The sequence below is a fragment of the Papio anubis genome, chromosome 1 (assembly GCF_008728515.1).
Source record: "Papio anubis isolate 15944 chromosome 1, Panubis1.0, whole genome shotgun sequence".
NCBI classification, from domain to species: domain Eukaryota; kingdom Metazoa; phylum Chordata; class Mammalia; order Primates; family Cercopithecidae; genus Papio; species Papio anubis.
The window spans coordinates 155,984,065-156,051,848 of record NC_044976.1 but is presented as its reverse complement, the minus strand read 5'-3'; the positions used below and the strand labels follow the sequence as shown (position 1 = coordinate 156,051,848).

At 49.5% G+C, this 67,784-nt stretch overlaps 1 protein-coding gene and 1 long non-coding RNA gene across 7 annotated transcripts; one reads left to right on the top strand and one right to left on the bottom strand.

The window, feature by feature from the left end:
* Positions 1–15,558: 15,558 nt before the first annotated feature.
* On the bottom strand, positions 15,559–39,749 carry SLC45A3 (solute carrier family 45 member 3). Of its 6 annotated transcripts, XM_017950131.2 has the most exons (7): positions 39,530–39,749; positions 24,673–24,793; positions 23,150–23,357; positions 22,162–22,563; positions 20,517–21,302; positions 19,554–19,819; positions 15,561–17,368 (listed from the first exon to the last, which is right to left on the bottom strand). In XM_017950131.2, exons 4-7 carry the CDS (start codon positions 22,331–22,333, stop codon positions 16,931–16,933), a joined length of 1,662 nt encoding a protein of 553 aa, XP_017805620.1. In that variant the 5' UTR covers positions 22,334–22,563; positions 23,150–23,357; positions 24,673–24,793; positions 39,530–39,749; the 3' UTR covers positions 15,561–16,930. The 6 variants fall into 6 exon arrangements, with proteins under 6 accessions (XP_003893266.1, XP_017805620.1, XP_017805604.1 ...); XM_017950115.2 differs by lacking the exon at positions 23,150–23,357; XM_017950124.3 differs by lacking the exons at positions 23,150–23,357; positions 39,530–39,749 and adding an exon at positions 28,600–29,717.
* On the top strand, positions 39,711–47,094 carry LOC103878367. The gene is made up of 3 exons (XR_638538.4): positions 39,711–40,088; positions 42,243–42,406; positions 45,251–47,094. It is a non-coding gene; the product is annotated as an uncharacterized LOC103878367 (long non-coding RNA).
* The last annotated feature ends 20,690 nt before the right edge of the window (positions 47,095–67,784 follow it).

Genomic DNA, 67,784 nt, shown 5'->3' with positions numbered 1-67,784 from the left:
AAAAAGGTTTTACATCAGGTTTGAAAATAGGCTACCGGCTGCCTCACTGCTCCAAACACCCTGCTGCCCACTTTGCCACCAGCTAGCAGGTGAGATTAGTGGGTTGTGCAGTGGGAAGAGCCTTCCTCGTTGGGCCTCAGTTTCCTCATCTGTAAACTGAGGGAGTGGTTTGATCCCCACTTCCATAACACAACCAGGAAAGGGGTGGCATGCCTAAAAATGCCATTGTAAAGAAGACGCAATGCAGTGCTACTGCTAGACTGTTTGCAGAAATCTTCTACCAGCTCACTGAAATTAAGCATTGGGCCAGCTCCAGCCATTCATCCCTCTGGATATGTACTGTTGATTTAGTTTCCCAGCGTAACATAGACTACAGTGGTCTGGGACAGCTCTCAACAGAGTAACAAGGAGGCAAGGTCTTTGGGCCTGGCCTGCGCTTCCTGTACCCCGTCTCTCATTGTCTTGAATGCTCACTTCCAAGAACCAAACTGTGCTCACTGTGGATAGTTTGCTTCTGTGCATCTTTGAAACTCATTGATCAGGGATCTCTGAGAGGATAGGGACTGTGTCTTTTCACCCTGTGCCCCTGCCTTCCCCCATTGCACCTTGCTCTTCCGAAAACAAAATTCATCCAATTGTTTATATTTTCATATGAATTTATTTCATATGAAAATTTTCCCATTTTAAGTCTTATTTCTAATTATGGTCTCCAATTAAGGGGATTCCATCCTCAGCTAACAGGTAAGATTAGTGGATTGTGCAGTGGGAAGAACCTTCCTCATTGGGCCTCAATTTCCTCATCTGTAAACTCAGAGAGTGCTTTGATCCCCAGCTCTGCTATCTATGGATTGATGATTTATTTGATATTAGTAAATAAGCCTAGGGGCCCTCTGTGCATTCCCAAACCCCTGTGCCCCCATCACAACACTGTCACCTTGTATTAGGCGGAGTCTCCAGGTAAATAGAACCGTGTGTGTGTGTGTGTGTGTGTGTGTGTGTGTGTGTGTGTGTGTGTGTAAAGAGATTTATTAAAGTGAATTGGCTATGCTTATTGGAGGCTGACAAGTCCCAAGCCCCAAGATCTGCAGGGTAAATCAGCAAGCTAGAGACCCAGGAAAGCCCATAGTGTAGTTCCAGTCCAAAGGCCAGCAGTTACAGACCCAGGAAGAGTCAACACTTTAAGTCCATAGACAGGAAAAAGTCAATGTCCCAGTTTAAATGCAGTCAGGCAAGAGGAATTCTCTCTTACTCAGCACAAGGATCTGTTTTGTTCTGTTCAGGACTTTACTGATTAGATGAGACCCACCCACATTATGGAAGGCAAACTGCTTTACTCAGTCAGCCGATTAAATGTTCATCCCATCCAAAAACATCCGGAATAACATTTGACCAAATATCTAAACATCCTGTGGCCCAGTCAAGTTGACACATAAAATTCATCATCATACCCTTAGAGGTAGGTAACAGCCACTCAAAAGGCCTGGCCCTGTCATGAACAAGAGACATCAGACAGGCAAATTCTTTGAACTCCTGGATATAAAGAAAGGTAAGGCCCATCCTTGATCTCCGACTCCATCTCTTCCCCCAACACCCCTGCCCACCATTCCTACAATTTCTTTCCACTGCCATTCACACCCTTTTTTTTTTTTGAGACGGAGTTTCACTCTTGTCGCCCAGGCTGGAGTACAATGGTGTGATCTCGGCTCACTGCAACCTCCACCTCCCAGGTTCAAGCGATTCTCTTGCCTCAGTCTCCTGAGTAGCTGGGATAACAGGCACCTGCCACCACACCCAGCTAATTTTTGTATTTTTAGTAGAGACGGGGTTTCACCATTGTTGGCCAGGCTGGTCTCGAACTCCTGGCCTCAGGTGATCCACCTGCCTTGGCCTCCCAAAGTACTGGGATTACAGGCATGAGCCACTGCGCCCAGCTTTTTTTTTTTTTTTTTCTACATTAAGAAAATTTTAAGCCAGGCGCGGTGGCTCATGCCTGTAATCCCAGCACTTTGGGAGGCCGAGGCAGGCAGATCACTTCAGGTCAGGAGTTTGAGACAATCCTGAACAACTTGGTGAAACCCCGTCTCTACTAAAAATACAAAAATTACCTGGGCGTGGTGGTGCATGCCTGTAATCCCAGCTATTCGGGAGGCTGAGGCCAGAGAATGGCTTGAACCCAGGAGGCAGAGATTGCAGTGAGCCCAGATCACACCACTGCATTCCAGCCTGGGTGACAGAGTGAAAACTCTGTCTCAAAAAAAAGAAAAAAAGAAAATTTTAAAGGATGTTTAGGAAAATATCACTTATAAAATTTCTAGATATTCATAAATTAAATAAAATTATGCTTTTTATAGCACACGGAAACAAAAGCCACAAACTCATCTGAAAAACTGTGAAACCACTCATCATTCATAGAGTATTACTAAACTGAATCTAAAGGTCAAAAAAAAGTACTGCAGTAAACCACATGATATGCAAAAGTAAAACACAACTTTTCTTAGGCACAGCCACCTGATATTAGAAACCAGAGCGTTAAGCTGAGGTTGTCCACTTGCTCAAAAGTAATACAGTTTTCATTTGCCCATTCATTTTGTTTGCCCAATAATTCATTTAACTAAACAAGCAAATGTAATGAGCACCTACTATGTGTAAATACAGAGCTAGACTGGGGGCAACACAACAATGAATAAGATACAGCTTTTCCCCGGAAGATCTTGGTGGAGGACCAGATTGCAAATTCTTGCCTGGGCTTCAGAAATCAATTTAGTGTCATGGCTGGGCGTAGTGGCTCACACCTGTAATGCTAGCACTTCGGGAGGCTGAGGTGGGCAGATTACCTGAGGTCAGAAGTTTGAGATCAGTCTGGCCAACATGGTGAAACCCCATCTCTACTAAAAAAATACAAAAATCAGCTGGGCGTGGTGGCACGTGCCTATAATCCCAGGTATTGGTAAGGCTGAGGCAGGAGAACTGCTTGAACCCAGGGTGGGGAGCTGAGGTTGCAGTGAGCTGACATCGAGTCACTTCACCCCAGCCTGGGCAAAAAAGCAAGACTCTGCCTTAAAAAAAAAAAAAAAAAAAAAAAAAAAAAAAAAGCATCGTTTCTCCTGGGAAGCCCTCTTTGATCCCCCAGGACCCCTCTGAGACTGGGCCCCTGCAGCCACTTCCCCAGGTCTGCACCCCCATCACAACACTGTCACACATTCTATAATTGCCTCTGCATATCTCCAACCCCCTCACTGCTTGGGGACATCCAAGAGGACAGGGACTGCATCTGTCTCTTTACCCTGTCACAGCCCTAGCATGTGGTAGTTGCTTAATAAATGTTTGTAAAAAGACTTAGCAGATGATGAAGTCAAATAAATTTCTGCCCAGTGAACGTGAGGACCACAGTAGCAGTATGCTACGGGGAGACTGAGGCGGGAGCGATTAACTTCAGAGGCCATAGAAGGAAATGTTTAAGCTGAGGGTTGGAGAATAAATACAAATTCAGTAGGCAGAGACCTCTCCATGAAAAGAATGCAGCCAACAGCGAAGACACTGAGGCTCAAAAGAGCAAAGTTTGCTTGAATGGAGGGAAGCAGGTCCTCATGGCTGAAGCAGAATTTGAGGGGCTGGGAGAGCTGGAGTGGTGGGCAAAGGAGATAAAGAGGTGTACAAAGCCACACGTGAAGGGCTTGTTTGCCACATGCAGAAATGTGAGTTTCCTGAGGGTCCTCTGCCAGCCCAAGCATGCTGTAGTCAGCTCAGTGCTCCGGCCAGATAACCCAGGCTGTAGTACAGGCGTGGACCCAGCGGAGGGACAGGTGTTACTGGAGAAAGGAAGAGGGATGGGTTCATATGTGAGTCCAGAAAGAGATGCTAAGGGCCCAACCATGACAGTAGCAGTGAGGATGGCAATGAGACAATCAATGTGAGGGATATGTAGGAGATAAAATCAATAAGACTTAGTGAGGTTTTTTTTTAAATGACTAATGCATGAAGACTAGGAAAATATATGTACAATCAATTGAAGTGCTCATGTCTTTCAAAGAGTTCATTATGTCAAAAACATTCTGCAGCTGTTTCATACAAGGAAATCTTTTTTTTTTTTTTTGAGATGGAGTCTTGCTCTGTTACCCAGGTTGAAGTGCAGTGGTGCCATCATAGCTCACTGCAACCTCCGCCTTCTGGGTTCAAGCCATTCTCCTGCGTCAGCCTCCTGAGTAGCTGGGATTACAGGTGCCCGCCACCACACCCAGCCTTTTTTTTTTTTTTTTTGTATTTTTAATAGAGACAGGGTTTCACCATGTTGGCCAGGCTGGTCTTGAACTCCTGACCCCAGGTGATCCACCTGGCTCAGCCTCCCAAAGTGCTGGGATTACAGGCATGAGCCACCGCACCCGGCCAGGAAATCATTTTTATCCCTATTTTAAAAACCTTCTAGTGGTAATTTCTCTCCACTTCCCCCAACTTTGTACCTCAGTGTACTATTGGCACTTATCAAACAGTCTTGTGCTGTTAGAAATAACTTTTCTGGCCAGGCTCGGTGGCTCATGCCTGTAATCCTAAAACCCTGGCAGGCCGAGGCCGGAGGATGACTTGAGGCCAGGAGTTTGAGACCAGCCTGGGCAACATAGTGAGACCCCATCTCTAATAAATAAAAGAAGAATAATCATAAAATAAAAATTATAAAAAAAAAGGACTTTTCACTTGAACATGTGTTATTTTCCCACAGGGAAAACTGAGAACTCAAAGAGAGCAAGGCCAGCGTTTTAGACATCTTCATACCCACCCCATAGTTGTATGTACCGTGGTGCTTTATACCTACAAGGTATAAAGGGAGGTTCCCAGGGAGAAAGGATCAACCAGTAAACAGCAATGGCTGGTTGAGTGGTTGGTTGGTGTGTATCAGAAGGTGATGAGATGGGTCAGAAGTCCTCCACTTTAAAAAAAATAACTGGGCCAGGTGCGGTGGCTCACACCTGTAATCCCAGCACTTTGGGAGGCTGAGGCAGGCTGAGGCCATCTTCTCACTGTGTCTTCACATGGCAGAAGGGGTAAGGGAACTCTTTTAAAAGGGCACCAATCCTATTGATGAGGCTTCCACCCTCATGACCTAATCGCCTCCCAAAGGCTCCACCTCCAATGCCATCACAGTGCGGGTTAGGTTTCAGCATAATCTGGGGAGGAGTACACTCTGTAGCAGCCGCCTGCACACTATTCACCCATCACTGCAATAAAATCACTGAGAAGAGGCCAGCCAGTGCCGTGTTCTCTGGGTCTAGAGCCTCTCCAGGATCAGGTCCCTTGGCAGGCAGGCAGCTGCTCCCTGTCTGCCTCCTCAGAGCCGAATCTGGGCTGCCAGTGTGTCTTTCATTGCCACAGCCCCAGAACTAACATGAGGCTCAGCATACAGGAAGGTAGACAGATATTACTGGATGGAAAGAAGGACAATGCATTAACGAGGGATTGTAAAATGCTAAACGGTCAATTGGGGGAGGGGAGTATAGAGTGAGGTCCTGGAATTCTAGAGTTGGGTCTGTAATCCCAGCACTTTGGGAGGCCGAGGCGGGCGGATCACGAGGTCAGGAGATGGAGACCATCCTGGCTAACACAGTGAAACCCCGTCTCAATGAAAAATACAAAAAATTAACTGGGCGTGGTGGCGGGCGCCTGTAGTCCCAGCTACTCGGGAGGCAGAAGAATGGCGTGAACCCAGGAGGTGGAGCTTGCAGTGAGCCAAGATTGCGCCACTGCACTCCAGCCTGGGTGACAGAACGAGACTCTGTCTCAAAAAATAAATTAATTAAATAAATAAAATAAAATAAAATAAAATGATCTGCTAACACCCTCACTTGTTCACACAGTAGTAGAGTAACTGTCCAAGGTCATATGCTAGTCAGGGGCAGAATGGGGCCAAGTGCTTCTGTCACAGGGCGAGCTGCCCCTAATGTGCATGGAGATCTAGTGACAGTGTTGGGTGCCAGAAAGTCCCAGCTCTAAACAGCCCTTCTGCCAAGGGTGATAAAACCGTCAGGCTGCTGTAATCAAATCTGACCCTGGAAACCAAGGGCTTTTTCCCCAGCAGCACCAGGAGTAACCTTAGATCCAAGCTCCCCTGAGAGAGATTCCCCACCCCTACGCTGGCTGCCCACTGCCCCATCTCTCTGTAACTGGTTCTGCAGGGAGGGATACCCCAGGCCAGAAGGGAAGACCCATGAAATGTGCAAAGGATGGGGCATTGCCCATCCAGTACCCCTCCAGCCCCGCTCTCTCCAATTCCCAGCCTCAAATGCAGGCCAGAACCCAGGGCTTCACCCCGCTGTGGGAGACGGGCAGGACCCAGCATGATGGGGCAGTGAGGGCTGCTCCCTCCTCCTCCCCACCAGAAGTAATCATGCACCTCCCTCCTCTAAACTCTATTTGTGGCTCATGTTCTGCATGTTCTGCTTTCATCCTCCCTGACACATCTATGCACATTTGACTCACACATGCTTTTTCCTTTCCACCTAAATTAAGTGGTCCTTAAGGGCAAGGGCCAGATTGCACTTGTCTTAGACCCCAGGTGGAGAGACCTCAGTAAACGTGACATTTCTGAGGCTACTTGCAGTTTCTAAAGTCTATCTTCTTCCTGATTCTCTCCTTGCTTCTGTACTTCTTAGCAAGTTGATGTTTCTGTGAGGAATGTGATTTAAAATCAAGAAACTACCAATACAAGGTCCCAATTGCCTGTGAACTGGTTTAGCGGTCCCGGATATTTACTTATTTTTTTGAGACAAGTTTCGCTCTGTCATCCAGGATGGAGTGTAGTGGCGTGATCCTAGCTCACTGCAACCCCCGCCTCCTGGGTTCAAGTGATTCTCCTGCCTCAGCCTCCTGAGTGGCTAGGACCACAGGTGCACACAACCAAGCCCGGATAATTTTTTTGTGGAGATGGGGTTTCGCCACTGTGCTTGGCTTTGGTCTCAGTTGTTTAAAACGTGTGCTAGAAACGCTCCTTTGTGCCCCCGAACTTCCTGTTCCTTAAGGACTTCCAGGCTCCTTTTGTGTGTCCTGTTGAGTGTCAGGACTGAAACCATTCACACGGGAGGACAGCTCCTGTTCCCAGGGAGAAAGGATGAATGCGCCTGTGGACCAGGTTCTAGGTGTTGTTACCACATTAAGGCTGACACTGATGATTGACTGGTGGTTCTTCTTACTTCTCACATCACCCTTAACACCCACCTCCACACCAAAAGCCTCTGGGCCAGGCCTTTAACTCTGTTTCAATGGGGGAGAGATTAGAGAAGTTGCATGTATATAGAAGATACACAGTTCTGAACTTACATTGGAAATATCGATATAAACTCACAATGTAGTTACATTTTTCAGCCTTGCACTGTGGCTGGAGCCTGTAATCCCAGCACTTTGGGAGGCCAAAGTAGGAGGATCGCTTAAGCCCAAGATACCGAGACCAGCCTGGGCAATATAGTGAGACCCCACCTCTATTTAAAAAAAAAAAAAAAGGAAAGAAAAAAGAAAATAAAAAACATTTCCTGGGCACATGTTCTCAGGGCCTCCTGAGCCTGTGTCACAGGCCATGATCCTTACACACAAAATCACACATTTCCTAGCTTTGTCAACAGAAAAAGCCTAAAACCAATGACCAACTCAGTAACAACAAACACTTCCGATGGTCATGGTATTTATGGTCTCTAAATCCCATTTCCACAAGAAGCAACTAAAGACCCTTAAAGAAATAGCTCATTCCAGGTCTGTGGCAGCAAAAATACAAGCTAATCCTGCATGTCCAGTCATGCTAGAAAGCAAAGAAGCTTTCAAAGACCACTTAGTCAAGGCTGCAGTGAGCCATGAACGCACCACTGCACTCCAGTCTGGGCAACAGAGCAAGACTGACTCCTATGATAGATAGAAATGATAGAATATCCTATGATAGAGTCAGAAATGACTAGAATATCCTACTGATAGAAATGATAGAGTATCCTATGATAGAAATGATAGAATATCCTATGATAGATAGAAATGATAGACTATCCTATGATAGAAATGATAGAATATCCTGTGATAGACAGAAATGATAGAATATCCTCATGATAGTATAGAAATGATAGACCTATGCCTATGATCAGAAGATGATAGGGAATCAATCCATGTGATATTGACAGAAATGATAGAATATCCTGATAGATATAAATGATAGAATATCCTATGACAGATAGAAATGACAGAATATCCTGTGATAGATAGAAATGATAGAATAGCCTATGATTGATAGATACAAATGATAGAATATCCTATGATAGATGGATAGAAATGATAGAATATCCTATGATAGACAGAAATGATAGAATATCCTATGATCGATAGAAATGATAGAATATCCTATGATAGACAGAAATGATAGAACATCCTATGATAGACAGAAATGATAGAATAGCCTATGATAGATACAAATGATAGAATATCCTATGATAAATAGAAATTATAGAATAGCCTATGATAAATAGAAATGATAGAATATCCTATGACAGATAGATAGAATATCTATGATAAATAGATATAAATGATAGAATATACTATGATAGGAATGATAGAATATCCTATGATAGATAGAAATGAGAGAATATCCTATGATGGATAGAAATGATAGAATAGCCTATGATAGATACAAATGATAGAATATCCTATGATAGATAGATAGAAATGATAGAATATCCTATGATAGATAGATAGAAATGATAGAAGGCAGAGGTTGCACTGAGCCGAGATCATGCCATTGCACTCCACCCTGGGCAACAAGAGCGAAACTCTGTCTCAAAAAAAAAAAAAAAAGCCAAGTGTGGTGGTGCACACCTGCAGTCCCACCTACTCAGAAGGCTGAAATGGGAGAATCACCTGAGCCCAGGAGGTCAGGCTGCAGTAAGCCACCACTCCAACCTAGGTGACAGAGCGAGACCCTGTCTCAATAAAAGAAAAAAAAGCCAGACAGTATATGCTCCCTTATATAGAAGTACAAATCTATTAAGTATTCTTGCAAAAACAAGCAAACCAAATCTGTTGTCTCTGACTTTAATTACTAGTTTACAGAAAATACAGGGGCAGTAAAAAAAAAATTACCATGGGAATGCAGATGGTCTAACAGAAACTCCAAGTTTAACAAATACAGAAAAAATAATCAAAGACATACTTTGGATTACAAGGTTACAAGAGGAACAGGCGCTGTGGCTCACGTCTATAATCCCAGCACTTTGGGAGGCCGAGGCGGGCAGATCATGAGGTCAAGACCATCCTGGCCAACATGGTGAAATCCCGCCTCTACTAAAACTGCAAAAAAATTAGCCGGGCGTGCTGGCAGGCACCTGTAATCCCAGCTACTCAGGAGGCTGAGGCAGGAGAATCGCTTGAACCCAGGAGACAGAGGTTGCAGTGACCGAGATCACGTCACTTCATTCCAGCCTGGGTGACAGAGTGAGACTCTTTCTCAAAACAAACAAAAAAAGATTACAAGAGAATTTTAGAGACATATCAGCCCATTGCAATGTATGGAATTTACTTAGATTCCAATTTGAAAAAAACTATACCCCCAAACATTTATGAGGCCGGGAAATGTAAACAGTGACTGGATATTTACTTACCTTAAAGAATTACTACTCTTGGTCAAGGTGGGTGGCTCGCCTGTAATCCCAGCACTTTGGGAGGCCGATGCATGGATCAATGAGGTCAGGAGAGATCTGAGACCATCCTGGCTAACACGGTGAAACCCCGCCTCTACTAAAATACAAAAACTAGGCCGGGCGAGGTGGCAGGCGCCTGTAGTCCCAGCTACTCGGGAGGCTGAGGCAGGAGAATGGCGTGAACCCTGGAGGTGGAGCTTGCAGGCTGAGATCCGCCATCGTACTCCAGCCTGGGCGGGTAGAGCAAAGACTACCCCAAAAAAAAAAAAAAAAAAAAAAAAAAAAAAAAAAGAATTACTACTCTTAGGTATGACAATGGTAGTGTGACTACTTAAAAAAGCAGTCCTGGCCGGGCGCGGTGGCTCACGCCTGTAATTCCAGCACTTTGGGAGGCTGAGGTGGGCAGATCACCTGAGGTTAGGAATTCCAGACCAGCCTGGCCAACATGGTGAAACCCTATCTCTACTAAAAGTACAAAAATTAGTTGGGCATGGTTGCTCATGCCTGTAATCCCAGCTACTTGGGAGGCTGAGACAGGAAAATCGCTTGAACCCAGGAGGTATAGGTTGCAGTGAGCCAAGATCGTGCCATTGCACTCCAGCCTGGGCGACAAGAGCGAAACTATGTCTCAAAAAAAAAAAAAGAAAGAAAAAGAAAAAAAGTCCTTATCTTTTGGAGATATATTCTGAAATATTTCCTAAAGAAATATGATAGCTGAGATTTGCTTCAATGTTACGTAAGAGGAATGTATGGAAGTATTGATGGAACAATGTTGAGCATGAACTGGTAATTGCTGAAGCTGAATGATGGGTACATTGGCATTCTTTATACTCTTCTCTCTGCTTTTGTAGGTATTTAACATCTTTAACATCTTCCATGATAAGAAGTTTAAAACAGGCCAGGCGTGGTGGCTCACGCCTGTAATCCCAGCACTTTGCAAGGCCAAAGCAGGCAGATCACTTGAGGTCGGGAGTTCGAGACCAGCCTGGCCAACGTGGCAAAACCCCGTCTCCACTAAAAATACAAAAAAAAAAAAAAAAAAAAAATTTTAACCAGGTGTGGTGGCATGTGCCTGTAGTCCCAGCTACTCAGGAGGCTGAGATGGGAAAATCGCTGGAACTCGGGAGGTGGAGGTTGCAGTGAGCTGAGATGGCACCACTGTACTCCAGCCTGGGCAACAGAGCGAGACTCCATCTAGTGTTATTGTCAGCAATATATTCATATTGTCACTTTGGAAACTTCTGTAGACTGAATGATAAAGCATATAAGTAATTACGTTAATATGACTAGGAACCTAAAATTTCAAGACAATTGATACAAATGAAATAAATACAAACCCTGCAAATATATATATATACACACACACACACACACATATATACACACACATATATATATACACACACACACATATATACACACATATTATATATATATTTTTGAGATGGAGTCTCCCACTGTCGCCAGGCTGGAGTGCAGTGGCACAATCTTGGCTCACTGCAACCTCCGCCTCCCGGGTTCAAGCGATTCTCCTGCCTCAGCCCCCCGAGTAGCTGGGACTAGAGGTGCGTGCCACCATGCCCTATTTTTGTATTTTTAATGGCTATTTTTGTATTTTTAATAGAGACGGGGTTTCTCCATGTTGGCCAGGATGATCTTAACCTCGTGATCTGCCCGCCTCGGCCTCCCAAAGTGCTGGGATTATAGACGTGAGCCACAGCGCCTGGCCCCTGCAAAATATATATATTTTTGAGATGGAGTTTAGCTCTTGTCGCCCAGGCTGGAGCCCAATGACACGATCTCGGCTCACTGCAACCTCCACCTCCGGGTTCAAGCAATTCTCCTGCCTCAGCCTCCCAAGTAGCTTGGATTACGGGCATGTGCCGCCACACCTGGCTAATTTTGTATTTTTAGTAGAGATGGGGTTTCTCCGTGTTGGTCAGTCTGGTCTTGAACTCCAGACCTCAGGTGATCCACCTGCCTCAGCCTCCTAAAGTGCTGGGATCCAGGTGTGAGCCACCATGCCCAGCCACCCTGCAATATTGAATTTGACTTGGAACATCAGTATTAACTTACTTCTTGTTGTTTCTGAAAGATAAACATCTCCTGGCTATGCCCACTGAAAAAGACCTTTAAAAAAAAAAAAAAAAACTAGTAGCAATCCTAGGACTCAGAATGTGGTCTCTGACATGCACCAGAGACTGAGAAATGGCCGAGTCCATGTCTAGGGCAGGAAATGGACAAGTTGAACTTGAGCTATCTTGTGCCTAAAATCAAGGAAACATCAAAGGCAACTGGAGTGGTTGAAAGAACACAGGAAACATCCAGAAGGAGGTCCCAGATGGACAGCTTGAGCCTCAACAATACCAACTGCAATGGATTGAAACACAAATGCATGAAATCCACAAGTTTGTAATGATAATTAATTTAAAACAATAACCTCATTGATCACCTTTGGTAGCTGTTAGAGCATCATCTGATTATTCCAAAAATTGGTAAGTGATGGGAAAGTATCAAGCGTTTATCATACTTTTCCCATACAAACCATATTTTAGCATAATCAAATAATGAACAAGGAAAACATTTTCTTTATGGAAGACTCATACCCAATTAAGTAATTAAGGAGTGACAGAACTAGAAAATCATAACTTTGCAATATCTAATGCAATAGAATCTAGGCAATGATCATCAATGGTTTAGGAAAAAGATTAACGAGAAACTTTATAATGGCCAACGTGGGCAACATCTCTACAAAGATAAAAACTAGCTGGTGTGGTGGTACGCACTGTAGTCCTAGCTACTTGGGAGGCTGAGGCAGGAGTATTGCTTGAGCTCAGGAGGTGAAGGCTGCCGTGAACTATGATTGCATCACTGCACTCAGCCTGGGTGACAGAGTGAGACCCTGTCTCCAAATAAACCAACAAACTGTATAATAGATAGATCAGTCTGGTATCACCTGAACCCACTGAAAGTGGAACAGCAAGGCATTATGTGCCACATGAGATGATGCCAGCTCCACTTATGAAACAGTCCTGTCAAAAAATAAATAAAGGCCGGGCACGGTGGCTCAAGCCTGTAATCCCAGCACTTTGGGAGGCCGAGACGGGCGGATCACAAGGTCAGGAGATCGAGACCATCCTGGCTAACACGGTGAAACCCCGTCTCTACTAAAAAATACAAAAAACTAGGCGGGCGCAGTGGCGGGCGCCTGTAGTCCCAGCTACTCGGGAGGCTGAGGCAGGAGAATGGCGTGAACCCGGGAGGCGGAGCTTGCAGTGAGCTGAGATCCGGCCACTGCACTCCAGCCTGGGCGGCAGAGCGAGACTCCGTCTCAAAAAAAAAAAAAAAAAAAAATAAATAAATAAATAAAAATCTGGCTGGGTGCGGTGGCTCACGCCTGTAATCCCAGCAGTTTGGGAGGCCAAGGCAGGTGATCACCTAAGGTCAGGAATTTGAGACCAACATGGTGAAACCCTGTCTGCACCAAAAAATACAAAAAAATTAGCCAGGCATAGTGGTGCATGCCTATAATCCCAGCTACTTGGGAGGATGAGGCACAAGAATTTGCTTGAACCTGGGAGGCGGAGGTTACAGTGAGCTGACATCACACCACCACACTCCAGCCTGGGCAACAGAGCAAGACTCCGTCTCAAAAATAAATAAATAAATAAATAAATCTAAATTTATTCAACCTCCTAGCTCTTATTATCTTACAGAAAAAAAAAAAAAAAGAGGACAAAGAGGAGTATCTTTTTATTTTTTGCACAGATGGGGTTTCACCATGTTGCCCAGGCTGGTCTCAAACTCTTGGGCTCGAGTTATCTGCCTGCCTCAGCCTCCCATAGTGCTGGGACCACAGACATGAGGAATCAGTGCCTGGCTCAAGAGGAGCATCTCGGCAGGGCACGGTGGCTCACGCCTGTAATCCCAGCACTTTGGGAGGCTGAGGCGGGCGGATCACAAGGTCAGGAGATCGAGACCACGGTGAAACCTCGTCTCTACTAAAAATACAAAAAAAAAAAAAAAATTAGCCGGGCGCGGTGGCGGGAGCCTGTAGTCCCAGCTACTCAGGCAGGAGAATGGCGTGAACCCGGGAGGCGGAGCTTGCAGTGAGCCAAGATCGGGCCACTGCACTCTAGCCTGGGGGACAGAGCGAGACTCCGTCTCAAAAAAAAAAAAGAAAAAAAAAAGAGGACCATCTTAGACACCACTCTGAGGATACAGTTAGCCAAATATAGAATGGGGGCAATTCTGTAGGAAAAATTATTGTTCGTCAATAAGTAGCATTGAAAGAATAGAAGAGCTGGCCGGGCGCGGTGGCTCAAGCCTGTAATCCCAGCACTTTGGGAGGCCGAGACGGGTGGATCACGAGGTCAGGAGATCGAGACCATCCTGGCTAACACGGGGAAACCCCGTCTCTACTAAAAAATACAAAAAACTAGCCGGGCGATGTGGCGGGCGCCTGTAGTCCCAGCTACTCAGGAGCCTGAGGCAGGAGAATGGCGTAAACCGGGGAGGCGGAGCTTGCAGTGAGCTGAGATCCAGCCACTGCACTCCAGCCTGGGCGACAGAGCGAGACTCCGTCTCAAAAAAAAAGAAAAAAAAAGAAAGAATAGAAGAGCTGTTAGAGATTAAAAGAAACCTGAGAGACACAGCAACTAAATACAATTTGTTTATCTCAGTTGATTCCTGACTCAAACCAACCAAATAATTTTTGAGGCAATTGGAGAAAACTGTCCATGGACTGGATAATTGATAAGGAATTACTGTATACTTTGTGGGATATCATGGAATTGTGATCAAGTTGTTAAAAATTTAGTCCTATTTCTTAGAGACACATACAAAGTATATACAGGTGAAACTAAATTGTCTGACACATGCTTTAAAAATACCCTAGGGGATAGGGGGGAAGGCAGATAGATGAAACAAAGGGGCAGAATGTTAATAACTGTTGCAGCTTGGTTCTTTATATTCTGGCTCCTTACTTGTGTACATTTAAAATTCGCCATGACAAAAAAGTTAAATGTAGAACCTTTTTAAAAAAAATAAGCAAAACAAGCCCTTGCACAGGTATTCACGGAACTGAACTCTTGGAAATTTAAGGAACTGGAAAGCCAGTCAAGGCTGGAGGCGTTGGGGAGATGGCAGGGCAGGGAAGACTCTGAGTTTGACCTGGGCCTGGCATGATGGTGGAAGAGAGGGGAAGGGGCATGAACCAATGCATAGTAGGGTCAAAAGCCTCATCGTGCACATGCCAAGTGCATTCCTTGTTCCCATGCTGTGGGTGATGGGTGCTTGTTCCATCTCCTGGCCACACTATGGAGCCTTTATTTTTTTTTTCATTTTTTGAGACAGAGTTTCACTCTTGTTTCCGAGGCTGGAGTGCAATGGCACGATCTAGGCTTACTGCAACCTCCACCTCCTGGGTTCAAGCAATTCTCGTGTCTCAGCCGCCCGAGTAGCTGGGATCACAGGCACACGCCACCACACCTGGCTAATTTTTTATATTTTCAGTAGAGACGGGGTTTCATCATGTTGGCCAGGCTGGTCTCAAACTCCTGACCTCAAGTGATCCACCTGCCTCAGCCTCCCAAAGTGCTGGCACTACAGGCGTGAGTCATCATACCCAGCCCTACTCTGGGGTCTTTTAGATGAAAAATGCCACCATTGTCCCACACTTCAGACTCTTCCAGACCCTCTCTCCCCAACTCCCAAACCCCCCAGTCCAAGGTGCAGCACCGCCCCACCCAATTGGCAACTGACACAAAGAATGCTGGTCTATGCCTCCACCTGCTGGTGGCTACTGGGAAGTGAACCTGCCAAAAGCCAAAGGGCCCCCTGAACAGGGAGTTAAGAATGTTGTAGAAAGATCTGGTCTTTCCCTCATAAAAGAAACACATGCCAATAAACATATAAGAAAGCCTTTAATTTCATCACCATAAACATTATACTCTGATTGCTCACTTACAGTATAAAATATTTGCCCCGCTAAATAAATAAGACATTATTGCAAACGGCACTTAAACCCCCCTGAGAGATAAGACCTCCTTAGCTCAGGCAGGGGGTGCTCCTGAGTTTCTGTGTGAGATTCCCCAAGCACAGATATACTCTGGGGGGGCTGAGATGGACAAAGGCCTGGGAAACCACACTTTGTGCTTCTGGTCCTGCAACAGCTCCAAACAGGGTTGTGGAGCCAGTGGGGAAAGTTGGGGGTGAGGGAAATTTCAGGCAGTGCCTTCATCAGCCCAGTTCTAGAGACAGTAGAGGGGAGTAGAAGTGGGGGGAACCAGGCTGGGCCAAGAGAAAAGGGGTGGTTAGGGAAGCTGTTGAGACCTGAAGCCCCACCCTGCACCTTTCTTCAACCCCCTAACCTTGGGTAACAGCATTTGGAATTATCAGTCGGGATGAGTAAAATTTCCAAGGTCCTGGGTTAGGCATTTTGAGGAGCCAGACCCCAGGAGAAGAAGATTCTGGCAATGATCAGCCCAACGACCAGTGATCTCAGTGGACCTGATTGTTGGGGATCCCACCCTACCCAAATCTTAGACACCAACACAGAAAAGCTAGCAATGGATTCCCTTCTACTTTGTTAAATAAATAAGTTAAATATTTAAATGCCTGTGTCCCTATGATGGCAACAAAGGGACCAATAGGCCACGTCCTGATAAAAGGTAAGAGTCGAGGGATCAGCAAAAAGGCAGTGCTGTGGGCTGAGGGGACCTGGTGTGTTGCCCCTCAGGACTCTTCCCCTACAAATAACTTTCATACGTTCAAATCCCACGGAGGAGTGTTTCATCCTAGAAACTCCCATGCAAGAGCTACATTAAACGAAGCTGCAGGTTAAGGGGGCTTAGAGGTGGGAAACCAGGTGACTGAGTTTACTCAGCTCCCAAAACCCCTTCTCTAGGTATGTCTCAGCCAGGAGGCTAGCTGTTAACCCTGAGCCTGGGTAATCCACCTGCAGAGTCCCCACATTCCAGTGCATGGAGCAAATCAAATGCCTTGCCCTTCTAGCCTCCCTGTAGAAGTCCAGACTGAAACCCCCTTGGAAGGCTTCCAGTCAGGCAGCCCTAGAGACTGGGGAGAAGGGAGAGGGATATCCCAGCCCCCAGCTGTGCAGCTATGCACCTCAGCAGCACAGGGTGGCAGCAGAGAGCCACATTACTTTGGCAGCAACAGAAACTGGCGGCCAGCCCGGAAGCCCCATGGGGCTAACAAAGAGTGGGGAGCTGGGACCCAGTGAGGCAGGCCCTCCACCCCAATGTGCTGGAAGTTTTCTACACCGAGTATTTGGCCAAGTCGCTCTTGTCAAATACTACCTGTGTAGCAAAGTAAATGGCAACCAGACCCAGGCCTGCAGCAGACACCATATAGGCAGTGACAGACTGGCTGAGCTGGACGATGGAGCCCATAAACAGGGACGGGGCCACCTGGGACAGCAGGAAGGCACTATCCAGGATGGCGAGGTCCAGGCAGATGCCCCGGCCCGGAACCACCCTGGCCTCGGTGGGCTCACCCACCACCACACGTACAGAGACATCGCAGGCAGAGGCCCCGCAGAGCGCAGGTGGAGGCGGAAGCAGGCCACTGCCTCCAGCACCCACGTGTCCATTAGGGAAGGGAGCTCCAGGCTTAGGGCCTGGCAGGAAGCTGGTCATCAGGCTGTCCTCACTGCTAGTGCCTCCAGCGTCCCCTCGGTATTTGGGCAGGAACACCTAAGGCGGAGGGGTGAAGGAAAGGGGAAGAGGACAGGTGTGTACCCAGCACTGGGCCCCCCATGCCCCCCAGCTGTGAGACTGGACCCTCACCTCCACCCCAGGGGCCGGAAAAACACAGGCAATGGGGCTTCATGAGAATCAGGAGCAGGAGAGAAGATGAAGACCTTAGTTGGTGCAGGTCTAACCAGGACCCTTCCTCAAGAGTGGGAGAAGGGTAATGGGTGGGGCGGGGACAAAATGTGAACCCCAAAGTCTAGGTCTCCTCTAGCCTCTTAGAACAGGTAAGAGGCAGACAAACTCAATACCACAAGTCAAAGAGAGAACAGAGCTCCAAGGTAAGGAAAAGACACAGGGGGAATGAAGATGGTGGGAGGAGATGCACAGAATAGAGGAACAAAAGCCAAGGCAGGGCCCCTGATAGCCCAAACGCCACGCGGCTCTCCTAACCTTCCTTCCTGCCTGCCCTCCGCTTTGACATCTGGAAATCCTCATTGCCCTGTGCATAGAAGCTCTGCCTCTCTGGCATCCCAGATGCCACTAGGGTAGCTGCCCTGCCATGCGCTCCCTTGTCCCCAGCCTTGGGGCAGGGAGAATCCAGTAGACCTCAAGCAGGAGGAATGCCCCTCTTCCCACCTCCTCCAGCCCCAGCTGTGCTAATGTTGAAGGCTTCCTACTTCCTTCCTGTCTGACTTAGATCAGAGTGACTGGTCGACCAGCATCCCCACAACCCCTGCCCTTGATGGCCCAGAGCCTCCTATTTAAGGACAAGGCCAGGTCTTATCCAACATTGTCTCCATGCCAGAAGAGTTGAGTTGGCTGCATTTGCGAGCTAGGAGCCATGGCAAAGCTCAAACCTGACACCAGGGAAGCCCACAGCTCACCATACAGCTCAACAAGCGGGTAAAGGAACAGGCAGACAGCGTGCAGTGCCAAGTCTGCCATCAGCTGCTGTTAGGAAGGGGCCTCCCAGGACTTCTCCTTCCTGCCTGCCACCCCAGGAATGTCTGCTAAGGCTGGAGTCTGGAGTGGTCCAAGGATAGACATGCTGCTGCATCTGGAAAAGATGGCTAGCCCCAGAACGTTCCCTGGCACGATGGCACACACTCAGGCCTGGCTGCTGATGCCAGCCCCCTGCCCCCAGCCCAGGCAAGCAGAAGAGTGAAGGTTGAAGGTTATCAGTGGGCTAACAGGGGTCTCAGGGACCAGGCTCCCCTAACCAAAACCTTGGCCCCTCCCCTCCATACCTCTCACCCCTGCAGCTACCTGCTTAGTTAACCAGCCTCTGAGCTACAAACTTACCTACTCCTCCCCAAGTGCTGTGAGAGGCAGGGGCAGGTCTTCCCTACAGTCTGAGAGCTCTCTGAGAGCAGGCCTGCATCTCCTCCTCCCTTGGGACACCCCAACTGCATGCCCTTCAAGGCAGAGTCCAGCACCCAGGGTTGTAGCTCAGTGAGGTCACTGGAGGGGACAGGGTAACCACACTGCCTGGGTTAGGTAGCTTCCCAAGGAAGGGGGCCCCTGGAGGGCTGGTTAGTGTAGGGCCGACCAAGCAGGAGGTCCCCACGACTCACACAGTGCCCAAGTGAGTGGGTCAGGTGTCAAGCTCAGATATCTGCCATGGGGCAAGGGGAAGGGGAAAGGGAAGAACAAAGGAGGGAGGCAGGAAAAGAAAAGGGAATTAGAAAAGCCAGAAAGGAAGTGGGTAGGAAGGAGCCTGCCCTATCTACAGACCAGAGTAGGACACAGGCTAAGTCAGGTTGCTGCTCCCTGAAGAAAGAGGTGTTGCTAAGGACGGACCATTCCCACTCATTCCCACTCGCATCTGCTGAGGCTGACAGGGGTCATCCGATCTAGCGCCCTGCCTCTTCATAGAACAACCAGCCTAGAAACCTAGGGCTCCTGCTGGCCTGACTCTTCGGGATTCCCGCTAATGGTTTTGCATTTCCTGCAATCATCCATTCAAGTGCTACACAGTCCTGACCCCAGGAAGTCATTCCCAGAATCTAATCTACACTCTTCTGCAGACCAAGCCTCTGGCCCTGGGGCTAGGATGAGCTTCCTCTCTGATTCAAAGAAGCCTTCTCCCAAGTTCCTTGCCAGGTATCAGGTTCTGGGCTAGTGGGCCTCCCAAAAACCCAGACCACCCCTCCCACCCTGACTCCACCCACCAGCCAATGAGTACCTGCCTCTCCCGGTGGTAGAGGGAGGCCAGTGTGTAGGGCAGGATCTGCAGGGCTGAGAAGGTGAACCCAGTGAGGGCGGCTGAAGCCGTCACCACAGCCACGCTGTGGGACAGGCACGTGGCACCGGCAGCCACAGGGAAAGCTGCCACACTGGCCAGATAGACTGCTCGAGTGCCGAATCGCTGCACCAGCCGGTCCATGACCAGAGAGAAGACCAGGGAGATGGCGCACTGCAGGAACAGCCCCAGACTGCCCATCCGAACGCCTGCAGAGGGAGAGAGGCCATCAGACAGGGTCTGGCAGGGAAGGGTACGCGCAGTCTTGAGGAGATGAGAAGGCGGGACCACAGGCACCTGCTGCACAAGACCTGCTGTGGACCAGCCCTGCTCCCCAGCACCCTTCCCCTTTCTACCTGTAGCAATGGGAGTCCAGGTTCTTCCCCTGACCCTCAGAGAATGTGGGCAAAGCCCCTCGCTGAAGGCAGAGGAAGGTGGTCCGAAGGTTTCTTGGGAGTCTCAGCTGTGGGGACAGGAGGGTGAGAGGGAACACAAAGACAGATAGCCATAGGCTTCAAGACGATTCTAGGACACCTGGAAGGCACTGGTGAGATTATTTGGAAAGTCGTCGGGGGAGGAGAGGCAACACTGCGGCTGGAACCAGGCAGGTCTAAAATCCAGCCTTGACTCCTCCACTCCCTCAAGACTTTGAATAAGCTCCACCTTTCCTTCTGTCAAACTGGGGCAATGACTCTGATCAAACTCCTAGAGCAGCCAGAGGCCCTCCTGAAACTGCAGGCAGAGATGTTCCACACCCGTGAGGAGCTGTGTGTGCAGACTGGGTCCATCCCCACTTTCCTGACAGAGAAGGGCCAGGATGGAGAGGCACCAGCCCAGACACAGCCCCAAGTGTCGTCTCTGGTGGGCGGCTCCCACACCCGCCTCTGCTGGCTGCTGAGGCCTTACCTTCATCATAGTGTCTCCGGGCCTCGGTGCCCAGCTCAGCTCTGGGCACGCCCTGGTACAGCCCCTCGCCCACGAAATCCGTGTAAAACAGCGTGAAGGTCATGAGTGCCATCCAGCTGCACAGCTCAGCCACGAAGAGCCGGCGCAGGGTGCGGGGCATGCGGCAGCACAGCTGGTGCAGCCGGGGAAGCAGGGCGCCCAGGTTCCGGAAAGCCAGGCGGGCCCAGCACGGACAGCAGTGGGACGGCAGGGAGGGGGCAGACAGCCCTTCCGCTGGCTCGGCGGGGCCCAGTGCTGCCTCCTCGGCCACCAGCAGTGTGGCTGCTACGCAGGTGAGGAAGATGAGGGTGAGCAGGCCAAAGAGGCACTCCTCCTGGGTGCCCAGGTAGGGGGCCAGGGCACTGGTGTCCCAGTCAATGGCAGGCAGGAGGTAGCCCAGGCAGCCCCCAAGACTGATCATGAAGGCATAGACGGAGTAGGCCTGGCGACAGTGGTCCGGGTCCCGGAACAGGTCAGAGAGCAGGGCCTCCAGTGGAGTGAAGCACACCTGGCCACAGAAGTCCAGCAGCCCCACGCCCAGGATGAGCAGTGCCAGCTCCAGGGACCTGGGATCCGGGCACAGCAGCCCTGCCAGCCAGCCGGCCCTTGGGATGAGAAAGAGGCTCAGCAGGATGCCCAAGGACAGCACCCAGATGAAGGGCCGCCGGCGGCCATAGCGTCCGCGCCAGTGGTCACTGGCTGAGCCTAGGAGCGGGACAGAGACCAGGCCCAGCACTGGACCGATGCCTGCAAGAAGGGAAGTAGTATGAGTCAATGGCTGGGACAAGTAAAGGGCAAGGGGAAGGGGACCCAAGCTCTGTGAGAAGGATGGAAATAACATTCCGTACTCGACACTGTGCTACATCTTCCCAGGGATGCTGTAATTTACTCCTCATAACACAGGCATTACAGATGCCCCCATTTTCAGATGGACAAACTGAGGCATGGAGCAACTAAGAAGTGATATTTATTCAAGGGCACAGACCTAGGGAGGGTAAGAGGCAGTGTTTCAACAAGCAGTGTGACTCCAGAGCCTGCAATCCTCAGAGGGACACCTCTCCCTGGGGGTGAGGGGTTGTCACACAATGGTGACTACTTGCCTTCTGTGGCTTTTGCAGAATTTATCTGCAGAGTCAGAAGCTTGCCCTAGGGGTAGGAGCAAGCCCCAGCTGGGAGACCTTGATGGAGTCCCAGCTCTACTGTTCAGCTGCTATTTGGCTTCGGCTAAGGCTTACCTAACCTCTTAAAAGCCTCTGCTTCCTTCTCTGTAAAATGGATCACCTCAAATGGTAGTTGTAAACATTGAATGAGATAATCGCTGTAAATTATAAAAGGGCTAGCCAAAGGTTAGGAGCCTTTCTCCAGTGTCTCCTATGAGCCAGGCACTGTGCAGGACCAGGGATCCAGAGGTGACTAGGGTATGTCCTTGATATTCTCTTCTTTCTCTTGGTGTGCCCCCTCAGCCCAGGGTCACCCTCCTGCCTAGCAATGCCTTCCCAGCAGACCACCTCTCCCTCCAAGCAGCTCCCAGGGCAGAGGTACGCCTGCCCCACATCCCAGGTGGCACGTATCTGGAACAGGAAGGAAGGAGGATGTTGTGACTCACCCAGCACCATGGTCATGAACTTCTCTTCTACCCCCACTTCCAGCAGCAGAGGCGGCACATAGGTGATGCCTGCGGCCAAACACACTTCCAGGCCAAAGGTTAGCAGGTTGATCAGCAAGAGCTGGGCTTTCCGGTGCCGCAGCAGGCGGCTCACCCACAGCCTCTGGACCATAGTGGGCCAGGCGGGTAGGGCTCAGGGGGCCGTTTAAGCACTCCAGAACTGCTTCGTCTCCGCTCTGCTCCAGAAGCCACGGCCTCTCCTCCTTGCTGCCGCCAACTGCCTAGCAATCAGCCAGGCGCCCATTTCCGCCAGCCCTTTGGTGCCGGTCCAGCTTCTCAGCCCATGCTCAACACCTGCTGCTGTGGGGCACCTCAGTGGGGACACATCTCATCACTCAGATCCTAAAAGGGCGGGGCAATCACAAGCACACGGGGTGTTAAGTTCTGGGAGCCAGGTCTCCAGGATTTGCTCTAAATTGTCTGGATCCTGATCATTCACAGGCTGGCGATTGGCCCTGCCACCAAGGTGCCACCCCCTGCTGCCCAGTCAGGAAATGCATGTTAATATTAGCCTAAGGCTGACATAATTAATAAGGTAAATATGATTTTTTAAACCTCAGCACTCTCCAGAGCCAAACAGATGTTGGTTGTTCTCTGTTTTGAAAAATCTACAATTGCCCTTCCCTGTTAGTACTGGGGAGGGGAGGGGGTAGCAATCAAACCAGCTAGCAAGGTGCCCCCGGAGACCCTCTGCCAGGCCTGGTTTGTTTGCTTTTCTCTTTCTACTCCCCAAACCTGGGGTGTTCAATTCCCATTTGTTAAGAGTAACACTTCTATTCCACATTGCTTGGCCATAAGCCACACTGCACCACAACCCCTAACCCCAAAGACCAGGATGAAGGGGAAAGGGAGGAGAGGCTGTTTTGTTACGTTGGGTTTTAACTTAGAGAAGGCTCCCTGGGATGAGCCAAGGCCTGAAAATCTCTACCTTGAGTTCCTCCCTGAGGTGAACGTTCAAGGGGAAGAAACAATCCCACACGTGACTGTCCAACTGTCATGGGAGAGTGGAGCCGTCCCCAGGTTCTAGCTCACAGGGGCATGAAACCACACCACCTGCCAACACCTGTAATGATACCAGGGACTCCCCCAAGCTGGCAGGATGCCCAGCCACTTCCAGGGCAGCCCTTCTGTGCTCCCTAAATGGCAGAGAAAGAAATTTTTCTGTGCTCCTTTCAATTTTCAGCAGAGAAGTCCCACACCCCTTCCTGCTATACCTGCCTCCTGTGCAAAGAGAACCATCCTGTATCTCCCCTGCCAAGCAAGTGGCCTCCAAGTCTTACTCCCTGACAATACACCCACTGCAGTCACCTCTGCTTAGAAGTGACTATGAAAAGCCAGGTGTGGTGGAACATGCCTGTAATTCTAGCACTTTGGGAGGCCGAGGCAGGTGGATCATTTGAGGTCAGGAGTTCAAGACCAGCCTTGCCAACATGGTGAAACCCTGTCTCTGCTAAAAACACAAAAATTAGCCGGGCATGGTGGCAGGTGCCTGTAATCCCAGCTAATCAGGAAGCAGAGGCAGAACTGCTTGAACCCGGGAGGTGGAGGTTGCAATGAGCCACTGCACTGTAGTCTGGGCAACAGAGCAAGACTCCCGTCTCAAAAAAAATAAACTTTGGGAGGCCAAGGTGGGCAGATCACCTAAGGTCGAGAGTTTGCGACCAGCCTGCCCAACATGGTGAAACCCCGTCTCTACTAAAAATACAAAATTAGCCAGGTGTGGTGACTCATGCCTGTAATCCCAGCTACTTGGGAGGTTGAGGCAGGAGAATCGCTTGAACCTGGGAGGCAGAGGTTGTGGTGAGCCGAGATCACGCATTTGCACTCCAGCCTGGGCAACAAGAGCAAAACTCCATCTCAAAAAAAAAAGAAAAGGTGACTACAAAAGAGGGAACCAAGTCACACATCAAGAGTAGATACTACAGAGGGTGAGTCTTGGTGAGGAAAGGCAGGAGGCTCCTTATCTGTCATCCATCCCAAAACAGAGGAAGGGGACAGAGCTTCCTGGCACTCGTGGCTGGAGCACCTTCCTTCTCCTCCCTAATTCAATCCCATAAATGCTACTGAAGGGCACCTACTCTGGTGCAAGGACCACAGTGGCTGAGGGCCTGGCTCCAGTCTCCTCCACCAGAGACCAACCCCAGGCCCCACTCATGCCCTCTGCCAATCTCAGCACCTCATAATAAAAGGCACTTCAACTTCTCTTATCTTTTCACATAATACTAAGCCCCATGGGGCCTTGCATGTTACAAAGCGTGTTGTGGGTGCTCTGAGCTGTGCCACAGAGAGATCAGGACCAAGTGTGGTGGCTCACGCCTGTAATCTCAGAACTTTGAGAGGCCAAGGCAGGAGGATCACTTGAGCCCAGGAGTTTAAGACCAGCCTGGGCAACACAGCGAGACCCCCTTTCTACAAAAAATTTAAAAATTAGCCAGGTGTGGTAGTATGCACCTGTGGTCCCAGCTACTTAAGAGGCTGAGATGGGAGGATTGCTTGAGTCTGGGAGGTCAAGGGTGCAGTGTGCAGTGATCAGAACATTGCCTCCAGTCTGGGTGACAGAGGGAGACGCTGCCTAAAAAAAAAAAAAAAAAAAAATTAGATGGCTATCAATCCTGGGTAAGGTCTGTTCACTCCACCACCACCTTCAGGGGCTTTGCAGCTGGCAGATCATGAAGGAAGGGAATTGAGATAAGGCTGGGCAACCAGCAGCCTCCTCCCCTAAATCCTGGTCAGACTCACCCTTTGGGATGGGGCACAGGGCCTCCTATGGAGGTGGCATGAGAAGGTGTGTAAAATACTGACCCATACTGTCTTCAAAAGGAAGGTGAAGGCCAGACCTCAGTCTTAGCTGAGCTGTCGTAGGTTCAACTTGAGTCCCTCATTGCTGCATTTCCACAGTGCCCCCAAGAAGGAAAGCAGGAGACAGCACAGAGACCAAGAGGCAGTGCCATCCAGCCTAAGAGGAGGGATTCTGTGGCCAAAGGCTTCCAGCCCATTCCACTCCCCACCCTTGTTCTGGGAGGGCCCTGAATGCTAACCTGCTCTGGGTTTTCAGGAGACCAGGTCCTCCCTGAGCAAACAGAGACTTTGTTAGACCCAGCCTCGCCCATAACCTGCACCCATTCTCTAAGTCCTGGCTGCTCCCTATTGTTTAAAATAATTTGCAGGCCAGACACAGTGGCTCACATGTGTAATCTCAGCACTTTGGGAGGCTGGAGTGGGAGGATGGCTTGAGGACAGGAGCTTAAGAACAGCCTGGGCAACATAGCAAGACTCTGTTTCTACAAAAATAAAAATAAAATAGGCAGGGCACAGTGGCTCATGCCTATAATCCCAGCACTTTGGGAAGCCAAAGCAGGCAAATTACCTGAGGTCAGGAGGTTCAAGACCAGCCTGGCCAACGTGGTGAAACCCCATCTCTACTAAAAATACAAAAATTAGCTGGGCATGGTGGCGTGCGCCTACAATCCCAGCTACTTGGGAGGCTGAAGGAGGAGAATCACTTGAACCTGGGAGGTGGACGTTGCAGTGAGCCAAGATCATGCCACTGTACTCCACTCTGGGTGACACAGCAAGATTCTGTCTCGAAAAATAAATAGAAGAGCTGGGCATACTACCACACCTGGCTATTATAGGTGGTTCACGCCTATAATCCCAGCACTTTGGGAGGCGGAGGCAGGCGGATCACCAGGTCAGGGGTTCCAGACCAGCCTGGCCAACATAGCGAAACTCCATCTCTACTAAAAATACAAAAATAGCTGGGCATGGTGGCGGGCACCTGTAATCCTAGCTACTCAAGAGGCTCTGGCAGGAGAATCACTTGAACCCGGGAGGCAGAAGTTGCAGTGAGCCAAGATTGTGCCATTGCACCTCAGCCCCTGCAACAGTGCAAGACTCCATCTCAAATAAAATAAAAAATAGGCTGGGCACGGTGGCTCACGTCTGTAATCCCAGCACTTTGGGAGGCCGAGGCAGGTGGATCACGAGGTCAGGAGATCGAGACCATCCTGGCGAACACGGTGAAACCCCATCTCGACTAAAAATACAAAAAAATTAGCCGGGTGTGGTGGCAGGCGCCTGTAGTCCCAGCTTCTCGGGAGGCTGAGGCAGGAGAATGGTGTGAACCCAGGAGGCAGCGGAGCTTGCAGTGAGCCGAGATCGCGCCACTGCACTCCAACCTGGGCAAGACAGCAAGACTCCGTCTCAAAAAAAAAATAATAATAATAAAATAAAATAAATAATAAATAAATAAATAAAATAAAAAATAAAAATTAGCTGGGCATGGTGGCATGCACCTATAATCCAAGCTACTCAGGAGGCTGAGGTGGGAGGATCTCCTGAGTCCAGGAGTTCAAGGCTGCAAGTGAGCTATGATCATGCCACTGTTCTCCAGCCTGGGCAACAGAGTGAGACTTGATCTCTAAAAAACAAATAAATAAAAATAAACCACAGCTGTCCAGCAACCATTAATCACCCCACCTGCCTTGCCTCTCCCTTAATCCAGTTCCCAGGCCCCCCAGGAATTAGCAGGATCCTTCTTAGCCCACATGGGAAAGACAAAAGAAAGGGGTAAAGAGAAGAGTGCCCCCCACCATCCTCCTACAGCCCAGAGAGCTCATTAGCAGCTTTCCCCTTCCTGGGTTGTCTTTCTCCAATGCCCCCCACCCCCACCCAGAGATTCTTTACCTGGTAACTAGGGGTTGGGCCAGGTGGGGAAAGGATTTGACTAGGAAGGGGGCAGGCTTCAAGCACCCCTGTATTTGGTTGCAGAGCCCGTCCTCCCTTGTTTGAGTTCTACTCTGCCCAGGGGTCCAGAGTCCTCTTGACACCCCCAGACTTTACTCTTCCCAGCTCAGAATTGCCTGAGGAGTTCCAAGCCCATAAGCACACTCTGCCCTCCAAAGCCCCCTTTTCTTATCCTTGCATCCTTTCCAGTGCCTCGGTCCCTGTCATTTCATCCCTACTCCAGGGTCCTCGGGCTAAGGAGACCACAGAGGACTCCTGAGCACTAAGTCCAGCGGCTCGCCATCCCCCTTCCAGGGCCGCCTTCCCTGGAGCATAAATGGAGGAGCCCAGCCTTTCTCAGTTCTCAGGCTCAGGGAGGTCAGAGAACAAGAAGTCTTTCAGTACCACTTTCCTGGCCACCACTCCCATCAGCAGCCCCAGGGCAAGCTTCTTGCCAAAGCTTGCAAGTGACAGATCAGTGTTGGAACCCCGCCTCCTACCCCAAGTCTGCGGAACTCCCCCGTCCTCCTGGGGACAGGGTCCAATTCTCCCCTACACCCTCCAGTCTTGGAGATGCTTCTAAAATCCTCCTGCCCCACTACTCCTGGAACACTTTGTCTGGCAAAGACAAGATCAATCAGAAGAGCCAGCCTCACAGTGTTCACCTGGCAAGGAGTGGGCAGGAAGAGGAAGGAAGTGGAGGGGCTGACCTCTCAGAAAGGCAAGGAACAGGCAGCCTTCTAGGACAAGTCCTTCTCAAGTTCCAACCATCTCCCCTCCTCTCTGGGCCCAGCAATGGCAAGAGAGCAAGAAAGCTGGAGGAAACCCAAGGCCTCTGGGAACCTTTCTGGAGCTCTACCCAGGTCATCCTTCCTCATCCTTGGGGGAACAGAATCAAAACCCAGAGACTGAGGGCCCTGGGCAAGGTCAGTGAACCTGGATCCTCACTGCTCCCCTCCAGGTACTGCGAGATACATGCCCCTATGCACCTCAATATGTAACGCCCCAGCAAGAAAAGGGACCTAATGAATGAATGGCTAAGAGCAAGGGGTGGCAGTAGAAGCAAGGGTGAGGGCTTCAGTCCTCCTCCTCCCACGTGCTCCCCACACACCGAGGACTTTCCAGGCCCAACTCCAGAGGGAGCAACTCCTACGGGCTCAAAGGTGGTGAGAGGCTCAGATAAACCCTCCTGGATTGGAAAGCCCCCACTTCAGACCAGACCCCGAGCAGGGAGTTTTGGGGGAAATGAAACTGAGCAACAGGAACAAACTTGGCCTGAACTTTGTCCAAAATACAGAAGCCAGAGTGGCAGAGGAGGAGGAAAGCCGACCCGAGCCCACTCCCTGGTAGCTCCCTAAGGGAAGGGAGGGTCAGAGGGGGATGCATAAAGAGGCCTTTGAGGGCTTTCAAAGGGGATCCTGCCACCCCGCATGGCTGAGGTGGAGCTGGGGGAGCAGATTCCCTCTGCTGACAGACAGAGGCCAGTGGAAGCCCAGGCTGGGGGCAGCCCCCGCCCCGGGCCTGTGTCAGGCAGCAATTCTAAGGCTTCTTTATGCAGGCCAGCATCAAACCCCACCCAGGCACATCAAACAGCTGCAGCCCCCACCCCGACCCCGCAGGCTCGGCGACCCTGCGTGTTCCCTGCACACTCACAAAGACCCGCTGCTTTCTCCCAGGCTCCTCAGAAGCGGCTCCTCTCCCCTTCACAGCCACCCCGCAGCCCTCCCCACAGAAGGGGAAACCGGGGGCTGGCGAGGCACAAGGAATAATGACTCAGCGGAGGAAAGCGGGTGGGGTCACCCTGGGCCAACCTCCCGGACACACACCCCACCAAGGCTGCCCTGCCCCAGGTCGGTGAGATGGCAGAAAAGGGCGACCCCAGCACCTTGCTCCAAACTGAGCTCTCCAGGGTCCTCTAGGTTGGGGACAGGGAGCGGACTTCTCAGGTCTGGGGGTTCCCCAGCCCTCATCCCCACTACCCACCCCCAACTCGCCCCAGTCCCAGGGGACCAATGCTGTCAGCTTACCTAATGAAACCTGGTACACTGCACTCCCCACATGAGCCCCACCCTCACAGCAGCTCCACAGGAGCCTTGGGGACACCCGAGAAACAGCCTGTACCAGCCAGACCTGGAAATGAGCATTCTTGTGAGACAATGAGCTCCCCATGACAGATCCCTTGTGAGAGGTGCTGTGTGCTTGGGCTGCCACGGAGATGGCGGGAGGGACACGGCATGAGACAACCACGGCTTTGGTGACTCCCAACCCACTCAGTCTTTCATTCTCTGGGGCCAAACATTCCCAAAGCAGTGAGGGGCTCTGCTTTCCCCAGTCTTGCCCTAGAGAAAAACAGTGATTTGCAGAAAGAGCAGAAGCTCACAACCTCACAGGGCTTCCAGGGGCACCTAAGGACCCCACGCAGAATGAAGCCCCCCCACCTCAGGGACTCCTAAGAAAGACTAAGGGCCAGCAGTGGGATGGGGAAGCCCAGCCCCACCCCGGACTTGCTCCCTGGTGCCTGCCTCCCCCAGGGCCCGGAGGCCAGGGATTTAGAGTTCGCCCTGCTGAGCTGCCTTTTCTTCACCGGGACTGGAAGCCTTCTGCTTAGCAGCTTGTCAGAGAGGGTGAGGGGGCTGCAGGCCGGGACACAAAGGGGGATTAGGGAGAAACCTCTCGGCCTGCAGAGTAATCCATCAAACTCTCTCCGGCTGCCAGCGCCAGGCCCTTCCCACTCAATTCCCCTTCCAGCTGCTGCTGGCCCCCACCCCCTCCGGCTCCTGAGCCCATCACATCGGGCAGCAAAGAGAATCCCAGGCCCTAGGGGGGCAGAGGGGGCACACCACAGACACTGGGAAAAGGGCAGCGGCTCCCTCCCCCCACTCACCCCCAATGTGTGAAAACCCAACAGGTGGCAGTGGCGTGGTGGAGAGTGGCTTTTGTTGCCCTGTCTGAGAGCCCCAGTCCAGCTTTGGAAAGGAAACAAATGCCAGAGGAGATTGGGGGAAGGGGAGGGGAAGGGACAGAGGGGCAGTCCCTGGAGCCAGCACTGCCCTCCCCTCCCCTCTCCTACCCAGTGACAGGGATTCTGGGGCTGGCCTGACCCTCACCTTGGCCAGAGTCAGTCCTGGACAGCCTAAGCTGGGGCTGAAGCATGCAAGGGTCACCTGGCAATCCCATGGTGACAGTCAATATAGACACAGTCTGACTCCAGGCACCTGGGCCTCCCGATCACACTTCGTTTCTGAGAACAGCTGCAACCCAAGGTCACACTGGACATGCCCTCCAAACCAGGACCAGCAGGGCTCTTCAACCTGGAGCTCTCTTCCACCCGAGGGACCACAACCCTCTGAATCCTGACGTCCCCAAACCCTGGCAGACTCTGCAGGTTGACCTGGGTTTGCATGCCAGCTCCACCACTTATTAGAATTGCATGAGCCTGTAACTTCATCTCCCGTGCCTCAGTTTCCTCATCCACAATGAATAATAGCAGGCCGGGCACAGTGGCTCACGCCTGTAATCCCAGCACTCTAGGAGGCCGAGGCAGGCGGATTACCTGAGGTCAAGAAGTTCTAAATCAGCCTGGCCAAAATGGTGAAACCTCATCTCTACTAAAAATACAAAAATTAGCCAGGCCCAGGCATAGTGGCACACACCTGTAATCCCAGCTACTCGGGAGGCTGAGGCATGAGAATTGCTTGAAACCGGGAGGTCAAGGTTGCAATGAACCAAGATTCTGCCACACTGCACTCCAGCCTGGGCAACAGGGTGACTCTGTCTCAAACAAACAAACCACAAACACACAAAACAGAAAAGAAAACACACAATAGCAGCCAACATTAAGGTTGTAATACATGCCAGGCACTCTGCCATGCGTCTTGGTCTTCCAACCCTCCGATGAGGTGGGTACAATTAGTATACCCATTTTACAGGCACGGAAACTTAGATTAACACCACCAACTTTATAGATGAGGAGTGTGTTTGAGATACAGGATATGAAAGTTCCTGGCAGCCACTTCTTTGGTTGCCTCCTCAATGGAGGAAGGGCTTTCTCATTCCCAAACAGGAGCAGCCGTGGTTAGGGGAAACCAACTACATTTTCTTCTCGGTTTCCATTCCCCTCTCACCCATGTGCCTCCCTCACCGCACCAGCGCCTCTTCCAGCCCCTAGCAGCAAGAGGAATGCCAAGAATGCAACTGCCTCCCCAGGTGCTGGCCCCAACAGGTGAGGAGAGGTCACTGCAGCAGACCTGCCTGCTGGAGGAAGGCTGAGAAGGGAGGTGGAAGGTGGGACAAAGATCCCATAGTTATGAGACAGCACGATTTCCATCCACAGGGAAAATGAACACAGTGGCCGACCCCTACTAACTGCCTCAGAGGTGTCTAGCATGTGCTAGGTACTTGATATATTGTACCTTCTCTCCAATAACTCATAATTCATACACTCCAAATCCAAGGTAGGTATTTAATATTCATATTCAAGGATGAACAGCTCAGTCTCAGAACGTAACATGCCTAGGGTTGCACAAATAAACAGTGGTTGAACAGAAAATTCGAACCATTTGAAAATGCTGGAAGGTGCTCTGAACTGGGAGCCAGGAGACAGCAGTCCTGTTTCAGCCACTTTTTTTTTTAAGAGCTGTGTACCCTAGACAGGCCATCTCACCTCTCTGGGACTCAGTTTCCACATCCGTAAAATTAGAGCTAATCTGGATAATGCCGAAGGTTCTTTACATCTGTGCAGCCAGGTGATCTCACATGCACCCCCTACCCCCGGTAGGTGATTTTTCACCAGCAGCTACCCGCTAAGGGCTCACTGACGAGGCTACATGGCATTCAGGAAGGCATTCATGTTCATCCTTGTGAAATAGGAATATAAAATCCCTACTTTGTATTTGGACTTTCATGGCCTCCTACCAATGAGTCAAGGGGAATGAGGTGGAGAAGGATGCCCAACTGCACTTACCCCAACCTTTACCTGCCCACACACTCTCAGGCACCAACAGAGTGCCAAGGGTCAGCGGTCACCTGAAAGTAAGCCGAGTAACCAGGACATCTGGGGGCAGAACTGCCCTCTTCCCTAGTCCTTCCCAGAGTTGGACTCTGTTCCTGGCAGAAATTAGTAACTGAATTCTCTCCTTGGGCCACAATAAATGCTTCCCTACAAGGTGGGGCAGCAGTACCAAGAAATTCCTTGGTCCAAGGTAGGGGAATAGGAACATGGGAGGGTAAGAGGGAGCTTGGCACAGCGTCCAGGCCACTTGGAACTTCCTTCCCTGCAATCCTGCCTTTTCATACAGCCCCTGAAAAGAGAAGCCTGAATGGCCTTCCTCCTACTGAACTTGACCCTCGCCAGTCAGCCAGGCTAGACAGCTCTCCCTATCCATGTACAGCCAATCCTACTCTTCTCTTTAGCCTGGCCTCCCTTAGGAGGTGAGGTATACAGGAAAGAGGCCAGGAGACTAAGGGTCTGTGCAAACCTACAGATGGGCAGCACCCTGGACCAAGAGTCAGACCACGGTGCTGGTTCCACTTCTGCCATGTCCCACCTCTAGGGTTTCAAACGCAGTGGCCTGTAAGGCTTTATTAGATCTGAGTCCTAGAGTCTGTGATCAGTCTCATTTATAAACAGAGGGCTCCAAGTCAGACTCAGTACTCAGAAAGTGTGTTCTCAAAAATAGTCACTCAGTGGTGGGCAAGGAAAGAGTGGGCCCCCAAAGAAACTCATTTTCTGATTTCAAGATCCCAAGCTTGCTGACCCTTAGAAGTATACCTCAGTGCATGCAACCTAACCTCCACTACGGGAATGTCAAACAGCACTGAAACCCACCCACCCACCCACCCACCACCACAGAGCCTCAGTTGTGCGTAAGCTCGCTGTGAAGGTGCTGGGGACACAGAAACAACTGATCACAGCTCCCTTTGGCAAAAGGGATAAAATGCAATCGGTGTGCAATGAGGTGGCACAAGTGTGAAGACACAAATCCATGGGGGGGGACCCAATGTGGGGGGCACATGCAGTTCTTCCAGGGCTTCCTAGTGGGAATGGCCATGTTGCTTAGCCTTGGGGGATAAGCAGGTAGGTACTATGCAATATAGGGGTGGGGGTGAGGGAGATCCTTTTTTCCTCCCCATCATAAAGGTCAGAACTGACACTTCTATAACGAAAGATATGGTAACAAGAGAAAAGCATAACAGGCTGGTCGCAGTGGCTCACGCTTGTAATCCCAGCACTTTGGGAGGCCAAGGCAGGAGGATGACTTGAGGTCAGGAGTTTGGGACCAGCCTGGGCAACATGGTAAAACCTTGTCTCTACTAAAAATACAAAAATTAGCTAGGTGTGGTGGCACGTGCCTATAATCCCAGCTACTCAGGAGGTTGAGGCATGAGAATCACTTGAACCTGGGAGGCGGAGGTTGCAGTGAGCCGAGATCGTGCAGGGCAACAGAGTGAGATGCCATTTCAAAATCGACGCTGTTTACAAAAAAAAAAAAAAAAGAGAGAGTGAGAGAGAGAAAAGCATACAAATTTATTTGATCATAGTTTTACATGATACAAGAGCCTTTAGAAATGAAAACCCAAGGCCGGGCGCGGTGGCTCACGCCCGTAATCCCAGCACTCTGGGAGGCCGAGCGGGCGGATCACAAGGTCAGGAGATCAAGACCATCCTGGCTAACACGGTGAAACCCCGTCTCTACTAAAAAAATACAAAAAACTAGCCGGGCAAGGTGGCAGGTGCCTGTAGTCCCAGCTACTCCGGAGGCTGAGGCAGGAGAATGACGTAAACCTGGGAGGCGGAGCTTGCAGTGAGCTGAGATCCGGCCACTGCACTCCAGCCTGGGCGACAGAGTGAGACTCCGTCTCAAAAAAAAAAAAGAAAAAAAAAAAAAAAGAAATGAAAACCCAAAAACCCAGGGTGAAGTATCTTTTTTTTTTTTTGAGACTAGCTCTCGTGTTGTTGCCCAGGCTGGCGTGCAGTGGCACGATCTCAGCTCACTGCAACCTCCACCTCCTGGATTTGAGCAATTGTCCTGCCTCCGCCTCCCGAGTAGCTGGGACTACAGGTGTGCGTCACCACGCCCGGCTAATTTTTGTATTTTTAGTAGAGGTGGGGTTTCACCCTGTTGGGCAGGCTGGTCTTGAACTCCTGACCTCAGGTGATCCACCCAACTCAGCCTCCCAAAGTGCTGACATTACAGGCATGAGCCACTACGCCCAGCCTAAGTATCCATTTCTATGCTTAGGTTTGAGGAAGCACACATAGGATGCAGAAATGTGATCGGACAAAAAGGGTATGAGCTAATGCTAATAGACTGAATGGTGAAGCCCAGCCAGACCTGTCCAGATTGCTCTCGGCCTCTCTGTTGCAGGATCTCTTCCTCCCAGGAATGGGGTGGGACCCCTCTGCAATGAGGGCCTTACTACCTACTATCAAACAAGGTAGCTCAGATCATTTATCGCCGGTTCTTACCCAGAAAGCCAGGAGAAAGAGTAATATTTTTAAGTTATACGGCTGGCTTTGGGGAGAAGGGTTCTAGTTTCTATGACCTGCCTTGGAAAAGAGGGATTCACTTTGGCCTGCCTCAGGAGAGAATGAGGGGTGAGAGACAGGAGGTCAGACAGAAATTTTGCCTCTGAGGCCTTCACTTTGGGGTATTGTTTTCTGAGCCCCAACAGCAGAAAAGGGTGTATGTCTGTAAACCAAGGCCCTTGGAGTCTGGGACTTCTAATCACTCCCACCCCTCCTTTTGGCCTCTCCCCAGTGAGGTGTGCTGGAAACAATACCGGACTCAAAATCATGAGACTGGGTTTTGATCTCAGATCTGGGCTGGCTATCTGTGTGTCACTAGATGATTCGGCATACCTCCATGGGCCCCCAAATAAAAGAATTCATTAGCACTGGGCTTGTTTTTGCTTCCAACGTGGTCACCAGGCTCTGGTTTCTTCCCCTTCCTGGACTGCCTCTCCCTTCCACCTGAGCCCTGCCCAGCTCAAATCTCACACCTCCTCCACAGCCCCCTGGAAACCAAGCAGTCAAGTATCTCCTCTCCCCGCTGTATCTCAACTGCTCTAACGAGGCAGTCCCCAGGGTTGGAGGCTGCCCACAGTCCTCAGGGTCTCGGATTTGCAGTCCTTCCCCCACTGCCGTCCTTCCCACTAGTGCTTCAGCTCCTGGAAAGCAGGAAGCACAGACCCTGAGAAAAGTTGGTGCCCAATAGAAGGCCTATGGGTAAGGCTGAATCAGGATTCCCGTCGGATGTGATTTTACCAGTGTGCCTGGGATCCAGGCAGGGCCATGTTCAAGCTACCTGGGTGCTCCGGTCACTAAGGACAGGAGCCAGGAGTGGGAATCTAAATTGCCACATCCCTAGGGATGGGCCAGGCACTCCTAGCTTGAACACTATTTGCCAACTCAAAGTACACTTGAGATTAGCAAGGCCAGGGGGCAGGGGGGCACGCAGCGACCACAGGGGAAAGACAAGAACTGCTGTTGTGGGCTGGCTACTCCCGAGGGTATCCTCTCTGGCTGGGCATCCTGTCTATCCTGGATATGGTGACTGGGGATTGTAGACTACAGTGCCAGGAGGTGGCCTCCAAACCCCTTCTTGCTGGCCGGTCCCCGCTCCCCAGAAAGTGATCTCCAGAAGTAACAAAGAAGGGGAAAGGAAACATCTATGGAACACCTCGCATGTGCAGGCGCTTGGCTGAATATGCACATCACATTTAATCCTCACCATAACCATGCAAGGTGAATCTTATCTCCATTTTACAGGCAATGAAGTCGAGGCTAACAGGGAAAGCAGGCCCATGTCCAGCCTCAGAAGCAAGAGATTCCACAAGTCAGTCAGGGCCGGTGGCAAAACTGTGGATTTCTTCCCGTGGAGGGGAAAACACAGACCATGTAGTAGAAAAAAGGATTCAACAGGAAGTTCTGGCCAGGGATCAGGAGCATCCCATGACGGCTCTGTCACCAGCTGCCCCCCTCCCTAGCCCAAGCAGGGACACTTAATACACTGGACAAAGCTCAACACTCCAGCTCTACTGCTGGGAGTCGAGTGGCATCAGTGTTCAAGACACTGGGCCTGGTACCAGCTGGTCCAGTCTCCACCCCTGCTGCCCAGCAAACAGGGCCACTAACTGTTCAGAGAAAGCTAGGCTGGGTTTTTTTTTCTGGACACCAAAGAACAGTGCAAAAGATCCTAAGGGTTGGGGAGGGAGGACAGAGCAGAATCCCAATTTCAGGGCACCCTCCCTATGCAGTTTTCCTAAAAACAACAACAAATAACTGTTTGCATAGAAGGTTCTTAACTTCTCAGGATATACATTCATGTCCATGGTACCCTTTTCCAGCCTGAGGGGTATACTCTGGGAAGGTAGGCTGGGTAGGGGTTTCTGCACTAATTAAATACAAGTCACACAGTAGCAGAGTAGTAGACGAGAGACATGGACATCCAATCTTGGTGTGATCTTCGCACAGGACCACAAGTTCAACTGCAGATGTGTCCTTCGTAGCTTACATACAGTTATCTATGGGCTAATTCCATTGCTAAGAAACTCTGGTTTCTAAGTGTAAACCACAATGATTGGCTCCATTGTCACCAAATAACAGCAGCTGACATTTATCAAGCTCTTTTTACAAGCAGCTGCTGTGCTCAGAGCTTTACCTACATCAGCTTATTTAATCCTGGAAATACTGTGAGGTAGGTACTATTATCCTCATTTTACAGAGGAGGAAGTTGAAACAGTTTAAATAACTCGCACAAGAGGAAACCAGATTCAAATCATTTTGCCAAAGCTCTATCTCTCAACGGACTCCCCAAAGTCCAGGAGACCTTGCTACCCAAGAAATAAGGTCTAGAGCAGAGTTTTGTTTTGTTTTTTAAGAGCAAGGCCCAAGAAGAGAGTCCCAGGCTAGGCACTGCTGTCCATTCAGTCCCAAATGATTGATATAATATATAGTTGGTACTAACATTTATTGAGCACTTACTATGTGTCAGACACACAGTTTAGTACTGTATATATACTAGTGAATAAAGCTATAATTTTTAGACTTTATATATTACATAATTATATGTTTATAAATTTTATGTCTGTTATAATCTACTTGACAAAGCTATACAGTAAGTATTATCCCCATTTTGCAGCCAGGGATACTGAGGCTTGGACGAGGTTAAGTAACCTGCCAAGCTGGTGGAGCTCACCTAGTGAAGCAGCCAATATAGTAACTGTCTTTCAGGCAGGGCACGGTGGCTCATGCCTGTAATCCCAGCACTTTGGGAGGCCAAGGCGGGCGGATCACGAGGTCAGGAGATTGAGACCATCCTGATTAACACGGTGAAACCCCGTCTCTGCTAAAAATACAAAAAATTAGCCAGGCATGGTGGTGGTGGGCGCCTGTAATCCCAGCTACCTGGGAGGCTGAGGGATGAGAATCGCTTGAACCCAGGAGGGGAGGCTGCAGGGAGCTGAGATCGTGCCATTGCACTCCAGCCTGGGCAACAAGAGTGAAACTCCATCTAAAAAAAAAAAAAGAAAGAAAAGAAACTATCTGATAGTCTGGGTTTTTATTCATAATGTTGACTTATCAGGCTGTGACGTCCAGATGATAGTGCTTAAAGTCTTCAAGTTAACTTTACTTTGAGTCTTCAGACCAGCCCTGCCCAGGCTGAGAGCTCCAGTTTGGGTAAGGGGAGAGCGGGAGGGAGGCCTCCACTATCCCTCCACCACCCAGTGGCCTGGAAGGGGCTCAGGAGACCACCAGGGATCACTGTCTACTCCTCCTCCTCCTTCAAGGTTATTCAGGGAGCCAGGAGGGACGGGGAAGTTCACCACACACTCCATGAATACATAGGAAAACTCCCCCTAACACACACCCACTAAATTGGGGCCTATCTGTCCACAGCTGTACATTCATCCACAGCTGTATTTTTATCTTCAAACTCATTCTGCTGACTCAAGCTCCATTTTCTGAGCACTTTCAGAATAACAGAGTCCTGGCTCCACGACAGGCCTGGTGGGAGGAGATAAGGGAGGAATGAGGGAATGGGACTGATCCAACAGAATGGCCTGCGACCTCAAATTACGTTCCACTTACCCCTACAATATGCTGCTCTATGGGTTTCCTCAGGCTTCCAGTCTAGCCTGGGCCTCCCGGGCCCTTCCCACTCCCAGCCCACAGGCCAGCCTGTTCCCCAGCCCTCGGGCAGGTGAGTCCACACCAAGGTGGTCTCTGCTCTGAACGGAGATCCGCTAAGTGCATCAGGAAAGGTAGTCCGAAGCCCCTAAGACATCAACGCCACTCCTGAGCAAAGGTTCCAGGACCCCAGCAAGGGTCACTCTGGGCCCTGGTCAACTGGCAATGCCCGGCTGCAGACTCCAGGGCAGCAAGACAGCAGCTGGGCTATTCTTAGTCCCTGCTCCACTGGGATCGGGTCTGTGTAACAGCTGAAGGGCGAGTCCTCACCAGGTACCCACCATGCCAAACCCCTCCCTACTCCCAACTCTGGCCCCTTGGAAAAAGAGGAAGCATAGGGAACATGCCCTGGGGTGGGGAAAAGCTGAGCAGGTCAAGAGTGTCTGTCAGGAAGATGGAGACTGATTCAGAGGTCAAGGGCAAGAGCAACTCACAGGACTGCAGTGCGTAGGGGGAGCGAAAGACTACAGGAAGGCCTGACCCGCACTCCGGAGAAAACCTGCAGGTCCCTGGGGCTTTTCCAGCAAGCCTGCTTAGGCCCACAGCTCTGAGAAGCTGCACGGGATGCCCAGGTACCACCACATCACACCGGTTTGCCGTTTGCAGCACTCTCTCCTTCCCCACCTGAGACCAGGGAGGCGAGGAAAAAACAGCGGCCTTTCTCTCCCCACAGAGGGGGAAACTGAGGCTGAAAAAGGGACACAGTAACACACACACACACACACACATGGTCCAGCCCCAACTCTGTACCCAGAGCTCGCCCCAGGTCTAAAGTCCAAGAGGGCTCCGTCCCCTTTCCCTCTCTTAACTCTCACTCTTCCTCAAGAAAGTCGAACCCTGCCTGAGCACCCCGCGGCGCCGCGGCAGTCGGCCCCCGTCCCGAATCCCCCAAGTCCCGTACTGTGCGCGCCACAGTGACTCATCCTGCCCCTTTCCGGTGAAGCCCAGACAAGAGAAGAAAATAAACGCAACTTTCCAAAGAAAAGTCTGACGCGGGAGGCTGCAACAGGAGCGAGCGGCCGGTCAGCCAGCCGTTGGCCCGGCCCGACCCGGCCCGGCGCTCCGGGGAGGGGCCGCTCCCCGCCCACACCGCCCCCCGGCCTGGGACAGCGCGGGCACCTCTTGCCTGCCCGCCCTCCGCGGAAGAAAGCACAGCTCAGCGGGGACCCGTGCAGGCGCCGGGCACTCGGCACCCGCCACGGCAGAGCGCGTGGGACGCGCCCTTCTCTGGGATTAGCGCTGGGCTCGGCGCGCAGCGCCCCGGACGGCCACGGCGCGGCCCCATCCCGCGAGGCGCAAAACACGCGACACCGCGGAGCTCGGCCGCGCACTGCTGCTCCCTTTCCCGCGCCGGGACCCTCACCCCTGGGAGAGGAGGGGCCGCGCTCCTACCTGGCCTAGGCGCGCGGCTGTCACCCGGAGCCAGCGCGTACAGACTGGTTTCCCCCTTCTTTTCCTTGCCCCCCACACGCGCCAGCCGGCGGCTTTTAAATCTCCAGGTTACTCCGCGGGGGGAGAGAGCATGCGCGCTGGGACTGCCAGGAGGGGGGCGGGGCGAGGCGGGACGGAGGTGGGGGTGCTGCGAGGGGGGATAGAGGGGTGGGGCTGGTACCCAGGGGAAGAAAGCGGGAGGTCTCCAAGCTGGCTTTGTAGCCGCGCCGCGACGGGCAGCCCCCGCGTGGCTCCCAGACTGCCCTATCATTACCTAGGGCAGGGCACCGCCCCCTCTGTCGCTTGCCACCAAACATTTAGGTGAAAGCTACCCGGCTTCGCGGGGCACCTCCTCTCCCCTCCTGGGAGCCAGTCTGCTGCGACCATTACCCAGGCGTGCCATTCTGGCCACCCGATCTCCAGGCAGAGCTGCACCCTGTCTGTCCAGGACCATCCCTTCAAAGGAGAGGTCACGTTCTTCCCGAATTACCCTTCTGCTCTTTGCTATTCTCCAACGCAGGTAGAGCTAACTCAATCCCTTTTTCTGCGCTAAAAACCAAATTCCATTTTTTTTTCTCCTTAAGAGTGTGTATGGGGAAGAATGGATGATAAATTGCCAATGAAGTGTTCTCTTTGTCAGCTGTTGAGCAAGGTCCTAACAGATACCTGTTCCAGAATGCCTTTGATAGAAACGTGCAGGTGAAGGCGGAGAAGTGGAGTCCCAGGCTGGCCCTGGGGGTGGGGGGTGGGGGTGGGGAGCAGTTTTGTCTTTTTTCCTCCATGGAGTTTTATTGGGTGGAGAGAAGTCCAATTTAGATGGATCATTGACTTGAATACTACAAAGTCCCAGGAAGATGCCTTTGAAGGGGAAGACCTGGTTGGCCTTAGCCCTGGACTGGGCATTGTGGCACTGGGTTCCAATGCTGGCCCTGTGTCAACAGCTGTGTGATGTGGGCCAAGTCTCTTCCATGTTCTGGGCCTCTGTAAGCGGGAGTTAGCCTAATGATCTAAGGGCACCTTCCAGTTGAGAGGTAGAGGGAGGCAGAGAAGAAAGGGAGATAGAGAAGGGAGGGGAAAACAGTGGCACCCTGGTGGCAGTGGGGAACAGAGAGCAGGTGCCAGAGAGAGTTGAGAAGAGAAAAATCAAGAATTTACCTTCTGAGTCACTAAACAAGTTTAACTTGAAAACTGTCTCAGCGTTACCTCCCTGGAGCACACACACCTCTACCTGGGGACCCTCCTAACGATGGCTTTCCAAAGTCTTTGGCATACCCTCTTGTGGCCAGCAGAGAGACTAGGGTGGAGTCCAGGATCTCTGAGCTGGTGTCCCCTCTCCTCCAGGAAAGAGGTCAGGAGTCAGGGGAAATTTCAGGTCAGCTGGAAAATTACAGAGCCAGGAGAGAGTGGACAGTGTTATTTTGCGGGCTTGGGAAAGAACATGGGGAACATGAGAGAGTTGTCCCACCACAGACAAGTAACAGCCCCCCTCTTGCTCCTGCCTCCCACCACTTCTTTCCAGGGGCCCTTGTGCTTTATGCCTTGTGACAAGGGGATGAGGAAGGAGAGCTCAGGGGAGTGAGCACACAGCCTGGATCCCATGGTGATCCTGGGCCCTACCCAATCACCCCCCCCAACAAAACCAGGTGGATGCGCTGGCCAGGCCCCACCCAATACAGGGTACAGTAGGGCTCTCTGCTCTGAAAATCCCCCTCTTTCTGCTGATGTAGCCTCATGTTATAATAATAATAGTTAACCATTACTAATTGTGCCAGGCACTGTTTCTAAATACTTTGTGCGTATTAACTCATTGAATCCTTAGGATAACCCAAGAGATGGGTACCATTTTCAGATAAAATGGAGGCAATTGGCCAGGTGTGGTGGCTCACACCTGTAATCCCAGCACTTTGGGAGGCCAAGGTGGGCAGATCACAAGGTCAGGAGTTTGAGACCAGCCTGGCCAACATGGTGAAACCCTGTCTCTACTAAAAATACAAACTTTGGTGGGTGTGGTGGTGCACACCTGTAATCCCAGCTACTGGGGAGGCTGAGGCAGGGGAATGGCTTGAACTTAGGAGGCAGAGGTTGCAGTGAGCTGAGATCATGCCACTGCACACCAGCCTGGGTGACAGAGCAAGACTCCGTCTAAAAAAAAAAACGAGGCAATTCCTCAGGCCAGTTACTTCCCCGACAGCCCCTGATTACACAGAAAAAACAGTCTCTGGGCCCCAGAAACAAGGCAGAGGCAGCAGTCCCTCAGCAAGCCTGGCCAGTGACTTCAGAGCCTCAGAGAAAACCCATACTACTCTCTAGGATGCTGTGGCATTCTGGGCAAATAACAACTTCTCTGGGCCTCACTTCTCCATGAGGTCAGCTGGAGGAAAACCACCACGGCCCCTTCCCTTCCTCTCTCTTCCCTCCCCCACCACACACACACACACACACACACACACACACACACACACACAAAAAAAACTCCCCAGCCACTTCCCATTTATAGGAAATGGGAGATGACGTGAGGAGCAAGGCCATCCTTGGGGAACTGCTAATAGTCTAGCTGGATATTGGAGAAACCAAAGATGCTGGCAAAATGCATTAGCAGTCTCTGCCCTGGCCCCACACACAGCCCCTCCTCATTGTCCTTGGGCTAAGAGCAAGCATCCTTCTCATTCCACAGAGACAAGATACCCAGCTGCATCAGGTTGGCCTCATGGAAGCCTGAGAGGTCATGAAGGACCTGGAGTTCCCTCGCTGTTCCCGTCTCTTGCCATCTCCATCATCCAGGGCCGGTGGTCCCTTTGAGCTCTCTGTGCTCCTTCCTCTGTCTGCCTCAGGATGAGGGTGAGCAGTCTCTTCAGGCATAAGGGCCAGCAGCAGGGCCAAATCCTGGCTGTGGACTTGGAAGGAGGAGGGATGAGCCCCCCGGGACACAGCAATTCCATTTCTGGAATTTCTCTGGTGGCAGAATAATCAGAGATGTGTATATCAGAAGTGTGGAAGAGTTTTTCATCTCATCACTCCTTATAATAGTGAAAAATTAGAAACAATTTAAATGTAGAATAATAAGCCATTGGCTAAGCAACTTATGGCAAATCCACTCAATGGAACACTATGCTGCCATTAAAAATGATGGCATAGAATAATTTTAATAGGCTAGGCATGGTGGCTCACGCCTGTAATCCCAGCACTTTGGGAGGCAGAGGTGGGTGGATCATTTGAGGTCAGGAGTTCGAGAGCAGTCTGACCAACATGGCGAAACCCCACCTCTACTAAAAATACAAAAATTAGCCAGGCATGGTGGCGGGAGCCTGTAATCCCAACTGTTTAGGAGGCTGAGGCAGGAGAATTGCTTGAACCCGGGAGATGGAGGTTGAAGTGAGCAAAGAACGTGCCACTGCACTCCAGCCTGCACTCAATTTTTCTTGAGATGGAGAGCGAGACTCCACCTCAAGAAAAATAATAATTTTTTTTTTTTTTGAGACAGAGTCTCGCTTTGTTGCCCAGGCTGTAGTGCAGTGGCACGATCTTGGCTCACTGCCACCTCCGCCTCCCGGGTTCACACCATTCTCTTGCCTCAGCCTCCCGAGTAGCTGGGACTACAGGCACCTGCCACCACACCCAGCTAACTTTTTTTTTTTGTATTTTTAGTAGAAATGGGGTTTCAGCTGTTAGCCAGGATGGTCTCGATTTCCTGACCTCATGATCTGCCCGCCCTGGCCTCCCAAAGTGCTGGGATTACAGGTGTGAGTCACCACGCCTGGCCCAATAATAATAATTTTAACAGCCTGGGGAAATGTTTATGGTTTTTTTTTGTTTTGAGAGAGAGTCTCGCTTTCGGCACAATCGTGACCTATCTCAGCTGACAGCAACCTCCGCTTCCCGGGTTCAAGGGAGCATGGACAGCTAGGTTTTGTATTTTTAGTAGAGATGGAGTTTCTCTATATTGGCCAGGCTGGTCTTGAACTCCTGACCTCAAATGATCTGCCCACCTCAGCCTCCCAAAGTGCTGGGATTACAGGGATCCCATCCCTCTGAAAGTGCTGGGATTACACGCCTGGCCTTCTGGTATACTAGTAAGTGGAAAAAGCCAGCAACAAAATGGTGTACAGTGGGATATACGTTTTATTTTAAATTATATATATACTAATGCAACAAGATTGGATCTTAGAACAGAAAAGGGATATTAGTGGAAAAACTGGTGGAGTCTGAATAAAGTCTGTAGTTTAATACATAGTGCCACCAGTGTTAATTTCTCAGTATTGTTTTTGTTTTTGTTTTTGAGACAGGGTTTTGCTCTGTCACCCAGGCTGGAGTGTAGTGGTGTGGCACAACCATAGCTCACTGCAGCCTCAACCTCCTAGGCTCAAGCGATCCTCCCACCTCAAGTCTCCTGAATAGCTGGGACTACAGGTGTGCATTTTTTGTACAAACGGAGCCTCATTATGTTGCCAGGGCTGGTTTCAGACTCCTGGGCTCAAGTGATCCTCCTGCCTTGGCCTCCCAAAGTGCCGGGATTACAAATGTGAGCCATCAGGCCTGGCCAGTTTCTCAGTTTTTTTTTTTTGTTGTTGTTGTTGTTTGTTTTTTGAGACAGAGTCTCACTCTGTCGTCACCTAGGTTGTAGTACAGTGGCATATTCTTGGATCACTGCAACCTCCACCTTCCAGATTCAAGCAAGTCTCGTGCCTCAGCCTCCTGAGTAGGATTACAGGCATGCGCCACCATGCCTGACTAATTTTTGTATTTTTAGTAGAGATGGTTTTGCCACGTTGGCCAGGCTGGTCTTGAACTCGTGGCCTCAAGCGATCCACCTGCCTCAGCCTCCCAAAGTGCTGGGATTACAGGCGTGAGCCACCACACCTGGCCAATTTTGCAGTTTTGATCATTGTAATATGGTATCGTAAGATGTTAACATTAGGGGAAACTGGTTGAAGGGCATGTGGGAACTTAGTATTATCTGTGCAGTTTTCCCATAAATCTAAAATGATTCCAAGATAAAAAGTTGTTTAGGTATATCTCTAAAGAGAGGATATTATAAGAAAAGACAGACATAACCACAATGTGGTTTTTTTGTTTGTTTGTTTTTTGAGATGGTGTTTTTGCTCTTGTTGCCCAGGCTGGAGTACAGTGGTGCAATCTCCTCTCACCACAACCTCCACCTCCCGTATTCAAGCGATTCTCCAGCATCAGCCTCCCGAGCAGCTGGGATTACGTGCATGCACCACCATGCCTGGCTAATTTTGTATTTTTAGTAGAGATGGGGTTTCTCCATGTTGGTCAGGCTGGAATGCAGTGGCGCCATTTCGGCTCACTGCAACTTCCGCCTCCCGGGTTCAAGTGATTCTCCTGCCTCAGCCTCAGCCTCTTGAGTAGCTAGGATTAGAGATACCTGCCACCACACCCAGATAATTTTTGTATTTTTAGTAAGAGATGGGGTTTCACCTTGTTGGTCAGGCTGGTCTTGAACTCCTGACCTTGTGATCCACCCACCTCGGCCTCCTAAAGTGCTGGGATTATCGGTATGAGCCACCACGCCCGGCTCGGATACTGTTTTTTTTTTGAGTGGAAGAATGACTTTAATTTTGAGGGAGTGCTAAGAGAACTTTTTTGAGTCTTTAAGTCTTCTATGTGCATCAAAAATTGCTTTTGTAAATATAAAATAATCAATAAAAAATATTTTTAAAGGGCAGGAATAAAATAACATGAAGGAAGGAGGAAGCAAGAGGAATGAGAGATCACCATGGCGGGTGTTCACCTGTGTGGACTGCTAAACTCCACTTCCATCCAAAGGACTGGAGTCATGGAGAGATCAGGAACCTGAACAGGAGAACCAGCCCCAGGAGCCTCCTTAACTGAAACACTTAGGAGGGTCTGGTGAAAAAAAGTAAGATGGAACAGAGTTTGGAAAGGGGTGAAGAAAGAACCAGCACCCAGCACTCTGAGCTTTCGGATACTTTGTGAGGACAGGACATTTTTTTTTTTTTTTTTTTTAAAGAGATGGGGTCTCCCTGTGTTACCCAGGCTGGCCTCAAACTCCGGGACTCAAGGGATCTTCCCACCTCTGCCTCCCAAAGTGCTGGGATTTCAGGCATGAGCCACTGCGCCTGACCGGAGGATGAAATTAAAACCACTGAAAGGAGAGTTGGACAGCTGCTTCTTCCCTCTCAAATCCCAAGCTTAGGAATGACCGTGACCTCTAGTTCTGGAGGTCACCCGTGCCCCACCTTGACTGTCATCACAAGCTGGCAGAGCCTTGGAGCTGCTGACAGATGAGCCCCTCACTACACAGCTGGTGATGCTCAGATTTGAGTGTTGCCCCTGCAGGGAAGATTTTGAAACAACAACAAACATGGCCTTCAAGGGCGCTTTCTTCAGGAAACATCCCCCTGACAAATGAACATCAGAAACACTTCTGTAAAGGGATCTTTCCTCCCAATTTGAACCTCCTTCTGCGTCTTCCCCTTCCCCACCCAGACCTACGGGAAGTCAGAGAAGAGACCAGAAGGGCCTCCAAAGCAGAAAGATTTAGCTGAGCAGAAAGCAGAGGTGGGGAAATGCCGAACCCATTCTTGCCATGGAAAGGTATTGGCTCTTCTGCAGGCAAAGTCCACGCTGAAAAGAAATGGCTTCGCAGGGCAAACCTCCATCAGAGGAGACAGTTCGGAAGCCAGATCAGAGCTCAAGTTGGGGAAGAAGAGGTCTAAGGGAGTTTCCCAAAGGGGCAAGTCCCAAGTGGCTTTAAGCAGAGATTAAGCATGATAGAGACATTGTGAGACTTTCAGGCACCAGGTAAGAGGTGAGGCCGAATGAACACAATGGTCCTTTTCAGTTCTGAAATCCAATGAAGCCCGTCACAATCTCCTCTCAAAGACCCAAGTAGCTGGGTCTCTTAGCCTCTCATGTTTTAGAGGCAGCAGCAAAATGCTGTGATGGCTCATATTTTAGAAACGGAAATTACAGGACAGATTGGGATTGGGGTTAGGCTGCTTGGTGGAGCTCAGTCAAGGCTGAGAGGCAGAGGCATAAAAGGTAATGCTATCTCCTTCCCCCTGAGGGTTTCAGGATAGAACCAGACAACCTCCCAATAAATCTCTAAATAGCAAAGACACCAAGGTAACTGGACTGGCTTCTGAAAAGCCTGGAGCGAGGAGGTGATTATGTCACTGTGAATACCAGGGATTCTACTCCCAAGCTCAGATGCCTGAGGTGCTAACTACAGGGTGGAGTTTGAGACTGGGGAGGGACAGCCAGAGGCGACAGAGCTCTGCCAGCTCCACATCTCCCATGGACATCTTTCCCCAGCTAAAATCACTGAGAGGCTGTGTGCTACAGTGGAGAAACTGTGTGCTCTGGAACCAGACAGACCCAGTGCCATGTACCACGCATGCAGTCATTCATCTCTCATTTGATGACCATTTAAGGAAATAACAATTACAAATCAGGCTCAGTGCTAGGATCTAGTAACCTTGTGCCTGTGAGTAAGTCATTTAACTTCTGAGCTTCTTTTTTTTTTTTTTTTTTTTTAAATGCAGAAAGCTTTTTTTTCTTCTTTGAAACAGGGTCTTACTCTGTTGCCCGGGCTGGAGTGCAATGGTGCGATCACAGCTCAAGTGATTCTCTTGCCTCAGGCTCCCAAGTAGCTGGGACCACAAGTGTGTGCCACTATGCCTGACAAATTTCTAAAATTTTTTTGTGGAGACAAGGACTCACTATGTCTCCCAGGCTGTCTTGAACTCCTGACCTTAAGCGATCCTCTTCAGCTTCCCAAAGTGCTGGGATTACAGGCATGGGAGCCACCTTACTTGGTCACAATGAATGTTTGTTCATTCTTCTGTCTGTATAGAATCCTAAATGTGATGCTGTGTGGCAATGGAGAAGATCATATAAGATACAGTTTCTGTCCTTGTGGAGATGACAGTCTTCTCTGGAAAATAGAAAGTTGTACACAAACGTGACCCAGCAACATGGCAGCAAATGCAAAAATCTCAAGGCTGCAAACCAACTCCAGAGGGTAAAAATAATTCGAGTTAAGTGGGATAAATCCAAGGAAGCAGGGTGGAGTGGGGGAAGTTCTGAGCTGAGTTTTTGAGGCCAGTTGGCTGGTGATGGTGAAAGATAATTACTTATTTCTGTGCTATACTTAAGGGCTTTACTAAGTACTTTAATAAACATTGTCAGGCTTGATTCTCACAAGTACCTCTAAGGTGGGCAGGTGCCACCTCCTTTTACAGATGGGGAAACTGAGGTCAAGTGACTTGCCTAAGGTGGCATCTCTGAAGAATGAGAGCTGAGGCCCCATCAGCTGGGTGTGCTCTGAGAGCCCTGAGTTCTGTGTCGGGCAGCAGAGGAGAGGGCTTGGCTGTCACTAAATTAGATCTGCACCTCAGCAGTGTGTTACGGCGGCAGCAGCAGCAGGCTCAGACAGAGCCCAGATCAGGAGGCTGAGAAGCTCAAAAGGGATTTGGTTGCCGGCTGTGACTCCACAATCTTCAGAGTGGGGAATATAAAAGGGTCAAACAAGGGGCAGGAGGGCGCAAGGGGAGAGGCCGAGAGGTCTCATTCCCATTCTCCCCTGTAGGGCTGACTCTCTGACTTCGAGATAGGAATAAAAGGAGGAGGAGTCTGCTACACCCACCATTAAGTGTGCTCACAGTATTTATTCAACCAGTGACAAGGAGCGCCAAACAAGGGGAAAAATACTAGAACTGCAGCAAGACGGATGGGAATCACACTAGGGGAGGGACTTCCCAGGGCATCTGAGGCAAGGTGTAAAATCTGTACCTTCTCCTCCCTAAATGTCCCCACAACTGAATCCAGTGCAATACAGCCTGAATATGATAGATGGGTGAGATGGCATATGGAGGCCCCACTGCAGGGCTCTGATGATGGGGGTCCTCCTGGCTGAGTAGCTTTTCCCATTCTGGAAGGGATGTCCTGAATGTGCTAGGAGTTGTGTGGGATGGCTGGGATTCCAGTAACTTTTGGCAGGATTTACTACTGTATCTGGACCTTTGGGGTTGAGGGAGGAGCAAGAAGCTGATACTACCTACTTCAAGTGGCTATAAAGTCATTCTCACGGTCCTGATGCAATGCTCAAGATAAAAAGCAAGTGAGTAATTAATAACTAGGTTGTGAACTAACCTCTCGCTCCAAGGCATAGTACCGTTTTGCACAATCCATCCCCAGGCCTGCGGGAAGGAGAGACACTGGCCTGAGTCCAGGTGTCTGAGCAGGAACACCAGCCCCAGACTCCAAAAGAAGCTCCAGAAGAACAGAAGGAGTTGGTGGGAAGGGTCCCTCTGCTGGGCTTCAGGGCCAGGAAAGGGAGAAGGAACAGACATAAGTAGTGGCAGAGCACCATCCAGTCATGTTGGTCAGATAATGCCTCCTTTGTTCAGTAAGAAGTGAAGAGATAGAATGCTAGAACATTCAGCTGGGCGCGGTGGCTCACGCCTCTAATCACAGCACTTTGGGAGGCCAGGCGGGTGGATCACTTGAGGTCAGGAGTTAGAGACCAGCCAGGCCAACATGGTGAAACCGTGTCTCTACTATTAATAAAAATACAAAAATTAGCCAGACGTGGTGGCGCATGTCTGTAATCCAAGCTACTTGGGAGGCTGAGGCAGGAGAATTGCTTGAACCCAGGAGGCGGAGGTTGCAGTGAGCTGAGATCGCGCCACTGCACTCCAGCCTGGGTGATAGAGTGAGACTCTGTCTCAAAAAAAAAAAAAAAAAAAAAAGAATGCTAGATCATCCATTTGTTTCCTGGCTGTCCAGAGCTGATGGTGCCGCAGATGAAGCAGCACTTGCAAGCAGTCACACCGAGGTGTGCTTACCATGGGTACTGAGTCTAGAGGACCTGCAGAAGGCACCTGGTCTGCATTTGGAGCAAAAAGCGCCCTCCCTCTACCTCCCTTCTTCACAACACTCCGCCCCCTGTGACACTCCCCGACACTCCTCCCCCGGCGACACTCCTTCCATTTACATATCCTTTTTTTTTTTTTTTTTTTTTTGAGATGGAGCCTTGCTCTGTCGCCCAGGCTGGGCCTTGGTAGCCTGATCTCTGCTCACGCAACCTCTGCCTCGGGTTCAAGCAATTCTTCTGACTCAGCCTCCTGAGTAGCCTGGACTACAGGTACACACCACCACGCCCAGCTAATTTTTGTATTTTTGGTAGAGATGGGGGTTTCACCATGTTGGCCAGGCCAGTCTCGAACACTTGACCTCGTGATCCGCCTGCCTCGGCCTCCCAAAGTGCTGGGATTACAGGCAGGAGCCACCGCGCCCGGCCTCCATTTATATATTCTTTCCCATGTTTTTTTCTTCTTCTTTCCCATTCTCAGTTATTCTTTATTGTTTAACTCCCTCTTTTCCTAGACTTTTTTCTTTTTCTTTTAATTAGTTAATTAATAAATGAATTAATTTCAGTGTGTCTCCCAGGGCTTCCATGTACAGTTGTACATGTGATTCACTTCCCAGGCACAAATAGGCATGCCTCATGGTTGTATCTACCTTGTTCTAAGTTGCATAAAAGCACTATATGGACCAGCAGTAGCCCTGGCACTTTCTTTGGGCCAGGTATTGTGCCAGGCATGTAGAAATACTTCCTGTCTCTCACTTCTTGTATTCCAGTGAATTCTTCTCCTCCTATCTCCATTTTACTCTTATGCCTACCCCCAGAATAGGTTTTCTGGAAACTTGGTGGAGTGCAAAGGTCACAGACTCTGGAGTCAGACAGATTTGGGCTTGCTGGTCAACTCTGCCCTTACTAGCCATAAACTTTGGGCAAATTGCTGAACTTCACTGAGCCTAGGTTGCTCCTCTGTAAAATGGGTGTTACAGTGTCCATATCACGGGCTGTGAGAGGATCAGAGAATGCTTGGTTTAGTGTCTGACATAGAGCACTAAATAATCATTTCCCCCTGCTCCCCAGGCCCTCCACACCTTTCCCCCTCTGTCCCCCAGCTCCTGGCTCGGGCCTGCTGCCTGTTTCTGTTCCCATTATCTCGCCAGTCTGTGTCCGCTTCCCCATTTCCCATTCCACGAAAATCGCCGTCCCTTGCATGGAAATGGAGCCATTTTCAAAGCACTTCCATAAGCGCCTCACATTTGCTCCTCGGCACTCTGAGAGTGGACAGGAAGGGAATCGATTCTGCAGTTTATGGGAGGAGGTTCAAGCAGTGAAGATTAAGTGACTTCCAAGAGCTCCATGGCTACTGAGTGGCAGGCCTGGACTAGAGCTTGGGGCCCACTCCCCTTCACACTGAGCTCCCCTTCCAAGGATAAAAGAGGAGAAAGGGAGTGGCACCTGAAGTCCACCACATTCAGAACCTCACCTCCACCCTTCCTGCCTTGAACAGCTGAGCAGCAGAGGAGGGCCAAGACCCTGGAGAAGCTGCAGCACCAGAGTGGGGGCAGCAGACCACTATCACGGTCCAACTGCCAGGGTCGAACAGGAAGGCTGGGCCCTGTCAGAGACGCTGAGATCAGACCACAGGCGTGATAGCATCTCCAAGGCCTCCTAGCTGTTGGAAGGGCCTTCCTCTTCTCACTCACTTCTCCTAGATTGGATGCAACATCTTGGTGATAGAAGCCTCATCCCCGTGGCCAGGCACAGTGGTTCATGCCTGTAATCCCAACACTGTGAGGCCAGAAGTTCGAGATCAGCCTGAGCAATAACATAGCGAGACCCCAGCTCTACAAACATTTTTTGAAAATTAGCCGGGCGTGGTGGCATGCCTATAGTCTCAACTACTCGGGAGGCTGAAATGGGAGGATCCCTTGAGCCCAGGAGTTAGAGGCTGCAGTGATCTATGATCGTGCCACTGCACTCCAGCCTGGGTGACCATGCTTAGGTGTGCGCACATAGATCGTAGCTTGTTCACATGAATATTCCTTCCTGGGCTTTATAGTTTTCAAAGTGGTTTCATGTGCAGCATGTCATTTTGTCCTCACAATGACCTTGGGAGACAGGTGTTATTATATGAGGGAAATGTAAACTTAGAGAAGTAGTGAGTCGCCCACGAAGCCACTCAGTGTTGGAGCACGGCCTCAACTTCTACTTCTTCATCCAGATCCACTCCTAAGGAAGGTGACCCAAGGGGGCAGAGGCTGCCAGATGCTTGAAACTGGGGCTGCTGAGAAAGGACAATGTTCTACCTTTGTTACCTGAGAAGTCTGGTAAAACAGGACTTTTCTTCCCTGGAGGGCCCAGGGCAGTGGTGGGGGCTTGGCCCAGCCCTCCAGACTTCCCAGAGATGGTGGAGGAAGGACAAGGGGAAAGAAGGAGGCATTCAAGAGGTGGGCTGGCTGCACGGCCACACTCCTGCACTGCACTGTGCCCTTGCCCCTGCACTCAGGAGGGCAGCCACTGTTTCCTCCTACTCTCAACTTCCTGTTCATCCCCAGTACCCTGGCCTTTGCAAGGACAGAGCCTTTGCGTTTGCATTTAAATTCCTGTCCCTTCTCTGCACAGCCCTGTGAATATGCACACATACCCCACCCCCAAGGCCACACAGCAGACTTCTTCAATGTCGTTGGCTCCATCAGCCCTGGTGTCTCTGCCACACGAAGGGGGAGCCTCCCACGGTGATTATAAGCTCCCTAGAGAGAGAGGCCTGTCATTAGGAGCAGAGTTTCCACCTCCCTGAAGCGGCTGGCTCTCCTGCTTTTCCTAAGAATAATCTACCAGGGCTCTCGCAGACTGCCCGCCTACATAGAGCCTGCAGTGCGGATGTGCAACAGCCTCTGGGAGGAGAGAGGGTGCCCAGGGCTCCCACTTGGGGTGGGTTGCCTCTGTCTTGGAGAGCTGGTGTCCGGAAGTCCAGCCACTTTAACCATGCCACCCTCCCTACCTTCTGGAGAAAACTAAGCCCAGGAAAAAGGGAGGTCAGAGGAGCTGCCACAGGGCAAGTGGCTTGGGGATGGGGGGTTCTCCCTGGGGGGCTTCCCTCTGGGGCTCCTTCCCTAAAACACTTAGGAGGCGGACAGCTCCCTCAAGCTCTCTCTGGGCTCCAGGAGGCTGGCAGTGCCTCTGCAGCCAGAGGTAAAACAGAATATTCTGAAGCATGCAGCAGAGAGCCCCAAGAGAAACAGTCCCCTGAGATTGGCCTGTCCTCTCCTTGTCACCACGCAGTCTCTTAGACAAACTGCTTATTAGAATCTTTAAAGAGTCAGACGGGAAATATTGCAGGGGCTATATAGCCTCCATCACAACTACTCACCTCTGCGCTTGTAGCACGGAGCAGCCATAGATAATACAGAAATGACTGGGTGTTGCTGTATTCTAATGAAATTTTATTTATGCACACTGAAATTTGAATTTCATACAATTTTAATGTGTCATGAAATATTCTTCTTTTGATTTTTTTCAGCCGCTTAAAAATGTAAAACCATTGATCGCTCAGGGATCATACAAAACCCGGTGGTGTGGCCAGGTGCGGTGGCTCACGCCTGTAATCCCGGCACTTTGGGAGGCCAAGGCGGGCGGATCATGAGGTCAGGAGATCGAGACCATCCTGGCTAACACGGTGAAACCCCATCTCTACTAAAAATACAAAAAAATTAGCCAGGCGCGGTGGTGAGCGCTTGTAGTCCCGGCTACTCGGGAGGTTGAGGCAGGAGAATGGCGTGAACCCATGAGGCAGAGCTTGCAGTGAGCCGAGATTGTGCCACTGCACTCCAGCCTGGGCGACAGAGTGAGACTCCGTCTCAAAAAAAAAAAAAAATTAGCTGGGCATGGTGGCATGTGCCTGTAGTCCCAGCTACTCAGGAGGCTGAGGCAGGAGAATCGCTGGAACCCAGGAAGCAGAGGTCACAATGAGCCAAGATCGTGCCACTGCACTCCAGCAAGACTCTGTCTAAAACAAAACAAAACAAAACAAACAAACAAAAAACAAACAAAACAAAACCCAGCAGTTGTCTGGATTTGGTCTGTGGATGGCGGCATTCTGTTTATCGCTCCATCAGGGTTGCCTCGTATTGTAGCCTCCTTAAATGAAGAGCATGATACAGTTAATTAAAGGAGTGGAGGTGAGATTAGTGTGTAACGGCAACCAGACTCTATTTTACTATCTCTGGATAACCACGTGGATTGTTTTTAATCTATATCTATTTTGCACTTTCATGTAATTCTCTCATCCTCACTGCAATCTTAGAAGCCAAGCGAGCCGAGGCGGGCGGATCACGAGGTCAGGAGATCGAGACCATCCTGGCTAACTGTCTCAAAAAAAAAAAAAAAAAAAAGAAGCCAAGCGATAGCATTTCTGTTTTACAGATGGGGAAAATTAAATTCAAAGAAGTAAAGTAACTTGTCTGGGATTACACAGCTAATATATGGCAAACCTAGGATGCAAACCTACACTTGTTTGGTTTATTTTGTTCCTATGCTTGGTTTTCTAGTCTCTGAGGTCAGCGTTCTGCCCACAAATGGGCCTTCTCCAGTCTCACTGCAACATCAGAGGGATTCATTTATCACCCGACGAAGTATTTGGCTGGGTGCGGTGGCTCATGCCTGTAATCCCAGCACTTTGGGAGGCTGAGGCGGGCAGATCACAAGGTCAGGAGTTCAAGACAAGACTGACCAACATGGAAAACCCCGCCTCTAATAAAATACAAAACAAATTAGCCAGGCATGGTGGCATGCGCCTGTAATCCCAGCTACTCGGGAGGCTGAGGCAGAAGAGTTGCTTGAACCCGGGAGGTGGAGATTGCAGTGAGCTGAGATTGCGCCATTGCACTCCAGCCTGGGCGACAGAGTGAGACTGCGTCTCAAAATAAATAAATAAGTAAATAAATAAATAAATAAATAAATAATAAAAGAAAGCCATAGTAAGAGAGGCAGAAATGGGGTGAGATAAGTGGGCAGAAACCAGACCACATGAATTTCATTCTCACGCAACAGGAAGACATTAAAAGGAGTCAAGCAGAGGAGTGACATGATGTAATTGACTTAAAAATTTTTGTTTCTTGAGACAGTGGCTTGCTCTGTTGTCCAGGCTGGCGCCATCATGGCTCACTGCAGCCTCAACCTCCTGGCTTAAGTAAGCCTCCTGCCTTAGCCTCCCTAAGTGCTGGGACTTATAGGTGGGAGCCACTGCACCTGGCCATAATGTACATTTTTATTTTTATGTTTTATTTATTTTTTTGGGACAGAGTCTCTCTCTGTTGCCCAGGCTGGAGTGCAGGGGCGTGATCTTGGCTCACTGCAACCTCTGCCTCCTGGGTTCAAACAATTCTCCTGCCTCAGCCTCCCGAGTAGCTGGGACTACAGACGCATGCCAACATGCCCGGCTAATCTTTTGTATTTTTAGTAGAGACAGGGTTTCACCATGCTGGCCAGGCTGGTCTCGAACTCCTGACCTCATGACCTGCCTGCCTCAGCCTCCCAAAGTGCTGGGATTACAGGCATGAGCCACCGTGCCCAGTCTACCCATAATGTACTTTTTTTTTTTTGAGAGGGAGTCTCGCTTTGTTGCCCATTGCCCATGCTGGGGTGCAGTGGCATGATCTAGGCTCACTGCAACCTCTGCCTCCTGGGTTCAAGAGATTATCCTGCCTCAGCCTCTCGAGCAGCTGGGATTACAGGCATGCATCACCATACCCAGCTAATTTTTTTGTTGTTGTATTTTGTTGTTGAGACGGAGTTTTGTCCTGTTGGCCAGGCTGGTCTCGAACTCCTGACCTCAGGGGGATCTGCCCGCCTTGGCCTCCCAAAGTGCAAGGATTACAGGCATGAGCCACCATGCCCAGCCCCATAATGTACATTTTTTTTTTTTTTTTGAGACGGAGTCTCGCTCTGTCGCCTGGGCTGGAGTGCAGTGGCGCAATCTCGGCTCGCTGCTAGCTCCGCCTCCCGGGTTCACGCCATTCTCCTGCCTCAGCCTCCCGAGTAGCTGGGACTACAGGCGCCCGCCGCCTCGCCCGGCTAGTTTTTTGTATTTTTTTAGTAGAGACGGGGTTTCACCGTGTTAGCCAGGATGGTCTCGATCTCCTGACCTCGTGATCCGCCCGTCTCGGCCTCCCAAAGTGCTGGGATTACAGGCTTGAGCCACCGCGCCCGGCCCATAATGTACATTTTTAAAGGTCATTTTGGGAGGTATAAATTTGGCAGGGATCAATAAAACCAGTGAAAAAAGTAATGATTGCCACAAAGAAGTTTGGAATAGAACAGAAAATGTGCTGTGACCACTAGAGTGGCGGGGAGGGTCTTGAATGAGGTGGGAGGGCTCTTTTAAACTGGCCATATACAAAGCAAACTCTATCTCTATCCTCCTCCTTCTATCTCCCCTACCCCATGCCCACTCTGGAGGAGGCAAGACCAGAGGCCCAAAGGATGATGGGAGAGAGAATTGGCAGACCATGCATTCAGGAGTGCAGTGGCCTGTTGTCCCTGGTCACCACCACCATTGGCTTCAAAGGCCAGGGGCTCTTCCCACCCACATCTCTGGCTCCAGGGGGAAGCAGGAGGAGTCAGGAGCTGGGAGGCGCCAGAGGCAGGAAGAGTAGATGAGAGCAGGAAACAGAGACTCGAGAGCCTGTGATCCCCTTCTCTTCCAAAAGACCCGAAGGGAGGTAACCCATGTCCCAAAGAAACAAGAGTGGGAACAAGGAAAGGAGGGTTCTATTTCCCCCTCATTCCAGTGGCCCACGATGGGATCAAAAGGTCAAGTGTCTTCATGAGATCAAAGGTAGCCATGGGAGGAGGGCTGGCAGGGCCAGGCACTTTCTGGAAGGCGTTGGAGGGACCAAGGACTTTGGCTGCTTGGGGTTTGGAATCTGAAGAAGGGGTGGTTGAGTGGATGGTTTGCATGTGCCAGGCTGGAGGAGAGGGGCAGGCGAGCATCTTGTCCAACACACCCTAGTAGCTGCTCCAAAGAGGGATGCCCACTGTCTGTGTCAGGCCTTTAATAAAGCAAGGAGAAGCTCACCTTGAAAGCAGAAAAAACAGAGTGTGGAGTACCCAGCCAAGCAGTAACTGAGCTAGTGACTCCTTGGGCCAAACCCTATTTGCGAATTCCTGCTCTGCTTTGAGGCAAACCCTATGCTCCAGAGGGGGCCTGTATCTAATTCAGTCCACTGCTGAGTCCAGTCTCCCTACCTGAGTTCAATCTGTCCTCTGTCTTACTCATATGCCCCCTACAAGCTTTCTTTAAACCAAAGTCCTTTTCAGAGGTCTTTCCTGACTAGCCAGCCCCAATATCTTTTTCTTTTTTTTTTTTTTGAGATGGAGTCTTGCTCTGTTGCCCAGGCAGGAGTGCAGTGGCACAATCTTGGCTCACTGCAACCTCTGCCTCCTAGGTTCAAGTGATTCTCCTGCCTCAGCCTCCCCAGTAGCTGGACTACAGGTGCCTGCCACCACATCTGGCTAATTTTTGTATTTTTAGTAGAAACAGGGTTTCGCCATGTTGGCCAGGCTGGTCTCGAACTCCTGACCTCAGATGATCCGCCCGCCTCAGCCTCCCAAAGTGCTAGGATTACAGGCGTGAGACATCAAGCCTTATTTTTTTTGTTTGTTTGTTTGAGACAGCGTCTTGCTCTGTCACCCAGGCTGGAGTGCAGTGGCACAATCAACTCACTGCGGCCTTGAACTCCCAGGCTCAAGTGATCCTCCTGCCTCAGCCTCCTAAACTGCTGGGACTACAGGCATGAGTCACTGCACCCCTAATATCTATTACTTCTTTACTTCCCGTTAGGGAGGGCAGGCAGAAAGGAAACTAATATTCATTCAGGGACTACTGTGAGTCAAGAACTTTATGTATCCTATTTTACTCATTCCTCAGGAGTCTTATGAGAAAAATACTATTATATCTTCATTTTACAGAATAGAAAATGTAGTCTCAGAGAGATTAAGGACCTTGCCCAGAACACACAGCTAAAAAGTGGTGGATGCAGGGTTTGAATAAGGTGTTCCTAAAGCCCCTGCTGTCATTACTGTTAGAGCTACTTCAGGATTCCTGTGACCTGCATGTATATCATTTCACTCACTGTCCCATGCCATGTCCACTGTCACTCTCACCCATGTATCACCATTTGTTCCCTATATGTAATTTGGCCTCCTGTAGTCCCAACTGCTTAATACTAATGATGACCACGCATCCTTTGATCAATCCTTTCCTCAGACTAAGCCTTGATTTTTGGCTCATTGTTCGTGGAAACGACCACCCCCCACCATCATTCTTGCTTTCTTCCCTACTCCCACCTGGACTGCAGTGCTAGAGCAGATTGTCCTGAGTCATTTCCAAGGAACGCTGACTGAAGATCTGATGTGTGCCCAGCATGATACTGTCACTGGATAGACAAACACCTAAAAACTTGATGTTCACATAAAAATGAACTGTCACATGAATGTCCATAGCAGCCTTATTTGTATAGCCCCAAATGGAAAACAACTCAAATGTCCTTCGACAGGTGAATGTTCAAACAAACTCTGGTACTAACATACCACAGATTACTGCTAAGCAATAAAAAGGAATGAACTATCTTTTTTTTTTTTTTGGGACAGAGTCTCGCTCTGTCTCCTAGGCTGGAGTGCAGTGGTGCGATCTCAGCTCACTGCAACCTTTGCCTTCTGGGTTTAAGCAATTCTCATGCCTCAGCCTCCCGAGTGGCTGGGACTACAGGCACACACCACCACGCCTGGCTAATTTTTGTATATTTTGTAGAGATGAAGTTTTGCCATGTTGCCCAGGCTGGTCTTGAACCCCTGAGCTCAAGCAATCTGCCCACCTGGACTCCCAAAGTGCTGGGATTACAGGAGTGAACCACCGTGCCCAGCCAGGACTAAACTTTTGATGTATGCAATGACTTGGATGGATCTGTAGGGAATTATGCCAAGAGAAAAACCAATCCCTAAAAGTCACATGCCATATGATTCCCTTTATAGAACGTTTTCAAAAGAAAATTTAGAAATGGAGGACAGAATAGTAGTTGCCAGGAATTAGGTACAGAAAGGAGAATGGGAAGGGAGGAAGTGTGGTTATAAGAGGGCAACATGAGGGACCCCTTCGTGTAGTAACTGTTCAGAATCTAGACTGAGGTGGTGGATACTCACATGTGGGTGATGAAATTGTATAAAACTCAACACAGACACACACACACACACAGGTACAAATAAAACAGGAAATCTGAATAAGGTTGTTGGATTGTATCAGTGTCAATATCCTGGTTGTGATATTTTACCGTAGTTTTGCAAAGTATCATCAATGGGGGAAACTGGGCAAGTATACAAGAAATATCTCAGTATTATTTCTTATAAGTGCATGTGAATCTACAATGATCTCAATAAAATGCTTAATTCAAAAAAAGACTTGAGGCCAGGCGCGGTGGCTCATGTCTGTAATCCTTGGGAGGCCGAGGTGGACGGATCACTTAAAGTCAAGAGTTTGAGATCAGCCTGGCCAACATGGTGAAACCCTCTCTCTACTAAAAATACAAAAATTAGTCTGGTGTGGTGGTGCACACTTGTAATCCCAGCTACTCGGGAGGCTGAGGCAGAATTGCTTGAACCTGGGAGGCAGAGGTTGCAGTGAGCAGAGATCATGCCACTGCACTCCAGCCTGGGCGACAGAGCAAAGCTCCATCTCAAAAACAAAACAAAACAAAACAAAACAAAAAACAACCAAACATAAAAGACTTGAAAGGTCTCCTGCCCTCAAAGGGCTTGTACTCTCAACTGTGTTCCTGGTTTCTTTCCTCTGCCTGTTTCTCTTATCTAGCTGAATGCCATCAGTGCACAACAAGTGACTGTCCTGATTTTCTTCTGGGAAGACATTGCTAAATGATCGGTGAAGGACCATATATTCAGGTTACTCCTCTTCCCAATTTCCGCAATCCCAGTCTCTTCAACTTTGACATTTTATGTTTTTAAAGGAGAATTGGGAGGTGGGAAGCTCTTAGAAACTTCAGGATAGCCCTGTGTTTCTTGTTTGTGTTTGGCCTGTTCATGTGTATGATAGAGAAATAGAGGCAAAGTATGAAATTTTTGTGTATTTGGGAGGGTTGGGGGCTGAAAGAGAAGAGGCCAGAGATTTTCTCTTGTGTAATCCCACATTGCCAGGCTCCCAGCTGACTAGCTTCCATCTCACTGTAGGTATTGAAGAGACCATGGAACCGCTGTGGGTCTCTCTCTCTCTCTTTCTCTCCAGTAGCGGAAAGAGGAAAGGTGCCCAGAACCCTCACATCCTGGAATCTGCTCCATGAGTAACCTCTCTAGGGACAGCAGCCCAGCTGTTTCCTGGACTGGTAACTTCTCTCCCCAGCCCTCCTCACCTATAGTCCCCAACTGACTGTTTTCTGAAACCACCTCCCAGAGACTGTGCTGACTGAGGGAGGCTCTGGAGGGAGAGGAAGATCTCGCAGCCTTGTCCTGGGACTTCAGCCAATCTCCCCTGCCTCCCCACTGTGTCCCTGCCCCCAACCCCAGCCAAGCTTGGAGCAGCCGGCTCTGTCCCCAGCAGCTGTACACAGCAGGGGTGGGGTACAGTCACACTCCCTCACTCCCAGGCTGCGGCTAAGGGGCTGTGAATAATGAATAAAAAACTTGACTTCCTCAGGGGTCTGGTTGACATCCAGCCTGTATCCACCATATAATCCCATCCTTTGCTTGGGTTTTCTCAACGTATCCATGTCCTGGCCATGCCCAGTGGCAGGTCTGGAGGCTCCTGCTGGCAGAAGGAAATGGTTCCTGTCTCCAGGTGGGGCCGGGCACCCCTCGAGAGGGTGGGGAAGGCAAGGAGTAGGAGCAGCTGCTTCCTTTCTTGTCCTTCCCAGATACCCATGACGAGGGGGCACCAGGGACTTGGGTTTCCCAGCTCAGCTGAGAAACTATTTCCTTTCATTAAAGAGGCATGTAATTAGCCCGGGGAAATGGGAGGACCCTGGAGAGTGAACACATCCTTTGCTGCATTGACAAGACAGGGGCTCCAGAGAGATGAGAAGCCCCTGTTCCAGCCCCGCACCCTCCCAAACACACAAAAATTCCACACTCTGCCCCTCTATTTCTCTACCATACACATAAACAGGCTAAACACAAACAAGAAACACTAAGTGTGCCCTAGGGTGCATAGAAGCCCCTTAAAATCTTGCTGCATTAGGAGCACTGTGCGCAGGAGGCAGGCAGATGCAAGCCCGGCCCCAGCTATAAGTCCTAGTTGTGCGTTCCTAGAGGTGCTGTGCCTCCTTGTGACCCTTTTGTTTCTGCTTCTAGTCCAGGTCTGGGTTGCTAGATGGATTGCAGTGGTCAAGGTGAAAAAGCAGAGCTTTCTTGGGGCTCCCTAAGCCAGGCAGGGCAAGTGGGGCCAAGGGTTGGGCTTCTTCCCCTGAAGCCAGCTTTGTCTCTTGCTCTTTGATAAGACCCATAGAATGAAAAACTCAAGACCAAATCACTAGGAAAAAAAATGTAGGAAACGTTTAGATCAGTAGTTCTCAGTTGGAGGCAATTTTGTTCCCCAGCGGACACGTGGCAGTGTCTGAACACTTTTCTTTTTATTTTTTTAATAATGACTAGGGAGGCCGGGTGCGATGGCTCATGGCTGTAATCCCAGCACTTTGGGAGGCCAAGGCAGGCAGATCACGAGGTCAGGAGTTCGAGATGAGCCTGGCCAACATGGTGAAACCCCATCTCTACTAAAATTACAAAAATTAGTGGGGTGTGGTGGCATGCGCCTGTAATCTCAGCTACTCCAGAGGCTGAGGCAGGAGAATTGCTTGAAACCAGAAGGCAGAGGTTGCAGTGAGCCAAGATCATGCCACTGCACTCCAGCCTGGGCAAAAGAGTGAGACTCCATCTCAAAAAACAAACAAACAAACAAACAAAAAAATGACTAGGGAAGAGAATGCTATTGGCATCTGACAGGTAGAGGCCAGGGCTGCTGCTAAACATCCTACAATGCACAGGACAGCTCCCCCAAACAAAGACTTATCTGTCAATTTGTGCTAAGGTTACGAAATCCTGATTTAGGCTAGGGGTGGTGGCTCACTCCATTGCACTCCAGCCTTGGTGACAAGAGTGAAATTCCGTCTCAAAAAAAAAAAAAAAAAAAAAACAAGGAAATCCCGATTTAGATAATCCAACATTTCTCTGACTCCTTAGGATAAAAATTTCTCCTTCCTCCCCATCCCACAGGAAAAAAAAAAACCCCACAAAACTGTCCACTTAACAAGGTATCACTTCCTGATCACTTCAGGTCGATTTTTCTTCTCTCAAGAAAAAAAAAAAAAATGAAAGCAAAGCTCCCCACTAACAAAAAATGTGTCCTCCATTTAGCTGGCAGATCAGCTTTCATTCCCTTCCACAGTGGCACATTTATATATATTTAAAAAAGGAGAAACACAGCCAAATAATAAAACCATATCTCCGTAAGTAAAGAGTACAGCCTTGTTTACCTAGTTGCCACTGTTTATTCTGAAAGCCTACACTAAGCAAATAGTGAGCCTGACAGCTAGGTTGGAGGGAAGAGGTCTCTAGGCCACGAAGGTGCAAAGCCCTCTTTCAGATCACAGCCTCCACCATTTCCCTTCAGAATGGTGAGTGCAGGACCACCCCCAGCCATGAGCAACTTGAGTTCCTAGAGGGAGGTGGTCCTTTTCTTCATGCTTCACGCTTCTTGTTCACCTTCTATTCACCATCAGCTGTTCTCTACCTCCCAGCAAGACCGAGAGCCCGTAGTTCTACAAAGCTGACAATAAGAGTCTATCCACCTATGTGTGGATGTGAATTCCCCGCCTCTCCACCACACTCCTACTCTGCTAAGCCCCTGTAGGGAGGCAGAGGCGAGCCAAAAGCTGACTGATGGGAAATACCCAGTGTGGCCTGTCTTCCTCTCCAAGGCTCAAATAAACTCAAGTCATGTGCACCAAGGGAGCAAGGGAAAAGGAACAAGAGAGCTGTGTGGGGTTATTCTGCATCTCAACAGCCCATCACCGGCCCCTCCCTCCTTTTTAGGAATCCACTGCAGCATTAGAGAGAGAGGTGTAAGAGCGAGCTCACAGTACTCCCAACCCACCCCACTGCCCAGCTCTTATTATTATGGTCCCATTTCCTAGGGTAGAGCTTCCACATTCAGTGTCTCACAGAGGGTACCAGTTACATATCATTTCCATCATGCCTTCCACCCATCACCTAACCAGGGAGATCTGACCAGCCAAGAGAATGTTATGAGGCCAGCCTGGTTGGTGCCCTTCTGAAAGTTAGGGCATTCCAACAGAGACCTCTGTCTGGCTCCATCCACAAGTATCAGAATGTACATAAGAAGTGTGTTGTCACGGTGAAACCCCGTCTCTACTAAAAAATACAAAAAACTAGCCGGGCGAGGTGGCGGGCGCCTGTAATCCCAGCTACTACCGGGAGGCTGGGAGGCAGGAAAATGGTGTAAACCCTGGAGGCGGAGCTTGCAGGAGCTGCTGAGATCTGGCCACGCAATTCCAGCCTGGCGACAGAGCGAGACCCGCCTCAAAAAAAAAAAAAAAAAAAAAAAAAAAAAAAAGAAGCGCGTTGTTTGCCAGATAGTTCACAGAACAAGTATAAATAAACAGATAGCGTCTGCAGCAAGGCAGCCAGGGAGGCACAGAGGGAGTCAGGAGCGCTGAGACATGGTGGACCGTAGGATTCCAACCCGCCCTCCCTTCCCCTTATTTACCCAGTTTGCGCCATCATCCCACCCTTGAGAGAAAACATGGAGAAAGGGAACTTCCCTCGGCAGCAAGAATGAAAGGTACTGTGGCTCAGCAACCAAGGCTGCTCCTTGTTTCTGCTACTGATGTCCATTTAACTTCTTATCTCCCAGGGTGAAGATATTACTGCAAGGTCTTTTGTTGGGCAGTTTCATGTTTGATCCTTATGACAACCCTGAAAAGTAGATGTTACTGACCTGGTTAACAGTCTCAGAAACTGAGACTCAGAGAGATTGTGTTCCCAAAGACCTAGCTGGTTAGTGGGGAGCCAGAACTCAGACCTAGCTCCCTAACTTTCTGTCTAGAGTTTTTCCCACTCTATCTCTCTTTTCATCTATTTTTGGTCAATTCACTGCTCCCTGATGCTTCTGCTGGAGGCTCGATATTCTGGGAAGCAAGTGAAGGGAAGCAAAATACAGCTGATCGGTGCTGACCTTAGTCAACAAAAAGCTTGCAGAGAGTTGTGGTTGTCAGGCTTTGCTGCTTAACCATCTCTAGACCTCTGTTTCTTCCTCTGTAGTTTGAGGACAGTAATATTACCTGTAACTCATGGGTCAGTGGTGAAGATTCAATGATAAAAGGCAGGATAAGTGCTCAAGATGATGCCTTGAACATAGTAAGCCCTCAATAAAGGGGAGCTGCGGTTATTACTAAGACAGTGTTGGAGAAAGTATAAGAGCCACAGTTTCTCCAGGGTAAGACGTAGATTATTAAAGGCTGATACTGTATATGTTCTCTTAGCTCCTCTCTTGAACATGAACATCTGTGGTTTCTCAAAGACATTTTCAGGATCCAGTTTTCTTTTCAAAAAGAGGAAGGAAAAAAACCCCAAGGCCTGAATCTATAGGAAGTCCAAATGCACCCAGGATTCTTAAGTCACAAGGTAAAAAGTGGAGATGCTTGAAGAGGCATCTGACAGTGGAATTCATAGAAGAGGAAAAGGTCAGCTCTATCTCTGGTGACTCTAACAGAGGGATGAAACCATCCAAGAATGAAGAAAATTATTTCCAGGAATGGCAAATGAGGATGGAACCATAGAATTTAGTTATTGTTGTTAAACCAAACCCAGAGGGTGCAATAATGGGTCTGTCTCAATAACATCACTCCGGCCAAGTTGCTTTTTCCAAGAAGGAAAGAATAAGGATTTAGTCCAGCTGATCCTTCGGCATGATTTAAACCAGCAGTCGTTGTCAAACCTTAGTGTGCCTCAGAATCAACTGGAGGGCTTGTTAAATCCAAACTGCGAAGTCTCATCCCGAGTTTCTGATTTAATGGATTGGGGGTGGGACCCAGAATTTTGCATTTTGAACAAGCTACCAGCTGATGTGGAGACTGCTGGTCCATCCAGGGACCACATTTGGAGAACCACTGATTTAAAGCACGTTTCTATGGGCAATCAAAGAATATCAAATTGCAGAATTCTTTTTTTTTTTTGAGACGGAGTCTGGCTCTGTCGCCCAGGCTGGAGTGCAGTGGTGCGATCTCGGCTGTGTGCTAGCTCCGCATCCCGGGTTCACGCCATTTTCCCACCTCAGCCTCCCGAGTAACTTGGACTACAGGCCCCCGCCACCACGCCCGGCTAATTTTGTTTTTGTGTTTTTAGTAGAGATGGGGTTTCACCGTGTTAGCCAGGATGGTCTCGATCTCCTGACCTCATGATCCGCCCACCTCAGCCTCCCAAAGTGCTGGGATTACAGACGTGAGCCACTGCGCCCAGCCTCAAATCGTAGAATTCTTAATACCTTGATACTCAATATGTATAACAGTTGCATTTACTTATTAGCCTCTCTCCTCTCTTCATTCACAATGATTTGAAAATGAATATGTGTGTTCTCAATTAAGAATCTTATGGTAAAACAGGAAAAATCAAGAGCAAAAAACCCAAAACGAGAAACTTCCTTTGCAAGTCTGATTGACATAACAAGAACTAACTTGGCTTGTCAAGTAGGTAGACACGGGGGCTCCAGAAGCAGAGCTGCTTATTTCTCACTCTACTCCTTCACCACTGAGCGTCTTCAGACTGAGAACCAGCCTTGCGTATGTTTATCTCCAACTAAGTTAGTATTCTGACTCCACAAGAATGTTGTGAAAGCGAAGCCTCAGGAAAAAATGCTATCCCAGTTTTCAGTGAAGTTTTCTTAATACCATACTCTTAAGAGGGAACAAAATCCAGTTCTCACGACCTTAAATGCTGACACTTGTCCAAAAGGCCTAATGAGGGGGAAGTATGCGTCACGCACATTAACAGAACTCAGTGATAGAAATTGTGTTGAGACAAGTGAAAATTTTACCAAAGCCAAATGACTAGTTCTATCTCCTTCAGCAAGATAACATGACAAGAGGAACTTCAGACTTCTGAGGGTTATCTTATCTATCCAAGCAGCACACATGATGATCTTAGCAATCTGGAGGAAGTGGGTATTACAAGATAACAGGCTCCTGACCAAAATTTCAGTATTTATACAGTCTCTTACTCAACTTACATAAATCAAACATTTAAAAAAGGCCTCTTCACTGTGTTGAAATTGGGTCTTCCCCACAGATTGAAGAGAATTTGCAGGGGATGAGGGCGGTGTCTAACTTATAGCTTGTCCCTGGGGTTCCATTGCCAAAATGTTATCAGTCTATGTAAGGGCGTCATGATAGGGGCCATCCACAAAAAACATTCTAGTGAGGCTTCAGTATTGTGAGAACACAGGATGTCACATTTCATCAGTAAAACAGCCCAGCTGAGCCCCAGGGTTCTGTCCCCAATCATGGCTCCTGTAAGTTTTGTGGCTTTCTTTCTAGTATTGAACTTGAAAGATCAAGGACACAAAAATAGGATGATTTCGTAGACTGAAAATATGCTATTGACAAGTATTTCTAATCAGGTTTCCAGTCCAAAATGAATATTCTCTCACTTGTAATATATATCCCATAACTTGAAATACAGTTTGAAACCATTGGATAAAATTCTTTTTTTCCTATGAGAAGCTAAAGAAGCATTCAAGGTCCAATCAATAATTCTGTGTATGCACACTGGGAAGAAACAAAACAAAACAAAACTTTTACTAGTGCAGGTGACTTGGAAGTTCCTGTCACTCTTCCCCCCCCTCTAAAACCATCCTATACTGTGAGTTGGTTAAAGTTTACCTTTCTGCAAGAGTGTTCTTACTAATAAATAACTCATTTATACTTCACAGACAAAACTAAAAGGGTTTCAGTTCTGCAGGAATGAGGTTTTCAGCCCCCATAAACCTTGCCTGGAGGTACATCGCTGCTTTTGTTTGAGGCTAGTTGGTCTACAATGCCAACAGCAACACATGTGCATAGACAGCCTGTGTTCCAGGCATTGAGTACCTATGGCTTCAATCATTCTCATAATGTCCCTTTGTTTTTTTTTTTTTTTTTAGACGGAGTCTTGCTCTGCCACCCAGGCTGGAGTGCAATGGCGCAATCTTGGCTCACTTCAACTTCCACCTCCTAGGTTCAAGCAATTCTCATGCCTCAGCCTCCCAAGTAGTTGGGATTACAGGCGCCTGCCACCATGCCCAGCTTTTTTAAATTTTTAGTAGAGACAGGGTTTCACCATCTTGGCCAGGCTGGTCTCGAACTCCTGATCTCAGGCGGTCTGCCCGCCTTAGTCTCCCAAAGTGCTGCGATTACAGGCATGAGCCACAGTGCCCGGCCCCATAATGTCCCTTTGAAGCAGAGGAGAATCAGTCCCTTATAATCTTCATTTATATAAAAAGAAGAAGCGAGCAGAGTGGGAGGTAGGCGGATAAGTTGACTTGCCCAAGATCACCCTGTCGATTGATCTGACTTCATCTGCAACCAGCCACATAGCTTCTCCAAAGCAGGTCATCAGACAAGGAAAAGTGATTGGGGATTCAAATAAAACAAATGACTACTCATGCTATAGTTAGCACTATGTGCTGTTCTGAACTCTGCTGTGGAACACCTGTTGTACTTTTCATACTATTCACATGCATTACCTGGAATACTCCAGTTTTCAACATTGCCTGCTTCAGTTCCTTAAACCTTAGAAATATCCAGACATGCCAATATTATAAGACCAAACTATATCTTAAACTGTTTTTCCTGTTGAGGAGTATGAAAGAACTCTTCACTGTAGCACAGGTCCCAGTTTTTGGTTGGAATATAGTCACCGTAATTTTCACTGTCAATAAATACTGCTGGCTAATTCAGAGGTGACCTGTGGAAGCAACATGTGCTCTAAGAACTCCTGTTTCCACTGTCTGGCATTATTAGTGTGTCCTTACTTAGACTTAGCTCTTCCAGAGAGAGAGCCATCTGCTTCTCAATGACTGCGCAATGGTGTTGACTTCTAGAGAAGAGAAGCCCGAGCCAAATATTAGAGGTCTTACTGCTTCCCTTAAGTGCATGGCAAGAGAAAGAGGGAAAGCAAGGTGATAAAAGGACTGACTTGCTTTGCCAATGGCCCAGCACTGGTCCATTTTATAAAGTCTAGCACAAAAACCACTCTTTTGAATTAGATACTGTGTATATCCTGTGTACTTCAAGTCATACCAGCATTCCCTACAAT

What these genes read in the sequence shown, in the direction of transcription:
- SLC45A3 (XM_003893217.3), bottom strand. Translation starts at nt 22,333, where the DNA reads ATGGTCCAGAGGCTGTGGGTGAGCCGCCTGCTGCGGCACCGGAAAGCC. An exon ending in CCGGAGACACTATGATGAAG is followed by an intron (nt 19,820 to 20,516) that starts GTAAGGCCTCAG and finishes CTCCCTCTGCAG; the next exon opens with GCGTTCGGATGGGCAGTCTG. An exon ending in TCTACCACCGGGAGAGGCAG is followed by an intron (nt 17,369 to 19,553) that starts GTACTCATTGGC and finishes CCTCCGCCTTAG; the next exon opens with GTGTTCCTGCCCAAATACCG.